This window comes from Centroberyx gerrardi, chromosome 13, assembly GCF_048128805.1.
Source record: "Centroberyx gerrardi isolate f3 chromosome 13, fCenGer3.hap1.cur.20231027, whole genome shotgun sequence".
Taxonomy (NCBI): domain Eukaryota; kingdom Metazoa; phylum Chordata; class Actinopteri; order Beryciformes; family Berycidae; genus Centroberyx; species Centroberyx gerrardi.
The window spans coordinates 25,082,955-25,154,338 of NC_136009.1; the positions used below are offsets into that span (position 1 = coordinate 25,082,955).

General features: G+C 39.9%; 5 protein-coding genes across 5 annotated transcripts in view; all 5 read left to right on the top strand.

Moving 5' to 3' along the window:
* The first annotated feature begins 5,778 nt into the window (after positions 1-5,778).
* Positions 5,779-17,037, top strand: LOC144542159 (sodium- and chloride-dependent betaine transporter-like). Its single transcript, XM_078287884.1, has 14 exons — positions 5,779-5,935; positions 6,111-6,245; positions 6,747-6,884; positions 7,129-7,216; positions 7,350-7,482; positions 7,693-7,827; positions 11,546-11,649; positions 11,894-12,018; positions 12,110-12,222; positions 12,532-12,669; positions 12,758-12,860; positions 15,295-15,395; positions 16,208-16,378; positions 16,939-17,037. Exons 1-14 carry the CDS (start codon positions 5,779-5,781, stop codon positions 17,035-17,037), a joined length of 1,740 nt encoding a protein of 579 aa, XP_078144010.1.
* A 5,987-nt stretch (positions 17,038-23,024) lies between these two features.
* LOC139918627 (sodium- and chloride-dependent betaine transporter-like) lies at positions 23,025-35,060 on the top strand. Its single transcript, XM_071908046.2, has 14 exons — positions 23,025-23,181; positions 23,357-23,491; positions 25,094-25,231; positions 25,362-25,449; positions 25,583-25,715; positions 25,850-25,984; positions 28,250-28,353; positions 28,587-28,711; positions 28,809-28,921; positions 30,477-30,614; positions 30,707-30,809; positions 32,431-32,531; positions 33,931-34,101; positions 34,965-35,060. Exons 1-14 carry the CDS (start codon positions 23,025-23,027, stop codon positions 35,058-35,060), a joined length of 1,737 nt encoding a protein of 578 aa, XP_071764147.2.
* Positions 35,061-38,580: 3,520 nt separating this feature from the next.
* LOC139918626 (sodium- and chloride-dependent GABA transporter 3-like) lies at positions 38,581-46,116 on the top strand. Its single transcript, XM_078287885.1, has 14 exons — positions 38,581-38,737; positions 38,891-39,025; positions 39,241-39,378; positions 40,350-40,446; positions 40,709-40,841; positions 41,014-41,148; positions 41,774-41,877; positions 42,123-42,247; positions 42,366-42,478; positions 42,570-42,707; positions 42,800-42,902; positions 43,563-43,663; positions 44,359-44,529; positions 46,015-46,116. Exons 1-14 carry the CDS (start codon positions 38,581-38,583, stop codon positions 46,114-46,116), a joined length of 1,752 nt encoding a protein of 583 aa, XP_078144011.1.
* A 2,845-nt stretch (positions 46,117-48,961) lies between these two features.
* On the top strand, positions 48,962-60,292 carry LOC139928580 (sodium- and chloride-dependent GABA transporter 3-like). Its single transcript, XM_078287886.1, has 14 exons — positions 48,962-49,118; positions 49,265-49,399; positions 49,585-49,722; positions 51,673-51,769; positions 52,225-52,357; positions 52,522-52,656; positions 54,863-54,966; positions 56,461-56,585; positions 56,708-56,820; positions 56,905-57,042; positions 57,147-57,249; positions 57,639-57,739; positions 58,170-58,340; positions 60,191-60,292. Exons 1-14 carry the CDS (start codon positions 48,962-48,964, stop codon positions 60,290-60,292), a joined length of 1,752 nt encoding a protein of 583 aa, XP_078144012.1.
* Positions 60,293-67,775: 7,483 nt separating this feature from the next.
* The window catches only part of LOC139913681 (sodium- and chloride-dependent GABA transporter 3-like), a 12,842-nt gene continuing 9,233 nt past the window's right edge, over positions 67,776-71,384 (top strand). The window contains exons 1-6 of the mRNA XM_078287887.1: positions 67,776-67,932; positions 68,071-68,205; positions 68,421-68,558; positions 69,549-69,645; positions 69,908-70,040; positions 70,213-70,347. Coding sequence (XP_078144013.1) covers positions 67,776-67,932; positions 68,071-68,205; positions 68,421-68,558; positions 69,549-69,645; positions 69,908-70,040; positions 70,213-70,347 — 795 coding nt within the window. The remainder of the gene's footprint in view (positions 67,933-68,070; positions 68,206-68,420; positions 68,559-69,548; positions 69,646-69,907; positions 70,041-70,212; positions 70,348-71,384) is intronic.

Consider the following 71,384-nt stretch of genomic DNA (forward strand, 5'->3'; position numbering starts at 1 on the left):
CAAACAGCAAAGACTGCTGCTGTAGAGTGGTAGCTATCGTCTTACAGAGAATTGGTATGTTGGAGAATTCATCTCCAACATACCACTCAAGCATTAGTTGCTAAGCAAAATTCCACAATTTATTAATGAGTTAAAGGAATTGCTCACCCAAAAATGAAAATTCAATCATTATCTACCCCCCCCCCCCCCCCCCCCCCCCCCATGCAAGCTGAAACTCGGGTGAAGTTTGTTAGTCCATACAGCGCCCTGAGCTCCACAGCGGAACGGCGTAGAAGCCTTCTCCAAAACAACTGAAGTTGCTGGGACCTGACTTCACGGTTAAAAAAATAACCATAAAATGGCTCCATGCTTGTCTGGCGTAATTCAAGTCTCCAGAAGCCAACTGATCCCAAAGTGACTTGAAAAGGCCGACATTTACACCGTTATTTAGCTGAAATCGCCACTCTAACTGTTGAAAAGCTCACGTTTGCACGCAGGTCCCCAGCAACTTTGTTTGTTTTGGAGAAGGCTTCTACGCCGTTCCACTGTGGAGCTCAGGGCCTGCTGTATTAGCCCTTTAAGCTAAAGCATATTCAGGCTTTTTAGTGACAGAGAACTCCGGTTGACTGCTATGTAAAAACATTTTTTTTTAAATTTAATGAAAAATAAATCTGTTTTCATTGAAGTACAGTATAGTGGAGGCTATATGAAATCCAGTGTAAATCTGCATCTGCTTGTATAATCCTTAAGAGGAACAGGGCATTCTAATTTTCCATAGAGCGCACTATTTTCAATTGATTTTCAAGAGTTTCTGATAATGCAGAAATGTGTAAATTCATATGCTACATGTTATTAATAAAGAAGTAAGTCAATTGTTCTAGTAATATGCAGTTGATTGGTGTTTAAGTCTAAAATTCACCACATGAAGAGGACAGACATTTTATGTGATTTAAATAATTTGGTTTTGGTTGTAATGTTTGATCTTACATCAGTGCACTATTCTCCTTTCTCAAAGAAGCTCAAACCATTTGTAGACCGTAATTGATGGCATAATATGCAATTAATCTGTTGGATGGCCCATAGTTTACCTCTTTCATTAAATTGTGCACTCATTTCGCAATCTTCAGCACTGACTGTACACCGTTTCTGTACAACATTTCTGTGGTGGAGTCAGTATTGTTGTGGCCTTTGCTGCCTCCTAGTGGTCGTTTTGTGTAATTTAGTTCAAGTTGTAATTGTTAAACAGGAAATGAGTCAGTTACCATCTTTCCTAATCAAAAGCAGACCATGAGGTTCATGCTGGTCACCATCTACTGCCATCTAAGCCAATAGCCCACGGTACGGCATCATCTGTGAGTTTTTCGATGACTTACCTGTCTGGTGACATTTTTATGTTGGTATTTGTAATAGAAATATAATGACATTTTGATTTATGTAATACATGCTGTATCTCAGTTACATTTTTACCCTTTAGTTGATATACCATGATATGTTTGTACAGAATATATGTTTATCGAGTGATACTTACCTTATACTTACTAGTGTCTTTTCTTTTGCTTCTGTATCCACAGTTTTACACTTTTCCCTAATTAAATCTGCCAACTACAACACCTGTCTGTTCCTTGGAGAATTGGTTACGGGAGTGTTAAGCTAGCTGTATAGCTGAGTACACGTTGATAGCAACCACACTGAGCGAGGACAACATAGTAAAAAGATGGCCACTCACCATGGACTTTGAATGGGAAAGTAGAAGACGAGTCACACAGTTAATGCCTATCATCATGGAACAAAAGAATCAAGCTGAAGAAGCTACTGTGGACCAGAGGATTCAGGATGGTATTGAAAAAGAGTCAACAGTTTCCTCTCACTCCATCCACTCTAGAAGGTCATGCTCAACAGCAAGTTCAAGCACGAGTTTAGCTGCAGCAAGAGCAAGAGCCAAGGCTGAGGCAGCTAGAGCAAAGCTGGCCTATTCACAAAGGGAGATAGATATCAAAATCCAAAAAGCAAAACTTGATGCCACACTGGATGCATTAAATCTTGAGAGAGAAGCTGAGGCAGCCCATGCTGAGGCTGTCATATTGGAGGCTGCTGCAGCTGGAATGGAGGCTACGAATATCCAGGACATTGACTACCTACCCCTTCCAGAGAGTGCATTGAAGAGAACAGACGATTATGTCACCACATTCAAATATCTTCAGCCAGCACAACCATGGAGAGGGAAACAGTCAGAGAGACCAACTTCACCTGTTACAGCAGTAAAGCATGAAGTGTCAACTCAGGACCTACTGACCAGCAGGCCATCCAACTTTAGAGAAGACACCCACCATTATAGAAACACCCACCTAGATGCAACGCCGATGTACCAGAGAGGTAATGAAAAGCAGTATATCCCTCTCACCACTAGCCAGTCACCACAAACAGTCCACACTGTAACTGATTCGACTAATTCTATATCAGACCTTGCCTGATTCCTCACACACAGCCAGATTGTGTCTTCTGGGCTTACAAAGTTCAATGACTTGCCTGAACATTACCAAGGTTGGAAGTCTTCTTTTGTCAATATAATAGAATGTCTGAGACTCACTCCCAGTGAATAAATGGACTTACTGATCAAGTGGCTTGGCAAGGAGTTTAGCGAGCTTGCCCTCAAAATTAAGTCAGTAAACATTAGGCAGCCCATGCTTGGCTTAAAATTGATCTGAACAAGACTGGATAAAACATATGGTTCTCCAGAGGCTTTCGAGAGAGCCCTCAAAAATAGAGGTATTTCCAAGAATCCAGTCTAAAGAGAGCAAAAAGCTTCAAGAGCTAGCAGATCTACTGCATGAGCTGGAGGCTGCAAAACTAGATGGTTTTCTACCAGGCCTAGCCTATCTTGACACAGTTAGAGGTGTGCAGCCTATTGTCGAGAAACTGCCATTCTACCTTCAGGATCGTTAGACATCTCAAGGTTCCAAATTCAAACGAGACTTTGGTGTGGCCTTTCCTCCCTTTTCCTTCTTCAAGGAGTTTGTGTGCAGAGAAGCAGAGGAAAGGAATGATCCAAGCTTCAACATCCCTCATCTATTCATGCCCCGACACAAGAAAGAGAAATTTGGTCAATTCAAAACACCTGTCTCGGTGCATAAAACAAGCTTTTCAGATGAGGAAACATCCATCCAGTCCATGAAGACAGAGAGAGCATCAGAGGGCCCAGACAGGCAGTGCCCCATTCATAACAAACCCCATCCCTTGAAGAAATGCAGGGGGTTCAGGAAAATTATCCTGGATGAGCGCAAAAAGTTCCTAAAGGAAAACTTCATATGTTTTCACTGTTGTGCCACTACAACTACAACTCATCAAGCAAAATCCTGTGAAGCCACTATCAAATGCACAGAATGTGACAGTAGCAAGCATCTGGCTAGACCAGGCTGCCGAATGCAGGTATGTTGCTATGCCATCAGTCAAGGAGAGCGTGGCTCGTTCTCTCTCTCCTGTTTCAGGACGTGGGGGAAAGCCACTACTGCCATTTAAACCCTGTTATGGTGAACCTACGCCTGCCTGGGCCAAGCTGCATGTGCTCTCAGTACTCTGGGATTGCTCCAGGCCTTGCTTACCAGGCCAAATTTTTTAAGGAGAGTGAGCTCCGCAATGCTTAATGGTGAAATGGACCCCAGGGCTCTATTCGGACCCCAAGTGGAGGGCATGAAAGCCCTGCTGCCAAGATGTCAGTTTGAGCGGCAGTGGGCCCGCAGTACAACCCACCAAACTGCCCACCAAGATCCCCACTTTCCACAGCAGCACTACATCCAGCAATGCTAGCCCGCCCCCCAACAGCCGCCGCATGATCTCCCGAGGTTCGGGAACGTGGAAGCTGAATACAATGGAGGAAGACTCGATTTGTATTAAATAATTTATAAAACTTACTCCACTAACAGATCACTTACATGGCGTCAGAAGACTTGGTTTAGCCTGCACAAGCTGTATGGAGAACATTTCTAGACATTTTTTTCCCTTTTTGAAGCCTGGACTGGCCTCCGTTTACTGCAGTTGTTTGGAAGAAAGCTTCTCCAGCAGTGAGCCTGGCGAGCTCCTGGTAAGTCGTATGAAGAAAAAACACTCATCCAATTTTGTACTGGCATGAGGATGAGTAGATAATGACCAGATTTTAATTTTTGGGTGAACTATCCCTTTAATCTTTAAGTCTGTATTATCCAAACATCCTTTCTTTGTATATCCTCTTAAATCTAACAATGTTTGTACAGCTTTTCAAATCATCCCCTACAGAAGTTACCCCACAGACTGAAATGCACATATGCTTGAATGTGGTACGTGCATATTGATCTTTAAACAAACAAAGTTTGTGGTCTACTGTCACACCCAAAAATTGATTTGAAAATACTCTTTTAATTTGTGCATTATTTATGGACATTTTTATTTGAGCATCATTTTATCAGCTACCAAATAACATAAATGTATTTTTGCTCAAATTCAGTGATAACTTATTTATATCAAATCACCTCTTAAATTGAATCATTTCATCCATAACATATTCAAGAGCTGCTTCTCCCCAGAACAAAATAAGTTTGTATAATCTGCAAATAAAACGAAATGTTAAATCTTCGATACTCTACAAATATCATTGATGTACAAGATAAACAATTTTGGACCCAATGCTGATGGGACTCCACAATAACATTCTTATACTCAGTGTTCACAATCAGCAATTTGCACGTATTGTTGTCCATTTTCTAAATAACTTCTCTACCAGTTATGGACTATCCCTCTAACCTTCTAGCTTCTTAAGTATTATTCCATGATCAATAGTGTCAAAAGCATTTTTAAGTTTCTATAAACGTCCCTCACATGCATTTCCTATTATCTATAGCTTTTGTGATTTCTTTCATAGTTCTATTATTATATTTTGGGTTTTCACCATGGCAATTTCTATGGCAATACATTCCATCACCTCATCAATGACTGTTGTCATGCAGTCCACTAGTTTGCAGTTAAAGGCTCTATCCACATAAAGGGCCACACCCTCTCTTTTTTTTTTTACTAATACTATTAATTTAATTCAGCTCATATCCCTCTAAGTCAAAATCCACACCCTTCTCTGAATTTAGGCTATACCAAGTCTCTGATATTGCTATTACATTGAATTGTTTCTTGAATTAATTCAGATATTCTCTGATTTTATGAAGATTTGAATAAAGGTGTCTACTGTATAAGTGTTATGTTACCTTCCAACTTGACCTTCGTATTAAAATGTTCTTCTGTGTAATATTTACAGTTGTTTTTGATACTGTTGAATATGTGATTTTCAGGATCATCAGGACATCATGTTCAAATTGATACATATTATGCTCTGTATAGTTGAAATTCCAGTCTATGTTCTTCTGTCATGTGATTTACAGCCTACAAAAAGTACAGAAATTCTTCATCTTATATAATAATATTAAAGGGAAAGATGCCTTGGCGGTACATTTGCCTGCTATTTTATTCAAGCATTTTAGCTTGGGCTTAGAGACAGTACCTTAGTATTCCTTCATTTCTTTGTAATGGTCCAAAGATTCCAGTAAAAAAAAAAAGAGATTGGAAAAAGATTCACTTCATCCATCATTTCACTGTTGAGCGTTCTCCTCCTCCTTGGATAGGCCGGATCCAGATCTGGTTCGTCCAGTATCTCCATGTTGATACCAGGATGTTGGTTGGGCTGAGTAGTCAATTTAGTCAAATTATGAAATGTTGACATAAAAAAAGGAACAAAAATTTGTGGATTACCTGCACTACAGTGTTAGTCCTCCAGATCTCAAGATGAACAGAGAAAGAAGGAAGGTCAAAAAAGAGAGAAGGATTGAAGACAGAGGACAGTGGGCTAGTAAAACAGAATATATTCTGGTTGTTGCAGGAAATGTGGTTGGTCTGGGCAATGTGTGGAGATTCCCATACCTCTGCTACAAGAATGGTGGAGGTGAATAATACAAAATCATAATTAAGGAATGCAAAGTGGTATGTTTTGATCAGCAGGAGTGTATTGCAGTGGGTGCACTGGGTTTCTTCTGAATTAAAGAGGGGTGAGTGTGAACCTACAGTTAATCATTTATTTGATTATTCCTTATCTTGTACATGTCTGTTTTTGTACCCAGGGGCCTTTCTGGTGCCCTATGGTGTGTTAGCTGTGGTCTGTGGGATACCTCTGTTCCTGTTGGACATTGGGATTGGTCAGTACACCCAAGAGGGAGTTGTTACCTGTTGGAGGAAAATTTGTCCACTAGCACAAGGTGAGTAGATGAAGATACGAAAAGCCTTAGCAGGAGTGGGTGCAAAGCAGTAAATGACAGTGTCATCTGCGTAGAAATGAAAGGCTGCGTTTGGAATATTCTGTCCAAGGCAATTTATGTATATAGTAAATAATATTGGGCCCAAAACCGAACCTTGTGGGACCCCCTTGTGGACTTGCAGTACCTCCGAGGTAGCACCCTCTAACTGAATAGCCTGGGTTCTGTCTGTGAGATAGTTTGCAATCCATCCAACTGCATGTTCAGAAAAACCAATAGCTGTAAGACGTCCAATTAAAGTATTGTGATCAACAGTATCAAAGGCCTTAGAGAAGTCTATAAAAAGAGAAAGACAAGTTGCAATCAATAATGAGAAAAATAATAAATAGAAATTTTACGGTAAGTGACTGATTTATGACTTGCGTTTTGAAGGACCAAAGTTTTGAACATTGATCAATGTATAATCGAATATTGAACATTTAATCTACATCTGTAATTCCTTAGGAATTGGATATGGACAGCTGCTGATCAGACTCTATAGTTTCAGCTATATTGTAGTCCAAGCCTGGGCCATCTTCTACATGATATTCTCCTTCAGTTCCCAGCTCCCCTGGGCCAGCTGTGGAAACACCTGGAACACAGGTAAGGCTTAGAACGTGTTAATACTATATGGCTGACCGACTCATTCAGGGAAACGTAGATATTCTGTAAAAAATTTCCAATATAATCACTCTAAATTAAACAGTTATCAACAGACATCAACAATAAATTGCTGATGGCCAGATATAATACACTATTTTTTATATTATAATTAATCTAGAGTTATTTCTCTTACATCTGTGATTTTCCCTGTAACATCTTGTTCATTTTGATCCCAAAAAAACAGCTAATTGTGTGGATCCTCACTCACAGAGTCTGGCTGCAAATCTAACTGTGTTGACCAACACCACCTCCGCTGCTACTGAGTTTTGGGAGTGAGTTTAAATCAATCCAAGCACAACCAATCACTTTTTCCAATATCAGATGAAGAAATCCCTTTCTCGGGAGTTTATGTCACATTTCTCTAACTCACCTTTTGTCTACCTCTTACATTTCCTCTTACCTCAGACGGCGGGCGCTGGCCATCTCTGGAGGCATTGAGGAGCTGGGCAGTGTCAGATGGGAGCTGGCTTTGTGTCTTCTGGCCAGCTGGGTGCTCTGCTACTTCGCCATCTGGAAAGGTGTCAGATCTTCAGGAAAGGTGCTGTGGTAATATTTTATGTAAAAGGGCGAGATTTACCATACATTAGGAATCTGCAACATACCATACTGCAGGTGCATTACCATTTTCATCAGTGACCTCCCAAAATTAGGCATTTCATCAACCTGTTTGTGTAATTTGTTATAACAGATCATCTCAAATAATTTAGGCATAGTTGCATATCCTAATATATCCTGTTTTCCTTTTTAGGTAGTGTATTTTACAGCCACTTTCCCCTATGTGATGCTCCTGGTACTCCTAATCAGGGGGCTGACTCTACCTGGAGCTTGGGAAGGGATTAAGTTCTACCTGTATCCAGACTTGAACCGCCTGGCTGACCCTGAGGTAGGCTGTTTATGTTACCTCAATTATAGTATTTGCCTAGTAAACAAATATCTTAATATTTTTAGTCCGTCTTATGCGGGCTTGTTTATGGGCAAATGGGAGGAGGATTTTGTGTTCCATTCTCGCAATGTATTTAAAGATAATATTATTTGGTGGGCACGTTATATAGATGACATCATTATGTGGTGGAATGGTACTGAAGATGATTTGTTGTCTTTTCATAGTTACCTTAACAATGCTAACACTAATGTGAAGCTTTCTTTGGAATATAATAAAGACAAAATTAATTTTCTAGATCTTGAAATCAGCAAAGATGGTAATGGTTATCTTCATACCTCGATCTTTAGAAAGAACGCACATAAAAATACCATACTCCATGCTACGAGTTTTCATCCGGATACATTGATTAAGAACATTCCCTTTGGACAACTTCAAAGGCTGCGCAGAATTTGCGATAATGATAGTGACTTTAAGGAAAAGAGTGGTGAAATGTATAGTCGCTTCAGGGAACATGGGTATTCTCCCAGTGTTCTAGATACAGCTCTCTCTAAGGCTAGCTCTCTTGAACGCCATTCCCTTTTAACTAGGAAGCCCATGACTGTAAAAAGTGATCGAGTTTTTTTCTCTACCCGTTATAGTACCGAGGCTTACACTATACGTAACATAATCAAAAGGAATTGGGGTCTCATCCAGTGTGATGAGACCTTAAGTGAGGTTTTTCTAGACCCGCCAGTATTTTCTTTTAGGAGGGCTCCTACCCTCGGTGATAGACTGGTGCACAGTCACCTATCTGGCAAGGAACAAGTCACATGGCTACCTAGAGTGCCCAATGGTATCTATAAGTGTGGCCATTGTAAACAATGTGACATAGTAGTCAAATCAAAAGGGTTTACTCACCCAGTAACACAACAGTTATATACCACTAGGCATTTTATTAACTGTAAGACTACATATGTTATCTACCTACTTTCCTGTTCTTTGTGTGACGCTTTTTATGTGGGACGCACTAAACGACGTCTACAGGACCGATTGGCTGAACATAAATATGCTGTAAAAACTGGTAATTGTGATTATGCTATTGCTAAACATTTTAAGGACATTCACAATGGTGACTCTGTCTTTTTTACAGCTATCGGTATAGATCATGTCCCTTTAACCTCTAGAAGAGGGGATAGACAAAGAACACTCAACCAAAAAGAGAGCCGCTGGATCCATAAGCTCCAGGCTATGGTGTTTCCTGGTCTGAATGACTCTATTGACACGGTTTCTTTTTTATAGACTTATCTGATTTATATATTGTGTGTGTATGTGTTGACATGACATGTATGTTTGTTCATAGATAGATGTATACACTGACCTCTGGTGGTGATAGGTCAATATTGATGGCCTTACCTGGTAATTGCCTTACTACCTCACCAGCTGACTGTTATTAGACTAATGTCAACCTATCTTATATATGGTATGTAAGGTGAACTGCTTTCATTGCTATGCCCTGACGAAGGCTGTGTGTGGCCGAAACATGTTGGCTTGATTTTATTTGTTCTACTATGAACTAGCCTTTGATTAAAGCTTTTTAATCATATGAAGAGTGCCTTGGATTCGCCTTGTTTTGACAAATCTTAATAATCCCTCTTAAATTCTGTCCTCGTTGCATATGGTCTTTTCCTGTTTTTTTTTTACTTATTTCAGTCTGGCATAGGTCCAACATTGGTGGAACAAAGTGCTATTAATTAGCATCGTTTAAGACAGTCAAGAGCTGATGAAGTAAAAGGGGATCAATTGGTTTACACAATGAACCAGTTCTATGTTCAAATTTACAATTCTATGTAAATGCTATGTTAAGTATATGTAGCTAGGCAACTACTGAATCTCAGTGGTTATGGTTGGTTATGGTTTGCTATGGTTATAAAAACACTCCAACACAGAATTGAACTTATTGTTCAACCTTCTCGAGGTGCGGCGGGTCTAATTCAACAAAACATCTGTAATGAGGGATGCTCACTTGATAACACCATTGACCTACCAGCTTTCACTCACCCCAAAGGCACTGTTCCTGAAATCGACGCAATCTTGAAGAGATGTGTCAATCACAACACCCTAACAATATCCAGAGCCTTCAGCATTTCAGGTCAGATCTTGTCTACTCCTCACACCTTGCCACTGAGGAGCTTTCCAACTACCACAGTGACCTCTAACAAGGAGATGGGCTCCTCTAACAAGGAGATGGAGCACTGCCTCCTGAACGGAGGACATGTCTGTTGGGTTTAGGAGTTCCTCAAAGTGCTCCATCCTTCCTACAGTGTCCCCAGTCAAGTTCAGCATTTCCCTGCCCCTGCTGAGAACAGCCTGAGCTATGTCCTGCCCTCCCCTCCTGAGTCACAAAGTGGTTTTCTAGAATCTCTTTGAGGCTGCCCAAAAGTCATTCTCCATAGCCTGTCCAAAATGCTTCCACACTGGATTTTCATGTCTGTAACTACAGAAGCTTTTTGGCTTGCCGGTAACTCTCTGCTCAATCAGAAGGCCTTTGTGCCAAGCCGGTCTGAATGGCCTCCTTCTTCAGTTTGACAGCCTCCATCACTGCTGGTGATCACCAGTGAGTTCTTGGATTGCAACCATGACAGACACTGACCATCTTTTGGCCGGAGCTACTAGCAGCCAGTTCCATGACAGAGGTTTTGAACAGGGTCCATTTCAACTCCATGTGCCCAACCTCCTTCGGGATACATGGGAGGCTTGTTTGGAGATGAAAGTTGAAATTGTTCTGTACAGAATCTTTCACCAGGTATTCCCAGCACACCCCATTCCCATGGTTGAGTTTACCAGGTGACAGTTCAGCCCCTCTGTTCACCTGAGTGTCCAGAACATATGGCCTCAGGTCTGATGAAACAACTACAAATCGGTCATCAACCTTTGGCCAAAAGTGCACTGGTACCATGTGCACTTATGAAGCTCTTTATGTTAGAACATGGTGTTTGTGACGGACAATCAATGTCTAGCACAGAACTCCAATAAAACATTGTTGCACTGCTCAGGTCCAGATCAGGAAAGCCTTTCTTCCCAGTCATGCCCTTCCAAGTTTCCCAGTCACTGCCAACATGAGCACTGAAGTCTCGCAACAGGATTGGTGTCGGTATGTGGAGTTTTCTGGAAAGCCTTTCTTCCCAGTCATGCCCTTCCAAGTTTCCCAGTCACTGCCAACATGAGCACTGAAGTCTCGCAACAGGATTGGTGTCGGTAGGTGGAGTTTTCTGAACTGCTACCAATGCAACTTTTACTTGCATTGAGGCAACTCAGTGGTCCACCAAGACACAGCCGGGGACTCATGAGTATTCCCCAGTCCGCTCAGCGTCTCTCACCCTGGACAATTCCTGAGTAGGAGACATCACCCCCTATAGAGGAGTTTGGTTCCAGAGCCGGACTGTGCATAAAGGTGAACCCAACAACATCTAGTTTGTACTTCTCACCCTCACTCACAAGCTCTGGTTCCTTCTGCCCCAGATAGTTTATGTTCCATCATGTTCCAAGAGCTAGTTCCCATTGCCAAGGTCCACAGTCATAAGTCAGACTATCAGGTACATAGATCAAGGTCCTTGCCTGGTTCACAGTTGTTTACAAGCATTTGAATTAGGTGGATACATCATTACCATGAATGTGCTGTGAGACTGTACAAAATCTGGACTTGTTAACTTGTCAATTTTTATTTTTTGTGACAACATAGGTTTGGATGGAAGCAGGATCCCAAATATTCTTCTCCTATAGCGTGGGTGCAGGAGCTCTGATCGTTTTGGGAAGCTATAATGAGCGCAACAACAACTGTTACAAGTAAGTTTGAGTAAGTTTATCATAATTGTTTTTTATGAGAAAAATGAAGTTTGTCTTGTTACAGTTTTACATACATATTTTCACATTGTAAGTACAGTTTGTCAACCTTTTCTCTAAATGTCAATAATATTGGTCTCACTTCATAATCTTACAGCCCATAACTGATCTCAGTTATGAATCAAAATAGAAGAGCAAACTTGAATACTGAAATGCTGACCACATATTTTTGGTATAATCACTCTAGGGATTGCTTTTGGCTCTGTCTGCTGAACAGTGGGACCAGTTTTGTTGCTGGATTTGTAGTCTTCTCTGTACTTGGATTCATGGCTCAGAAACAGGGTGTTCCCATTGACATGGTGGCTGAGTCAGGTATAGTCACACCATCACTGCATGTAATAAATTTAAATCCAGTTGTATTTGTTGAAAAAGCAATCTCTCCTTGTATGTTTTTGTTACACAGGTCCAGGTTTGGCCTTCATCGCATACCCTCAGGCAACAGCCATGATGCCATTGCCTCAATTCTGGACTGTCTGCTTTTTCCTGATGCTTATTCTACTCAGTGTTGACACACATGTAATGCTATTTGTTGTAGTGTATCTTGAGAAAGGGTTAAACCATTGCCCTGCCACTTAAATTTAGTGTCCTGGCACCAAATTTTGGTGTCCTGCCACTGTACTGGCATCACATTTTGGTGCCACTGTGCTGCCACTATCCCAGGACTAAAATCTGGTGTCCTGCATAGGGCACCCATTAGTGACTGGGTGGCCGCCCAATGATACATTTAAAATGATTTAACCCCTACTCTGTCTTTCATTAATAATCAATGAGTGCATTACAAGTGAATACAATTTAAAGCATTTGCTCATTTCATTTTGCCTCCAGTTTGTGTCCGTGGAGTGTTTAGTCACCTCAGTGAGCGACTTGTTTCCTAAGCTGTTTCGCACACGAGGAAGGCATGAGATCTTTGTCCTCCTCATCTGTGTATCCACCTTCCTCATACAACTGTCCCTGGTCTCTGAGGTGAATATCATATAATCAGAAATATGTGAATTAACTTTTCTCACATAGGAAATTTCCCTTATTGAAATGTTTCTCCTGCATGCTATAGGGAGGAGTCTACATATTTCAGCTCATTGAATATTACGGCTGCAGTCGAGCTATTCTGGATTTCATGGCTATATTTGAACATGTGACTGTGGGCTGGATATTTGGTAAGCAAAAGGCTTTCACTTTTTACATGATGTCATTGGATTCCCAAGTTTTTTCACATTTGTTTTCAACTCTATTTACTGTTATGAGGTTACTCCTTCATTCTACATCCTCATCAATGGTTTTCAAATCCTGTTTCTGGGGACCTGTTTTACCAACAAATTCTCATGCAAGCAAAATAATTATTTGACAACTACTTAATATTGAGGTCTTGGCAACCCATTTAAACCCATTTCAATTTGTAAGCCACCACCCCTTTGGAGCCTAACACAGGCTTTGAAAGGCCCCTTGCTATTTTCAATCTATATGCTCCCCTTGGGTCAGGTCATTTGTAATCAAAATATCTTCTTCCACTGTTATGCTGATGATACCCAGCTGTATCTCCCACTCAAATCTTCCAGTTTTAGCAGTCTAGCTTACCTTCAGGCCTGCCTAACTGACATTCAGTGCTGGATGTCCCAAAACCTTCTGCAGCTGAATGCAGACAAATCAGAGATTGCCCTATTTGGCCCTCCAAATCAGATAGGCCTTTTAAAGGACAAACTCAGAACTCTATCAGCCAATGTGAAACCGGTGGCTAAGAACCTGGGTGTGTTATTTGATTCTGACCTGTGTTTTAAGGACCAAATTACAAGGATTGTCCAATCATGTTTTATTCAGCTGAGAAACATATCGAAATAAGGTCATTTCTTTCCCATGCTGATCTAAAACGAGTTGTAAATGCCTTTGTGGCAACCAAATTAGATTACTGCAACTCATTATATTCCGGACTCAGCCATAGCTCTCTAAATCGGCTGCAGATGGTCCAAAATGCTGCTGCAAGGCTGATTACTGGTTCAAAAAGATATGAACATATCACACCGATTTTAGCTGCACTTCACTGGCTTCCTGTCAGTTTTAGAATTGATTTTAAGATTTTATTGATATCCTTTAAGGCCCTACGCAGTCTGGCTCCCAGCTACATTTCTGAGCTCCTAACCCCATATGTGCCACGGCGTAACCTGAGATCCTCAGAGGCAGCCTGACTGGTGGTACCGAGGTCCAGGTTGGTCACAAAGGGTGATCGAGCTTTTACTATCAGAGCAGCGAGGCTTTGGAATAGCCTGCCTGAGGGTCTTAGGTTAGCCAATACAGTTTCTTCTTTTAAATCTCTTTTAAAAACATATTTTTATAAAAAGGCCTTTTTAACATCTTAATGTATTCTATTTTTTCTGTTCACTTAGTACATTCTTTTAATCTTCTTACAGCATATTTAAACAAAATGTCCTTTAAATATCATGTTGTGTATGGCTTCTCTGGTTTCTGTATATGTATGGTTTAGTTCCTTCCCCTGATTACAATTGTACTGCTTGCTCTTACCTTTGTTTTATTCCTTTACTGTATCCAATGTTTTACTGTTTTTATTTTATTTTTTCTAATTATTTTAACGGCATACCCATGCGTTCTGGCCCAATGACCTCCTGGATATAGCCTAGATTTGTTTCCTCTGTCAAGAGACTCGGGACTAGTCAAAAAACACTCCCGGCTAAAACCCCGGAAGCCCGATGCTGATGACGGGATCAATACCCCATAGGCGAGAGGCCATCTCTTAGTCAAAGATGCCCTCTAGAGGCCATCTCACTAAACGTTACCTGACTGACTGACTGACTGATTGACTGACTGACTGACTGACTGACTGAATGCATGACCTGAATGCGCAGCATGATGCCCTCGGCTGCGCCATGGTAAAAAACACCCTTTCTACCCCGCTCCTCAGCTCCTATTTCCTTTCCTCGCACTTCTCGATAATGCATCGTCATCTAAGGTCACAGGAATATTTTGTTGGATCTATATTGTCAGGACACTGTGGTTCAGATGTTGGTGCTTGCTATTGGCTGCTTGTAAATGTAGGAAAATTGTAAGTCGTTCTACGTTGTACTGTATAAGAATGACAGCTAAATGCCAAAAATATGAAAATGTAAAATGCATTGCAGCTATTCAGGCCTTCTGTAACTGTATTGGCATTGTAGTCACTGATCTTTTCCTGCTTTACTTTGTTCAGTCATGCTGATGATGCATAGGTCTATCAAAAAATGTTAGGGGAGTTTTGCAGACCAAAACAGTCTTTGAACTTTGTTTTGTCACACTCAATTGTTTTGCTCAGATTGTGGCAGACATAGTAGACAGTATGTCAGGGGACTGTCATTGATCCCAGATAAACACTCTTTCTAAACCTGGAAAGAAGGAACTACAGATACTCATTGTTGAAAGAAACGTATTACAAAGGAGTGCTCAGATTACTTTTTTGTGGTAACTAGATGTGAGTAATGCAAAAGTACCCTAATGAGTTAATTTTAATAAAGAGTAACTGTAATTAGTTACTTTTTACATTATTATTTTTAAAAAGTAACTGTCCCAAACACAAATGTGAACTTGGACAATCTGTTTCACTGACAGGTGTTGATCGTTTTTCTGACGTCATTGAGGAGATGACAGGGCAGCGACCATGTCTTTTCTTCCGTCTGTGCTGGAGGTATTTCTCTCCTCTGTTCTCACTGGTGAGTCAGCCAATTTCTGGAGCCTGATCATCTCTCTCTCCTTCATAGTATAGTCCTCTAAAATGTTGTCATCATTACTCGGATCCATTTTTTTTCTCCTATAGCGAAAATGAATGGGGTTTTTGATCTCATTTGCCAATTGTTCTGTTCTTAAAATGGGGGAAATAATGTGAGTAGAAATGACATATGCCAAAGTTATTACATATTTGAACACATTGTTGAATAAAAAAATTTTTTGTGCTAAAAACCATGGTTTTTGGAAAGAAAGGCATAATAGAGGAACTGACAAAAGCAAAATAGTCAAAATTAGCGTTACACATTAAAGGCGATCATTTGATACTCATTCATTTTCACGTTAGACTGAAAGGGGGCGGTATCCAGAATCTCTCATTTTCTGATCGCAAACTATCTCACAATGCTAAAGGTGAAATACCTGCCTTGACATCACTGATTGAGGTGTGGCCAGACGTTTCACCCCATCAACGGTTTTCTGCCCCTAGAAATACAAGACTTAATTTGAAAAATTAAAGTACAGGATTGATGCTATTCACTATATAAAAGCCATATAACCATGTTTACAGCTCAAGAATTTGATTTAGTGCTAATTCGTTCTTTAAGACTGAATAAGAGATAAGAATGCAGCAGGAACATTTTCTGACTCCATGTTTAATGTATTTACAGGGGCTAAATGTTGATGTCTGTCAAATTACCTCCATTTCTGACCAGACATGTTTGTAAAAAATGTTCAAATTTTTCATTTAAAAAACATGTTCTATGACTGTGGTAATCTGACACTCCCCACACCTTTTTAGACTTCCTTTATCCTCTACTTGGTGAACTACAAACAACTCAGGATTAACCGCTCATACATTTACCCTGACTGGGCATATGCACTTGGCTGGACCGTGGGACTCTCGTCTATGATCATGGTGCCGCTGTATGGGATTGGACGGATCTGTTTTGTAAAAGGCACCTTGAGACAGGTCAGTATCAAACCATTTCTGTCTACAAGAGCATTTTTTTTTAGTGAACCCTTATAGTGATAGTGCTGGTGAGCAGCCTGCGTGTGAGTGAGTGAGTGGGCAATCCACCTTAAGAGCAAGCTGAAAACAGAAGGAGAGGTATTTCCACATTAAGAGGCAAACAGAGGAAAGAGGAAAAGGCCACAGCATTCTGAGAGCTGGGATTTGAACCCCAGCCTGGCGTGGTCAATGATATATCCACTGTTATAGTCACTGTTTGTGTGTGTGCCATTCTCAATATAATGCTGGCTATCATATCATTACATTCTATCATTATATTCTTCCTCTTAATTTTAGAATTGATTTTAAGATCTCACTATTTTGGGTTAACAAGGTCTTACCCCAGGTTACATCTCTGACCTTCTGACCCCTTATGAGCCTGAATGTAGCCTGAGATTAGTAGTAGTAGTAGTAGTAGTGTCATCCAAAGTGAAAGCCAACATAATGTATAAATAAGGAGCTCCTAATCACTAAAAGCAGTAGGAGATCAAACTGACTCACCAAGTTTTTTCCTCCACCAGCGTTTGTCCGTCCTCTGTCGCCCTGTAAATGATCCAGCCTGGCTGAGGAGGAAAACAGAAGAAGCTGAGGCGGGCGTGGAAATGACGTCTCTGCAGTAGTCATACAGTGGCAGCTTGGAGTAACATCCATTTGTTTTAAATTATGCAAACCTAGTGTCAGTCAGTGGCTTAATAGCTCTGTCACTGTAGTATGAAAAACATCTCTAATTCCATGTGTTGACTTGGTGGGGGGGGGCTACCCTTTGTTTATATTCAAATTAAGGGCTGGGTGTTTTAAGAAAGAGAGACTGTGGAAGTTATTAATTGTGTATAATAAATTGTGAAATGAAAAGTGAAGACAAACCGCAAAGACTGCTGCTGTAGAGTGGTAGCTATAGTCTTACAGAGAATCGCCTCATCTCCAACATATCACTCAAGCATTAGTTGCTAAGAAAAATTCCAAGTGAAATACATGATTTATTAATGAGTTAAAGGAATAGTTCACCCAAAAATGAAAATTCAATCATTATCTACTCACCCCCATGCAAGCTGAAACTCGGGTGAAGTTTGTTAGTCCATACAGCGCCCTGAGCTCCACAGCGGAACGGCGTAGAAGCCTTCTCCAAAACAACTGAAGTTGCTGGGACCTGACTTCACGGTTAAAAAAATAACCATAAAATGGCTCCATGCTTGTCTGGCGTAATTCAAGTCTCCAGAAGCCAACTGATCCCAAAGTGACTTGAAAAGGCCGACATTTACACCGTTATTTAGCTGAAATCGCCACTCTAACTGTTGAAAAGCTCACGTTTGCACGCAGGTCCCCAGCAACTTTGTTTGTTTTGGAGAAGGCTTCTACGCCGTTCCACTGTGGAGCTCAGGGCCTGCTGTATTAGCCCTTTAAGCTAAAGCATATTCAGGCTTTTTAGTGACAGAGAACTCCGGTTGACTGCTATGTAAAAACATTTTTTTTAAATTTAATGAAAAATAAATCTGTTTTCATTGAAGTACAGTATAGTGGAGGCTATATGAAATCCAGTGTAAATCTGCATCTGCTTGTATAATCCTTAAGAGGAACAGGGCATTCTAATTTTCCATAGAGCGCACTATTTTCAATTGATTTTCAAGAGTTTCTGATAATGCAGAAATGTGTAAATTCATATGCTACATGTTATTAATAAAGAAGTAAGTCAATTGTTCTAGTAATATGCAGTTGATTGGTGTTTAAGTCTAAAATTCACCACATGAAGAGGACAGACATTTTATGTGATTTAAATAATTTGGTTTTGGTTGTAATGTTTGATCTTACATCAGTGCACTATTCTCCTTTCTCAAAGAAGCTCAAACCATTTGTAGACCGTAATTGATGGCATAATATGCAATTAATCTGTTGGATGGCCCATAGTTTACCTCTTTCATTAAATTGTGCACTCATTTCGCAATCTTCAGCACTGACTGTACACCGTTTCTGTACAACATTTCTGTGGTGGAGTCAGTATTGTTGTGGCCTTTGCTGCCTCCTAGTGGTTGTTTTGTGTAATTTAGTTCAAGTTGTAATTGTTAAACAGGAAATGAGTCAGTTACCATTTTTCCTACTCAAAAGCAGACCATGAGGTTGATGCTGGTCACCATCTACTGCCATCTAAGCCAATAGCCCACAGTACGGCATCATCTGTGAGTTTTTCGATGACTTACCTGTCTGGTGACATTTTTATGTTGGTATTTGTAATAGAAATATAATGACATTTTGATTTATGTAATACATGCTGTATCTCAGTTACATTTTTACCCTTTAGTTGATATACCATGATGTGTATGTACAGAATATATGTTTATCGAGTGATACTTACCTTATACTTACTAGTGTCATTTCTTTTGCTTCTGTATCCACAGTTTTACACTTTTCCCTAATTAAATCTGCCAACTACAACACCTGTCTGTTCCTTGGAGAATTGGTTGCGGGAGTGTTAAGCTAGCTGTATAGCTGAGTACACGTTGATAGCAACCACACTGAGCGAGGACAACATAGTAAAAAGATGGCCACTCACCATGGACTTTGAATGGGAAAGTAGAAGACGAGTCACACAGTTAATGCCTATCATCATGGAACAAAAGAATCAAGCTGAAGAAGCTACTGTGGACCAGAAGATTCAGGATGGTATTGAAAAAGAGTCAACAGTTTCCTCTCACTCCATCCACTCTAGAAGGTCATGCTCAACAGCAAGTTCAAGCACGAGTTTAGCTGCATCAAGAGCAAGAGCCAAGGCTGAGGCAGCTAGAGCAAAGCTGGCCTATTCACAAAGGGAGATAGATATTAAAATCCAAAAAGCAAAACTTGATGCCACACTTGATGCATTAAATCTTGAGAGAGAAGCTGAGGCAGCCCATGCTGAGGCTGTCATATTGGAGGCTGCTGCAGCTGGAATGGAGGCTACGAATATCCAGGACATTGACTACCTACCCCTTCCAGGACGATTATGTCACCACACATTCAAATATCTTCAGCCAGCACAACCATGGAGAGGGAAACGGTATCCCTCCTTCTCAGTCACAGAGACCAACTTCACCTGTTACAGCAGTAAAGCATGAAGTGTCAACTCAGGACCTACCGACCAGCAGGCCATCCAACTTTAGAGAAGACACCCACCATTATAGAAACACCCACCTAGATGCCACGCCGATGTACCAGAGAGGTAATGAAAAGCAGTATATCCCTCTCACCACTAGCCAGTCACCACAAAGAGTCCGCACTGTAACTGATTCGACTAATTCTATATCAGACCTTGCCCGATTCCTCACACACAGCCAGATTGTGTCTTCTGGGCTTACAAAGTTCAATGACTTGCCTGAACATTACAAAGGTTGGAAGTCTTCTTTTGTCAATACAATAGAATGTCTGAGACTCACTCCCAGTGAATAAATGGACTTACTGATCAAGTGGCTTGGCAAGGAGTTTAGCGAGCTTGCCCTCAAAATTAAGTCAGTAAACATTAGGCAGCCCATGCTTGGCTTAAAATTGATCTGAACAAGACTGGATAAAACATATGGTTCTCCAGAGGCTTTCGAGAGAGCCCTCAAAAATAGAGGTATTTCCAAGAATCCAGTCTAAAGAGAGCAAAAAGCTTCAAGAGCTAGCAGATCTACTGCATGAGCTGGAGGCTGCAAAACTAGATGGTTTTCTACCAGGCCTAGCCTATCTTGACACAGTTAGAGGTGTGCAGCCTATTGTCGAGAAACTGCCCTTCTACCTTCAGGATCGTTAGACATCTCAAGGTTCCAAATTCAAACGAGACTTTGGTGTGGCCTTTCCTCCCTTTTCCTTCTTCAAGGAGTTTGTGTGCAGAGAAGCAGAGGAAAGGAATGATCCAAGCTTCAACATCCCTCATCTATTCATGCCCCAACACAAGAAAGAGAAATTTGGTCAATTCAAAACACCTGTCTCGGTGCATAAAACAAGCTTTTCAGATGAGGAAACATCCATCCAGTCCATGAAGACAGAGAGAGCATCAGAGGGCCCAGACAGGCAGTGCCCCATTCATAACAAACCCCATCCCTTGAAGAAATGCAGGGGGTTCAGGAAAATTATCCTGGATGAGCGCAAAAAGTTCCTAAAGGAAAACTTCATATGTTTTCACTGTTGTGCCACTACAACTACAACTCATCAAGCAAAATCCTGTGAAGCCACTATCAAATGCACAGAATGTGACAGTAGCAAGCATCTGGCTAGACCAGGCTGCCGAATGCAGGTATGTTGCTATGCCATCAGTCAAGGAGAGCGTGGCTCGTTCTCTCTCTCCTGTTTCAGGACGTGGGGGAAAGCCACTACTGCCATTTAAACCCTGTTATGGTGAACCTACGCCTGCCTGGGCCAAGCTGCATGTGCTCTCAGTACTCTGGGATTGCTCCAGGCCTTGCTTACCAGGCCAAATTTTTTAAGGAGAGTGAGCTCCGCAATGCTTAATGGTGAAATGGACCCCAGGGCTCTATTCGGACCCCAAGTGGAGGGCATGAAAGACCTGCTGCCAAGATGTCAGTTTGAGCGGCAGTGGGCCCGCAGTACAACCCACCAAACTGCCCACCAAGATCCCCACTTTCCACAGCAGCACTACATCCAGCAATGCTAGCCCGCCCCCCAACAGCCGCCGCATGATCTCCCGAGGTTCGGGAACGTGGAAGCTGAATACAATGGAGGAAGACTCGATTTGTATTAAATAATTTATAAAACTTACTCCACTAACAGATCACTTACATGGCGTCAGAAGACTTGGTTTAGCCTGCACAAGCTGTATGGAGAACATTTCTAGACATTTTTTTCCCTTTTTGAAGCCTGGACTGGCCTCCGTTTACTGCAGTTGTTTGGAAGAAAGCTTCTCCAGCAGTGAGCCTGGCGAGCTCCTGGTAAGTCGTATGAAGAAAAAACACTCATCCAATTTTGTACTGGCATGAGGATGAGTAGATAATGACCAGATTTTAATTTTTGGGTGAACTATCCCTTTAATCTTTAAGTCTGTATTATCCAAACATCCTTTCTTTGTATATCCTCTTAAATCTAACAATGTTTGTACAGCTTTTCAAATCATCCCCTACAGAAGTTACCCCACAGACTGAAATGCACATATGCTTGAATGTGGTACGTGCATATTGATCTTTAAACAAACAAAGTTTGTGGTCTACTGTCACACCCAAAAATTGATTTTAAAATACTCTTTTAATTTGTGCATTATTTATGGACATTTTTATTTGAGCATCATTTTATCAGCTACCAAATAACATAAATGTATTTTTGCTCAAATTCAGTGATAACTTATTTATATCAAATCACCTCTTAAATTGAATCATTTCATCCATAACATATTCAAGAGCTGCTTCTCCCCAGAACAAAATAAGTTTGTATAATCTGCAAATAAAACGAAATGTTAAATCTTCGATACTCTACAAATATCATTGATGTACAAGATAAACAATTTTGGACCCAATGCTGATGGGACTCCACAATAACATTCTTATACTCAGTGTTCACAATCAGCAATTTGCACGTATTGTTGTCCATTTTCTAAATAACTTCTCTACCAGTTATGGACTATCCCTCTAACCTTCTAGCTTCTTAAGTATTATTCCATGATCAATAGTGTCAAAAGCATTTTTAAGTTTCTATAAACATCCCTCACATGCATTTCCTATTATCTACAGCTTTTGTGATTTCTTTCATAGTTCTATTATTATATTTTGGGTTTTCACCATGGCAATTTCTATGGCAATACATTCCATCACCTCATCAATGACTGTTGTCATGCAGTCCACTAGTTTGTAGTTAAAGGCTCTATCCACATAAAGGGCCACACCCTCTCTTTTTTTTTTTACTAATACTATTAATTTAATTCAGCTCATATCCCTCTAAGTCAAAATCCACACCCTTCTCTGAATTTAGGCTATACCAAGTCTCTGATATTGCTATTACATTGAATTCTTTCTTGAATTGATTCAGATATTCTCTGATTTTATGAAAATTTGAATAAAGGTGTCTACTGTATAAGTGTTATGTTACCTTCCAACTTGACCTTCGTATTAAAATGTTCTTCTGTGTAATATTTAGTTGTTTTTGATACTGTTGAATATGTGATTTTCAGGATCATCAGGACATCATGTTCAAATTGATACATATTATGCTCTGTATAGTTGAAACTCCAGTCTATGTTCTTCTGTCATGTGATTTACAGCCTACAAAAAGTACAGAAATTCTTCATCTTATATAATATTAAAGGGAAAGATGCCTTGGCGGTACATTTGCCTGCTATTTTATTCAAGCATTTTAGCTTGGGCTTAGAGACAGTACCTTAGTATTCCTTCATTTCTTTGTAATGGTCCAAAGATTCCAGTAAAAAAAAAAAAAATAGAAAGATTCACTTCATCCATCATTTCACTGTTGAGCGTTCTCCTCCTCCTTGGATAGGCCGGATCCAGATCTGGTTCGTCCAGTATCTCCATGTTGATACCAGGATGTTGGTTGGGCTGAGTAGTCAATTTAGTCAAAATATGAAATGTTGACATAAAAAAAGGAACAAAAATTTGTGGATTACCTGCACTACAGTGTTAGTCCTCCAGATCTCAAGATGAACAGAGAAAGAAGGAAGGTCAAAAAAGAGAGAAGGATTGAAGACAGAGGACAGTGGGCTAGTAAAACAGAGTATATTCTGGTTGTTGCAGGAAATGTGGTTGGTCTGGGCAATGTGTGGAGATTCCCATACCTCTGCTACAAGAATGGTGGAGGTGAATAATACAAAATCGTAATTAAGGAACATAAAGTGGTATGTTTTGATCAGCAGGAGTGTATTGCAGTGGGTGCATTGGATCTCTTCTGAATTAAAGAGGGGTGAGTGTGAACCTACAGTTAATCATTTATTTAATTATTCCTTATATTGTACATGTCTGTTTTTGTACCCAGGGGCCTTTCTGGTGCCCTACGGTGTGTTAGCTGTGGTTTGTGGGATACCTCTGTTCCTGTTGGACATTGGAATTGGTCAGTACACCCAGGAGGGAGTTGTCACCTGTTGGAGAAAAATGTGTCCACTAGCACAAGGTGAGTAGATGTATGTTTTGTTTTTGACATTTTTTGCCCTTATTATGGCCCTGCTCCACTACAGCCATCGGGCATCAGGCATTGCCATCAGCCGTCAGCCATTGAAGGAATGATTCCTTTAAAAGCACTGAAAGATGCTCCACTGCTAGTGTTGCGTTCGTGTTGCGTCCGATGGCTGCGTCTAAGCTAAAAAATCACAAAGGTTCAATTCTCTATGGCTGACGCACGCATTCTCCCTCATTGAAATAAAGAGAAATAAAGTTGATATTAGTTGTTTTATGGTGTATCCATTCACAACATCATAAAATTGCTGATGTCTCTGTCATTGTGAGTCTCCTGCATGAAGATGAACTTAACCATGGCCCAGTCGTAGATGAGTTTGTCAGCTGGTGCGATCAGTCCTTCCTACAACTTAACGTGTCCAAGACAAAGGAGATGTTTACTGACTTTCCTAGGAATCCCCCATCCCCTTTGCCAACCATCATTAAAAGTGAGCCAGTGGAGGCAGAACAGCAGTACAAGTACTTGGGGACCGTCACTGATGACAAATTCACTTTTAATGCCAACACTGATTTTATCTGTAAAAAGGCAAATCAAGCCTGTTCTTCTTAAGGAAGCTGAGAAGTTTTAATGTTGATAAGTTGCTTCTTAAAATTTTTTATTCTTCTTATATCGAATAAGTTTTAACCTTTGCAATGATCTGTTGGTTTGGCAACCTCAGCATGGCGAACAAATGTAGACTGGGGAGAATTGTAAAATCTTGTCAGAAGATAATTGGTGTCAATATGAACGACTTTGGTCATCTTTATCACGTCGGAGCCACTCAGAAGGCTAAGGCTATCTTACTGGACCCCCAGCCTCCTCTGTATAAGGAGTTTCAGCTTCTTCCATCAGGGCGGAGGTTCAGCTTCCACAGAAGGGCCAAAACCAACAGATATACTAGATCCTTTATTCCATCAGCCATTGGTTTTTTAAATAAGCTTTAGCTGAGTATTTCTTTTTATTGCTGCTTACTTACTTAGACTTATTTATTTCATTTCTCTATTTATTTTGTCTCATTATGTCCTAATGGTATGATGACATTATCATTGCTGCTATGGTGCTGTTTCTTTCTTATGCCACGTGTGACTGTGATTGTATGGCTTTTATGTGACCACTATTCTGCAAAACTAATTGACCCTCGGGGACAATAAAGACTTACTTACATCACGTGCCCTGTGGAGCAGGGAGAACGTCAGCTTGGCGCAACGCTGATGGCATAACGACGCAACGCTGGTAGTGGAGCTCAAGAGTTAGATGAAAGTGAAGAGTGACAGGAAAGACTAGGAGAGAGGGGAATGACATGCGACAAAGGTCCTGGGCCAGATTCGAACCCAGGACATTACATGGCATGTGCCTTAGACCACTGAGCGACCATGACGACCGAGTAGATGTGTGTTTGACTGAAAGTTCCAATCAATAATGAGAAAAATAATAAAGACATGAAATACAACAAATGTTAGAGTAAGTAACATTTGTTTTGAAGGACCAAAGCTTTGACCATTGATCAGTGTATAACCGAATATATATTGAAAAATTGTATCTACATCTGTGATTCCTTAGGAATTGGATATGGACAGCTGGTGATCAGACTCTATGGTTTTAGCTATATTCTAATCCAAGCCTGGGCCATCTTCTACATGATATTCTCCTTCAGTTCCCAGCTCCCCTGGGCCAGCTGTGGAAACACCTGGAACACAGGTAAAGCTTAGAACGTGATGATATTATTTCTTTAGTTATATCCCATTATAATTAATCTAGAGTTATTTCTCTTGCATCTGCGATTTTCCCTGTAACATCTTGTTCATTTTGATCCCCACCAAAAAAACAGCTAATTGTATGGATCCTCACTCACAGAGTCTGGCTGCAAATCTAACTGTGTTGACCAACACCACCTCCGCTGCTACTGAGTTTTGGGAGTGAGTTTAAATCAATCCAAGCACAACCCATCACTTTTTCCAATATGTGATGAAGAAATCCCTTTCTCGGGAGATTATGTCACATGTCCCTAACTCACCTTTTATCTACCTCTTACATTTCCTCTTACCTCAGACGGCGGGCGCTGGCCATCTCTGGAGGCATTGAGGAGCTGGGCAGAGTCAGATGGGAGCTGGCTTTGTGTCTTCTGGCCAGCTGGGTGCTCTGCTACTTCAGCATCTGGAAAGGTGTCAGATCATCAGGAAAGGTCCTGTAGTAACATTTTATCTAAAAGGAATTAGGAATCTGCAACATACCATACTGTAGGGGCATCAGTGCATCAGTGACCCCCCAAATATTTCCTAATAAATATTTCCTAATATTTCCTGTTTTTATTTTTAGGTAGTGTATTTTACAGCCACTTTCCCCTATGTGATGCTCCTGGTACTACTAATCAGGGGGCTGACTCTACCTGGAGCTTGGGAAGGGATTAAGTTCTACCTGTATCCAGACTTGAACCGCCTGGCTGATCCTGAGGTAGCCTGTTTGTTACATCTATTATAGTATTTGCCTGGTAAACAAATAGCTTAAAGGATAAGGCTGGTGTTTTTTAATGCATTTCTTACCGTCAACAAATCCTATGAAAATAACAAAATCGGCAATTCATTTGTTTTGCTAACAAGTCTCATCCATGTAGCCGATGCCCAATAAAACCAAGTCTCAGTAGCCATAGAACTCCATTGTATTAAAAAAAATATTAAAAACACATCAAAGACAGTTGCTCTGGGCAGCATATTTCATGATTGCGATGCACCGCCCCAGCTTACTACTACCTCAAACAACTTAATGAGCCAACTGTAAACATGTTTTTGATCTCAGGAAAGTAGTTCCGTAGCACCGAAAATAGTCCCCATCGTAACGAAGAATTTGTTCCCATTTGAATTTGATTTGGTAATAACTACAATAGCCTGACTTTTCATGGTTACAGTTAGCGATTTTTAAAATTGAAGCCTTTTGTGATGTCTTTTGATTGATGAGCTGTATTTAAAGGTTTTTAGCTTACAATTGGAGCCAATGACTTCTGGTTTGAAGGCTACAAAGGGTACGTGGGAAGTCGGAAAGTAATGGGATTAGAGCAAACGCATTGTTGATTTTGTTATTTTCATAGGATTTGTTGACGATAAGAAATGTATTTAAAAACACCAACCAGACATGATGCTATTTTGTTAGTAACGTAACTAGCAAATACTCTAGTTAGCGCGTATATCCAAGTCAGTAAACATGCCTTACCGCTAATCCCAACAGCTCTTCCGATCCAGATTTCTTTTCAACATTTTTAGAGGTGATGGTCTTTGTCAAATAGCGCCGGGTTCCTCTGGACTTCTGTAATCAGTTCCTCAGCAAGCAATACCATCACTGCAGTGAGCTACCGAATTCTCCCACCCCTGCCTTTGTAGAACTTTATTTTGATTGGTTAAAAATGTTTTATTGTTGTCTCAACATCTAAAAAATCGCTCTGAGATGGAACCAACAATATAGTTCTAGTTGTCGTTTTGGATGTTTTTATAGTTATAGTTGTAGTGTGAACACAGACATTCTATTTACTTAGAACGATTTCAATCTTTTTATAGTTATCTTTATAGTTCTAGATGTGAATGGGCCTTTAAAATTGTACAAAGTGCCACTTATAATAGTATATCATTACAATGCAGAGGGCAGTACAGAACACAAATTTTACTAGGGTGTGAAGACGAGGCGAGACATCAATGGCCCGGTTTGCACTAGGTCAACCTAGTCTTGTTAAAGTTGGGGACCAGCACCCCTTTCTGCCACTCCAAAAGGCACTGTTCTTGAAATCCACACAATCTTGAAGAGATGTGTCAATTACAACATCCCAACAATATCCAGAGCCTTCAGCATTTCAGGTCAGATCTTGTCTACTCCTCACACCTTGCCACTGAGGAGCTTTCCAACTACCCCAGTGACCTCTACCAAGGAGATGGGCTCAGACCCTCCAGAATTGGTCAGCACTGCCTCCTGAACAGAGGACACATCTGTCAAGTTTAGGAGTTCCTCAAAGTGCTCCATCCTTCTTTCAGTGTCCCCAGGCAAGGTCGGCATTTCCCTGCCCCTGCTGGGAACAGCCTGAGCGCTTCAATTCAAATGTTTTTTTTTAACCTCTTTGAGGCCGCCCGAAAGTCATTCTCCATAGCCTCTCTAAAATGCTTCCACACTTGGATTTTCATATTTGTAACTACAGAAGCTACAGCTTTTTTGGCTTGCTGGTAACTCTCTGCTCAATCAGAACTCCTTTGTGCAAAGCCAGTCCAGAAGGACTCCTTCTTCAGCTTGTCAGCCTCCGTCACTGCCAGTGTCCACCAGTGGGCTCTTGGGTTGCCACCATGACAGACCCTGACCATCTTTTGGCCGCAGCTCCTAGCAGCCACTTCCATGACAGAGGTTTTGAACAGGGTCCATTTTGACTCCATGTCCCCAACCTTCTCGGAGATACAGGAGAAGCTTGTTTGGAGATAAAAGTTGAAATCGTTCCAGACAGAATCTTCCACCATGTATTCCCAGCACACCCCATCACTACATGGTTAGGTTTACCAGGTCTGTCTTGTAGCCTACCCTGCCATCTGATCCAACTTGAGCTGGTACCAAGGTACTTGCCTAGTTCTTGATTGTTTACAAGCATCTGAATAAGGTTCATACATCATTACCATGAATGTGCTGTGAGACTGTACAAAATCTGGGCCTTTTAACTTGTCAATTAATATTTTTTGTGACAACATACTGTAGGTCTGGATGGAGGCGGGATCCCAAATATTCTTCTCCTATAGCGTGGGTGCAGGAACTCTGATCGTTTTGGGAAGCTATAATGAGCACAACAACAACTGTTACAAGTAAGCTTGTAACAGTAAATGATTGTCTGGTTACATTGGATTATGTAAATATTTTCACATTGAATTTCATCATTATCAATTTTACTCATTCTTAACCTTTCTTCTGAATGTCAATGGTACTGATCTCACTTTGTAATCTTATAGACCATAATTGAGATGTTGATTAATCAAAATAGAACAGCACACATGAACACTGAAATGCTGATCACTTACTTTTGTTATAATCACTCTAGGGATTGCTTTTGGCTCTGTCTGCTGAACAGTGGGACCAGTTTTGTTGCTGGATTTGTAGTCTTCTCTGTACTTGGATTCATGGCTCAGAAACAGGGTGTTCCCATTGACATGGTGGCCGAGTCAGGTAGTTAAAGACCACACCATCATTGCATGTAATAAATTTAAATCCAGCTGTATTTGGTGGAATAGCAATCTCTCCTTTTTTTGTTTGTGATACACAGGTCCAGGTTTGGCCTTCATCGCATACCCTCAGGCAACAGCCATGATGCCATTGCCTCAATTCTGGACTGTCTGCTTTTTCCTCATGCTTATTCTACTGAGTGTTGACACACATGTAATGCTATTTTTTGTAGTGTATCTCGAGAAAGGGTTAAGCCATTGCCCTGACCCTTAAATTTAGTGTCTTGGCACTTGGAGATTTTTGCGTCCAGATCTACTAACATGTCGCAATTCCAGGCACAGCACAAAAGCAATTGCGGATGAAAATGGTACCGCCAGCGCAAGGTATTTACCAAAGTAGGGCACGCAAATGAGCAGAAGCGCAGATAATTAATTAGAATTGCGACTTCGCTAATATAAGGGCCAAGCACAATAGCCCATTAGCAGCAACGTAATGATGGGCAAAAGAAGCGCAAATGTCTCTCCAGTGGAGCTGGAAGTGTTGGTGGCAGAGAAACCCCCCAAAGAGCTGCAGAGTACGGTTTTAGAGAAGCCGCGCACACACCTCTCCACTGTCGTGACAGTTATTACGCTCAATTGTTTCCATCAAGGCAATGTTGCGGAGACATTGGCTCATAAGTGTCAGCAAATCCAGAGAAGAGCCTGCAACTTTTCCTTTTTGTATATTTAGGTAATAGTCTGAATATTGAGTGCACATTCTGCTACTCTGCCAATGAGGCTTAAATTGTACAAGTCAGCATACTCTTTTTTTTTTTTTCACTGAGAGCAATGCTCTCTTTTTCAGGAACGCCCTGATCACATTCACACCTGGAAGCTGATCAGTACAACCACAGTCTGATCTGTTGGCCACTGAGCAGCTCCACTGGAGCGGTTGGGGTTAAGGGCCTTGCTCAAGGGCACCTCAGTGGTGGTAATGAGGGAGGGGCAAGCGCTGCTTTTCACTTTCCCCACCCAGATTTATCCTGCCGGTCCGGGGGATTGAACCGACGACCTTCCGGTCACAAGCTCGCTTCTCTAACCTTTAGGCCACCACTGCCTAAAGTGTTTAAACACTGCGATCTAATGACTGCATGTTATGCTGTGTAGATGACTGTGTCACTTTGATCTTGGAGCCGGTTCCAGAGACAGTTTCGGCAGAGCTATCCTATGTGCAAAATGATGAGACATGCTTTTACTAGGTCTTAAATTCCATGCGCAATCGACAGATGATAACGGCCACCACCTCTTGAAAAATCCTGTCCAATTTCCATAAATCCCTCCCTTTATTTTGCGCCTCAGCCTTGGAACACCCATAAATGCATATGCAATTAGACCAAACCACAAAAAAACGGCACACAGATCAACCCAAGATTTCAGGCGCAAATGCCCTGTGCGCTGTCTTAGTAGATCAGAAAACAAGGTTTTAGCACCCGCAATGCGATTTTCACTGGCGCAAACCTTTAGTAGATCCGGGCCTTGGTCTCCTGACACTGTGCTAGCACCTGATTTGGTGCCACTGTGGTGCCACTGTCCCAGGACTAAAGTTTGGTCCTGCATAGGGCATCCATTAGTGACTGAGTAGCCGCCTAGTGATACAAGACTGTTACATGTTATTACACAGTGAAAAACTGGAAATGATTTAACCCCTACTCTGTCTTTCATTAATAATCAATGAGTGCATTACTAGTGAATACAATTTAAAGCATTTGCTCATTTCATTTTGCCTCCAGTTTGTGTCCGTGGAGTGTTTAGTCACCTCAGTGAGCGACTTGTTTCCTAAGCTGTTTCGCACACGAGGAAGGCATGAGATCTTTGTCCTCCTCATCTGTGTATCCACCTTCCTCATACAACTGTCCCTGGTCTCTGAGGTGAATATCATATTGTCAGAAATATGTGAATTCACTTTTCTCAAATAACAAAGTATTTCCCCTATTGAAATGTTTTCTCCTGCATGCTGTAGGGAGGAGTCTACATATTTCAGCTCATTGAATATCATGGCTGCAGTCGAGCTATTCTGGATTTCATGGCTATGTTTGAATGTTTGGCTGTGGCTTGGATATTTGGTAAGCAAAACCCTTTAACTTTTTACATGATGTCTTTGGATTCGCAAGGTTTTACACATTTGTTTTCAACTCTGTTTCCTGTTATGAGGTTACTCCTTCATTCTACATCCTCATCAGTGGTTTTGAAATCTTGTTCTGGAGACCCATGTTTTCCCAACAAATTCTCATGCAAGTAAAATAATTATTTGGCAACTATTTAATACTGAGGCTTTGGCAGCCCATTTAAACCCATTTAAATTTGTGAGCCACCACCCACTGGATCTTAACACAGGCTTTAAAAAATAAAGGTACTTGCTTGGTACTTACAAACATAGATCATGTGCAATTTGTTGACTTGTTTTGACTTTGTTTTGTTACCGTTAAGGTTTGCAGGACAGCAGAAGATGTGGATGTCTGTAAATTAATGGCGAAGAGTGTGGCTCTGTGTGGGATTCAATATGGTATTATCAGTATGGGACTGAATGTGGCATTTAGCCCATGGGCGAGAGGCCATCTCTTAGTCAAAGACGCCCTCTATAGAGGCCATCTCACAAAGCAACATCTCACGAAGCGACATCTCACTAAGCATTACCTGACTGACTGACTGACTGACTGACTGACTGACTAAATGCATGACCTGAATTCGCCTTGTGATGCCCTCGGCTGCGCCATGGGAAAAACACCCTTCTACCTCGCTTCTCAGCTCCTATTTCCTTTCCGAGCACTTCTCTATAATATATCATCATCTAAGGTCACAGGGTATTTTGTTGGATCTATTGTGTACACTGTGGCTCAGATCTTGGCCCTTACTATTGCCTGCTTGTAAATGTTGGAAAATTTGGAATTTCAGCTTATAGTGTTAAAGTCATTCTACAGTATGTTGTTCTGCATAAGGGTGTCAGCTAACTGCCAAAAATATGAAAATATAAAGTGCATTGCAGCTATTCAGGCCTACTGTAACTGTATTGACATAGTAGTAAGTAAGTAAGTAAGTAAGTAAAGTTTATTTATATAGCACCTTTCACAGAACAAAGTCACAAAGTGCTTCACAGGAGTAAAAAAGTTAAAATAAGACCATCAAATAGTAAGAAACAATAAAACATAAAAACAAAGGACATAAAAACACACAGAAATACAGACACAAGAGGCTAGACAAAGGCCAGTCTGAACAGATGAGTCTTCAGCTGCTTTTTGAAAGTGTCAACAGAGACCGCAGATCTTAAGTCCAGTGGAAGAGTCACTGATCTTTTCCTGCTTTACTTTTCTCAGTCATGCTGGTGATGCGTAGTTCCATCAAAAATGTCAATGGAGTTTCACAGACCAAAACAGTCTTTGGACCTTGTTTTGTCACACAACATTTTTTTGCTCAGATTGTGGCAGACATAGTAGACAATATTTTAGTCAGCGAACTACACCACTGTTCCCAGATAAACTGGAAAGAAGGAACTACAGATAATCATTGTTGAAAGAAACGCATTACAAAGGAGTGCTCAGATTACTTTTTTGTGGTAACTAGATGTGGGTAACGCAAAAGCACCCTCATGAGTTAATTTTATTAAAAAGTAACTTTGTAATATAAACGTAAAGTAACTAATTATTTTTTAAAAGTAACAGAAAAAGTGACAATCTGTTGCACCAACAGGGGTTGATCGTTTTTCTGACGTCATTGAGGAGATGACAGGGCAGCGACCATGTCTTTTCTTCCGTCTGTGCTGGAGGTATTTCTCTCCTCTGTTCTCACTGGTGAGTCAGCCAAGTTTCTGGAGCCTGATCATCTCTCTCTCCTTCATAGTATAGTCCTCTCAAATGTTGTTGTCATTTCCCGGATCAATTTCTTTCCTATAGCGAAAATGAATGGGATTTTTGGATCTCGTTTACCAATCGTTATGTTCTTAAAATAGGCTTAATAATGTAAGTAGAAATGACATATTCCAACGTAATTACATATTTTAACGCATTCACAAAGCCACAAAATGCTGGAATGCTAAACTAAGTATGGCTAGCGATTTGTTTTTTTCATTGCAGATTCAAAACCATCAGAATCTGGAACTGCAGAAATAGTCAATATTAGCGTTACACATAGTTAAAGGCGATCATTTTACACTCCTTTTCATGTTAGACTGAAAGGGGACGGGATCCAGAATCCCTCATTTGGGCCGAAAAATTATGTCACACTTGAGAGGACAATTACACTTATAGTATGTTTATTTACAGTTATTCCAACTTAAAGAATACGTAAACACACTGTTTTCAGCCAGTCTCCGCCTAGTACACAATTTTGAAAGATGTAAAAAAGTGGGGTGGGAAGCTAGAGTGAAGGAAGGTGGGTTGGGGAGGTGGGGTATTTGATAACGCATTACCCATCTCTGCTTGGGGGGTGGGGTGGGAAGGTGGGGTCTATGATAACGAATTACCCATCTCTGCTTGGGGGTGGTAACAATTTTCTAATCGCAAACTATCTGACGATGCTAAAGGTGAAATAACTGCCTTGACATCACTGATTGATATCCCTCAGGCAACAGCCATGATACCATTGCCTCAGTTCTGGACTGTGTGCTTTTCCCTGATGTTTTCCCTGATGCTTATTACATGTGTTTCAACACATTACATGTGTTGAAACACATGTAATGCAAATTTGTTGTAGTGTATCTTAAACCATTGCCCTGACACCTAAATTTAGTGTCTTGGCACCAAATTTTGGTCTCCTGACACTGTATGAGTACCAAATTTGATGCCACTGTGCTGTCACTGTCCCAGGACTAAAGTTTGCATAGGGCATCCATTAGCTAATTAAGGTGTGGCCAGACGTTTTAGCCCATCAATGATTTTCTGCTCCGAGGAATGCAAGAAAAATGTAAGTATAGGATTGATGCTATTCACTATATAAAAGACATATAATTATGTTTACAGCTCAAAAAGTGTGATTTAGTGCTAATTTGCTCTTTAAGACTGAATAAGAGATAAGAATGCAGCAGGAACATTTTCTGACTCCATGTTTAATGTATTTACAGGGGCTAAAATATTTGTCTGACAAAGGACCTCTATTTCTGAACAGACATATGTGTAAAACATTTTCCCATTTTTCATTTAAAAAACATGTTCAGTGTCTGTGGTAAACTGACACTCCCCACACCTTTTTTAGACTTCCTTTATCCTCTACTTGGTGAACTACAAACAACTCAGGATTAACCGCTCGTACATTTACCCTGACTGGGCATATGCACTTGGCTGGACCGTGGCACTCTCGTCTATAATCATGGTGCCGCTGTATGGAATTGGACAGATCTGTTTTGCAAAAGGCACCTTGAGACAGGTCAGTATCAAGCCATTTCTGTTTTTTCCAGAGGTCTACAAGAGCATTTTTTTTTGTTTTCTGCATATTAGTGACCTCTTATGGTGATAGTGCTGGTGAGCAGCCTGCAGAGTGAGTGCGCAATCCACCTTAAAGACCCCATGAAATGGCATCTTTGTGTCCTTGATTTGATGTATTTCCTTTTGAAACAGGGGGCGGGACATAACACAGTGAGGGATCATTCAGACATCTAAACCAATGGAATATCAGTCAGGGAGAGAAAGGCAGTTTCATTTGATGGGAGGGGCGGAGGGGCCAGATTGTTCAAAAATCTCTTTTATTGGTTTATTGGTCATTTATATTTGCACCTGGTGCTGCATGAGGTCACCATTAAATATACTCTGTTTTCCAGGAAGTAAACGTAATGGTAGTTCATTTCATGGGGACTTTAAGAGCAAGCTGAAAACAGAAGCAGAGGTATTTCCACATTAAGAGGCAAACAGAGGAAAGAGGAAAAGGCCACAGCATTCTGAGAGCTGGGATTTGAACCTTAGGCTGGCATGGTCAATGATAAAACCAGTCACTGTGTGTGTGTGTGTGTGTGTGTGTGTGTGTGTGTGTGTCATTCTAGCTTACCTGCACTAGCTTCCTGTTAATTTTTGAATTGATTTTAAGATCTCACTATTTTGAGTTAACAAGGCCTTACCCCAGGTTATCTCTGACCTTCTGACTCCTTATGAGCCTGTACGTAGCTGATTACGTAGGAGATTAGTAGTAGTAGTGTCATCCAAAGTGAAAGCCAACATAATTTATAAATAAGGAGCTCCTAATCACTAAAAGTAGTAGGAGATCAAACCCACTCACCAAGTTTTTTCCTCCACCAGCGTTTGTCCGTCCTCTGTCGCCCTGTAAATGATCCAGCCTGGCTGAGGAGGAAAACAGAAGAAGAGGCGGGCGTGGAAATGACATCTCTGCAGTAGTCATACAGTGGCAGCTTGGAGTAACATTCATTTGTTTTAAATTATGCAAACCTAGTGTCAGTCAGTGGCTTAATAGCTCTGTCACTGTAGAATGAAAAACATCTCTAATTCCATGTGTTGACTTGGTGGGGGGGCTACCCTTTGTTTATATTCAAATTAAGGGCTGGTTGTTTTAAGAAAGGGAGACTTTGGAAGTGGAAGTTATTGTGTATAATAAATTGTGAAATGAAAAGTGAAGACTTACAGCAAAGACTGCTGCTGTAGAGTGGTAGCTATAGTCTTACAGAGAATCACCTCATCTCCAACGTACCACTCAAGCATTAGTTGTTTAGAAAAATTACAAATGTAATACATGATTTATTAACAACTTAAGCTAAAGCATAGTCAGGCTTTCTAGTGACAGAGAACTCCAGTTGACTACTATGTACAAAAATAAAAAATGCAAAGAAAAAGAAAATCTGTGTTCATTGAATCACTATATTTGATCAACTATAGTGGAGAGACTATATGAAATCCAATGAAAATCTGATTCTGCTTGTATAATCCTTCAGAGGGACAGGATCCCCTAATTTTCCATACAGTGCACTGATGTGCAATTGATTTTCAAGAGTTTCTGACAATGCAGAAATGTGCTGCTACGTGTTATTAATAAAGAAGTAAGTCAATTGATCTAGCGCTGGAGCCATTTCCACCTCTGCTTGGAGCTGCAGTTAGTATGCAATGACCGCAAAGCAGTGATGGCCCTCTCTGGCCCGGCCCGTCTGCCCCTGTCGAAAGTCTCCGGCCGCCAGCCCCACCACAGCGAAGAGGATAACAAATGTCGCCTCTGCTGTTGTGCCCTCCACCTTTAAAGCAGCCATGATTAAACCTCTGCTCCAAAAAAACTTAACCTTGATCCTACAGACCAATAAGACCTAATCTCCCCTTTCTCTCTAAAGAATAGTAGTTATCCAAGTAACTGACTATCTCTCCTGCAGTAGTCTTTGAACCGTCTCAATGTGGCTTCAGGTCTCTCCATAACACTGAGACCGCAGTCACAAAGGTGGTAAATGACCTACTCCTTGCCTCAGATTCTGACTCTCCCTCTGTTCTAATCCTACTTGATTTGAGCGCAGCATTCGATATAATAATAATAATAATAATAATAATAATAATAATAATAATAATAATAAACTTTATTTATATAGCACAATTCATGCATAAAATGCAACACAAAGTGCTTAACATAAAAGCAGATAATCATAACATTTATGATAAAATAATAAAAACAAGGGAAAAAAAATATATATATATAGTCGATCACAATATACTCCTTAACCACCTAGCGAACCATGTTGGCATCTGTGGCCTCTCACTTTCATGATAGAACGCATAGTGTTTCACACAACAACATAATCTCTGAATGCTCTAAAGTTAACTTCAGCATACCACAAGGTTCAGTGCTAGGCACTTTGCTTTTTTCTATTTACATGCTGCCTCTTGGCGAAATCTGTAGCCATGATGTTAAATGTCATTGTTATGCGGACAATACCCAAATCTACCTACCCATTAAGGCCAATGACCGTTCACAACTCGCAAATTTAGAAGTGTGCCTATCTGCTGTCAAAATTAGATGTCATCTAACTTCCTACGACTCAATGCCAACAAAACTGCGTGTACGTGGCTGAATATGTCTGAGTATGTGTCATGCTTGCACAGTTGTGTGTGTATATGTGGCTGTCTGTCTGTCTTTCCTCTTTCTCAGACACCGGTGCAGTGTTTCTACCTGGCAGTGGATGCAGGTGCTGCCCTAGCTCCTACCGTCGTTAGTACTGCCAAAGTCCTATCTATCTGATGTTGTTTCTACCTGGCTGTGAATCGCAAGCGCTACTGTTTCTGTGGACATTAGTGCTGACCGTGGCCCATCTCTCTGCCACTTTTGCCTCTCTCTGCCTCATCTGTTTTCTTATGTCATTGTCCATTTTACTGTTTGTCCCGGCACCTATTGCACATTCTACTGTCCCAGTGGGGGATCCCTCTTTGACTTGGCCTGCCCTAGGTTTCTTCCATTTTATTTCCTAATGAGGTTTTCTTCTTCTCTTTTCCTTGTATGCTTCAAGGGTCTAAGGTTGGTGGTGCTGGGTAGGTTAGGCTATATAAAATAGATAGGTTTGCTATGTCTTGCTAAAATTTGCTATTGTGTGTCTTGTGCTTTGTTCTGCTTCCTTGTGTTTGTCTTACATCATTCTGTTCTATGGTTGATTGTTGATCAGTTAGATCTAGTTAGGCCTTTGTCCTTTGAGACGTGCTTATGATAAAGGGCTATACAAATAACTGAACTTGAACTTGAATTCTGACTGGAGGCAATCACAGTTTGAATAATTCTGGCTGTGTACAGAATGTACTAAAATTTGTAACATTTCCATGAGAAAATCAATAGCTTGCAGTATTCTGGAGTTATAAAAGAGATGCAAAACAACATGTTAAACAGAGGCAAGAAATGTTAGACCAATTAATTTGAATGAAAGCAGGCATACAAATGTTGTGTAGGATTGTGGGAAGGTGAGCGTCAAAACATTCCAACCCTAAATGCAAGAAGGAAGCGCCAAAACAGGACTTTGAGTTCTAGTCTACTACTACTTTATCCAAATTGGCACGTGTCCGTATAATTGAAAGTTCATGTTCTGCCTGTCCTACCACAGAGCATTGAGGAAAAAACAATTATTGCCATTTCCAGTCATCCAATCTTGTATGATGTCTCTTCAAGATGATTGGATATCATAAAAGATAGAATCAGTAACAACTTTCAACAAATTAAATAAGATTGAGGTTGGCCTACATTCATACCCATGATTATCTTTTTCATTTAAAAAAAACAAAACAGAAAAACAACATGTACTGTATGTATTTATAAGCTAAGTAGCATTCCGAAAGCAGCAGCCTAATCAATAATTTACTTAGGAATAGGCCGTACACATTTCTCTACACTCATTTCCACAGCCATGAAGTGTCCAAAATCAAGTTGTGAGTTGTTTTAAGAAACTTTTGGGGTTAAATACTTAATAAAAAGATAGAAGGTACATCACACTTTTGCCAGCTGGTCTAAGCGTTCATTAGTGTGTCTGTCTGGTGTGTCGGGGGCTTAAGAAGGAAAGACACGGACGGTGAAAAGCAAAAAAGGGGTAAGATATTGACATGCCACAGTAACCCATTTTAATATTGCAGTAAGCCAAGCAACTTAACCGAGTTTCTCATGAACCCGGTTACATACATTTACATACATCAACCCAAAACCAGGTTATCTGTGTTACCAGGTTAAGAACGAAATTCTCTGTGCATGTTAAAGTAGGCAGCGTGGCCCTCCGGGTCTAGCAAGACTGAAACCCAAGGGTATTTGATGCAATGACTGGATGACAGTAGTCAAATTAGTCAAATTAGCAAACTTTATCATAACAAGAGCAGTAAGTATTACATTGCAGTATTCTGGAATCATAACAGAGTGGATTACCTGCACTACAGTGTTAGCCCTCCAGATCTCAAGATGAACAGAGAAAGAAGAAAGGCCAAAAAGGAGAGAAGGATTGAAGACAGAGGACAGTGGGCTAGTAAAACAGAGTATATTCTGGTTGTTGCAGGAAATGTGGTTGGCCTGGGCAATGTGTGGAGATTCCCATACCTCTGCTACAAGAATGGTGGAGGTGAATAATAACAATTCAGAATTTGGAGGTAGAGAGGTGCATCCTTGTTTTGGGTGTACTGAAATTGGGAAATGTCTGTTGATGAGAGGTGAGAGAAAAGTCAGCACTAATTTCTCATTATCATGGTCATATATGTCTGTTTTTTATACCTAGGGGCCTTTCTGGTGCCATATTGCCTGTTAGTTGTGTTTCTGGGGATACCTCTGTTCCTGCTGGAGAGTGTGATTGGTCAGTACACCCAGGAGGGAATGGTCACCTGTTGGAGGAAAATTTGTCCACTGGCACAAGGTGAGTGTGTGAATGTATGCAGTCAACAGGAGAAAAAATTGCCCAAATCACACTATGTACACAATTAAGACATTATTATTAAGTTTTCTCTCTGAATATAACAGTTGTTCTGACTGTGTGGCTCAAAGCAAAAATGTAATTACCTCCACAGGTTTGAACATTTTATATCTAAACACATATTGTTTTATAAACTATGTTTTTTATCTGTATTTTAGGAATTGGATATGGACATGTGATGATTAGACTCTATGACTTCAGCTTTATTGTTATCCAAGCCTGGGCTCTCCTCTACCTGGTGTTCTCCTTCAGATCCCAGCTCCCCTGGGCCAGCTGTGGGAACACCTGGAATACAGGTAAGGCTGAGACTGTGGAGTTTACTATTAATTTGTGAGGCTTGTAAAGAGATTCAATGTCTAACTCATTGAACGAGACACTTTACCCCCAATGGCTCCAATGGAATTGCTCAGTGACCAACAGTAGATGACTGTGGTTGTAGTTGGCAATGTGTGTGTGTAATGAGTATAATGTGTGTGTGAGAGCGTGTAGCAGTGTGTTGCTCGGTGAACTTTTTTTGTTTTGTTGTGTTTTTTGCCTTCTTCCCTATTTTCTCCCAATTTTGTCATTTGCCAATTCCCTGTGTGCTCTACGTTATAAAATTACATAACTTATCTTATCAGGAAACTTTAAAAGAATCTTCTGCTAGCTGTCAAGCTTCCACCTGCAATTGAAAATATAGAGAAATGTGAATAGAAAAAATCTGAAAATGCAACTTTACTGAAAAATAGCTTCAACAGGTGCAGCTGCATGAAAACACACAGAGAAAAACAGCAATAACAGTGTGAAAAAAAAAAGGAAATTAATTCTATCTCACAGAAATGTATATTGACATGGTTAATTTCTGTGCTATATTTGAGTGGGAACCAATAATTTCTGATCGATTTTGTGCTTAGATAATGTCAGCTTGTTTGCTAGCTAACCATAGTATCTGGTCAGCTAACCATCACTGTTGTTTATTGTCTGATTTGCACAGAAGCTAGCACATCAAGATTAAGCTAGGTAACAGGTTAACTGAGTCAATTTGGAAATAAATCTACCTCATCAGACTTTTCATTTTTACTTAGGCCTATATTACTGAATTGACCTATATCCACACCACAACAATCTTTTTTGAGAATCTCTCTTTTTCTTAACCGGTTGTTATATATTTAGCCATTATTTGCACACAGCTCTATAGTGGCACCAGTTGTGGTTGCTGGGAGATTTCTGATGCATTGTATTACAGTTATTCCTTATGGCATCTTTGTTAATTTGTTCCCAAAATCAGCTAACTGTGTGGGTCTTCAGACTTCTCATTCACCAAATATCACTGCAAATCGGACCATGTTGACCAACACCACCTCTGCTGCAACTGAGTTCTGGGAGTGAGTCTTAATTCCTATTCTCATAAGCCAGGATGAACTCTAATTTAATATATCACTGCATCACTTAATCATGCATTAAAGATTATTATTCTGTGTTACCCCAGTAAAAATGTTTAATACTAGAACAAGAGCTAAGAGTATAATAAATGTACCATAAAAATATATTTCAGTCTTCAGTAAACTGAGTGATACTTGACATCACTTTAGGACACCATTCAGGAGTTTGTGTCACATTATGCGCATAAATTTCCCCTTACCTCAGACGGCGGGTGCTGGCCATCTCTGGAGGCATTGAGGAGCTGGGCAGTATCAGATGGGAGCTGGCCTTGTGTCTTCTGGCCTGCTGGGTGCTCTGCTACTTCAGTATCTGGAAAGGTGTCAGATCCTCAGGAAAGGTCCTGTGGTAACATTTTATCTAGGATAGACTAGTGGTCCATACCAGCCTACACATTTTCATCAATTTCCCTCTCACCATTAAGCATTAATGCATTAACAATTTTATATAATTTGTTATTAATTATCTGCATTAATTTAAGCGTCACTGCAAACATTTCCTTGTCTTGTTAGGTAGTGTACTTCACAGCCACTTTCCCCTATGTGATGCTCCTGATACTACTAGTCAGGGGGTTGACTCTACCTGGAGCTTGGGAAGGGATTCAGTTCTATCTGTATCCAGACTTGAACCGCCTGGCTGATTATGAGGTAGGCTGTTTATGTTACCTCAGTTGTAGAATAAGCATAGAATCAAAATCAACATAAGACTTATATTTCTGGTAATTTTTTGTTGTCTGTCTGCCCTTCCCACCTCCTCAACAAACTGCAATAAGTACAAACTTCTGGCCATCACCAACACAAGGCTCCGCTCCTTGGGAGACAGAGCCTTTTTCTCTGCTGTCAATCACATCTGGAACAAGCTACCTCCCCCAGTCAGAGCATCGGACAATGTTGATTCTTTTAAAACACTTCTCAAGACTCACCTTTTCAGGGCCAACGCCAGCCCATGCGATTTCTAGTGTTAAAAGAAAAAATGCACCAAAATACTGGTATTAAAATGGTTAAAAAGCATATGCAATGGGTTTTACATGGCGCATTTAGGCACGTAGGTACAAAAAAATAGACTTGAAGCAGCATGAAGCATCCCCAGAAAGATGATGTTCAAACTCCTTGACTGCAGCACTGATTAAAATGAGAGCGTTTCTGTTCCGAGAGACTAAAAAACGACAAAAAAACACGTCTGAGTTGTGTCAGGTGTAGACATGCCAGTTATTTCACTTTCATAAGAAATACTACCAACTCAGTATTTATGATGCCTTTTGTGACATTGCAGGTCTGGATAGAGGCTGGATCTCAAATATTCTTCTCCTATAGCTTGACCATAGGAACTCTGATTGTTCTGTGCAGCTATAATGAGCGCAACAACAACTGTTACAAGTAAGCAAGTCAGGTATCACAGTTATTTTTATGAAAATATTTTGCTCTTAGAAGTTAGTCTGGTTACTATAGACCCTGTTTGTATAAAAAGTTAAAATGTTAAAACTAAAAGGAAATATATATCTAAAGAAATACTGTATACCATTCACTAAATAAAAATACAATAAAATAAATTAACACTTCCTTTACCACTGAGAATTTCCTTTTTTGACAAGGGCTTTTATCACTCTTACCTTGACCTCTAGGGATTGCTTTTGGCTCTGTCTGCTGAACAGTGGGACCAGTTTTGTTTCTGGATTTGTAGTCTTCTCTGTACTTGGATTCATGGCTCAGAAACAGGGTGTTCCCATTGACATGGTGGCTGAGTCAGGTATATTCTAAGGTTTTAAAATGTCCCACAAATGAATGTAATCATTTTAAATCCATATACAGTTAATTACATGGCTGAACTCTTTCCCCTCTCTCCTCGTTCCTTCTATACTTCACAGGTCCAGGTTTGGCCTTCATCGCATACCCTCAGGCAACAGCCATGATGCCATTGCCTCAGTTCTGGACTGTCTGCTTTTTCCTCATGCTTCTTCTACTGAGTGTTGACACACATGTAAGGTTGTTTGTTGTATTACCCATTGATTATTAGTCAGTGAATTGCAGGCACATGAAAATTAAATTTGCCCATTTCACTTTGCCTCCAGTTTGTGACAGTGGAGTGTTTCATCACCACAGTGAGCGACTTGTTTCCTAAGCTGTTTCGCACACCAGGAAGGCATGAGATCTTAGTCCTCCTCATCTGTTTATCCACCTTCCTCCTACAACTGACCTTGGTCTCTGAGGTGAACAATATATTGTCCTGAAAGCACATTGAAAAAAACTGTTGTCACAAGATTTTCCTAATTTAAACATTCTCTCTTCCTGTATTCTCCAGGGAGGAATTTACATATTCCAGCTTATCGATTATTATGGCTGTACAAGAGTTTGCCAGAATTTCATGGCTGTGTTTGAATGTCTGACTGTGGGCTGGATATTTGGTAAGCAAATAAAGTCATTTTTCATTATGCATTTTCTGATCTGGCAATTTGTATATAACTGTGCTTCAGGTGTTTTTTCAGTCATGAGTTATGAGGTTATTCCTTTACTTCAATATTGCCCCAATTCAAATGTTGGGATGAAGAGAAATCATCATCATACTATAAAGCAAGGAATCTCTGTCTGTGAGTGAGTGTGTGTGTCCTTCACATATCTCGAGAACCGTTCGTCCGATCTACTTCACACTTGACGGGTGTATTGCTGAGGACCCAAGGACGTGCAGTGTCAGATGGGACACGCGACACGTTCAATATTACTAAACTTTGAATAAACAAGCGGACAGCGCTCTGTGCAGCAGTGGGGCGGGGCGAACAGCTGCAAGCAGCAATACCGGAGGCCAAGCAATCGGCCCGTTCCGAACAGGCATGTTTTGAACGGGCACTGCACTAGTGCTCCTAATTTGAGAGGGTTTGCTATATAAAAACAAATTTCGCATCGCCTTGGTCACACTGGTTGCATCAACTGAATCTGACCAAATGTTTTAATCAGATTGCCTGTCCTACTGTCTTGATCACATTTGGGGTCCCAGTATTTTGAGGTATGAATCAAATAACTTCATATCATGTGAAATTTGACTAATGGACAATCTGAATTATCATCAGGGGTTGACCGGTTTTCCAACATTATTGAGGACATGATGGGACAGCGACCATCTGTTTTCTTCAGACTGTGCTGGAGATACTTTGTTCCACTGTTGTCACTGGTGAGTCAGCCAAGTTTCTAGAGACTGAACTGCATCATACAAAACTGATTTTCTTGTCCCTCACCAGTGGCTACCAATGACTTTACATAACCCTGTTAACTTGAGCTGTCTCATCAGTAATTTTGATTTAACACGAATTTACCTTGTAGTTCCCAACGTCTACACTGTGCCATAGAATGCATTGCTTGTTTGGAAGGGCTTCACTTTTTGTCTGTGAATCGTACATATTCACCTTTCAGCCTCCGCTTACCTCAACTTGTGACTTGAACAGATGTGTCACAACTGTGTCTAACTTACAGTAGCACTCCAAGCTGCTTCTGCCTTAACAAAGCAAATAAAAATGATTTAGAAGAAAGCCTTTTGAGTCAGCAAACTTTCCTCTGCAATCTAATCAAACAAGCGATGCAACTTGAGGGAATGGTAGTCTAAATAAAACACCATAACACAATGCACACACAAAAAACACAATTTCAGCTACAGTTTCAAAATGGAAACCAACAGAAAATATTAGGTGTTTTAAAATGGGGCCCTTCTCTGAACAAGGAAGTGTAAGCCTACGTGACAGTTTATTTCATTTAAGAATACAGAACATGATGAAATAAGTATAAAACCTTAACACTTTATAGGTATTGTCATTTCATGCCCCATAGTCCTACACTAATTAAAGCAGATAATAATTTTTTTTAACTTCACAGATTTCCTTTGTCCTGTACCTGGTGGATTACAAACAACTCAGGATTAACAACTGGTACGTTTACCCTGACTGGGCATATGCAGTGGGCTGGACCATGACAGTCTCTTCTGTTATCATGGTGCCTCTGTGGGGGATCGGACAGTTGTGTTTGAGCACAGGCACCTTCAGACAGGTCAGTGTTCAAAGACGCTCCCATCTGCATACCTCAGCTTTTTCTTCTTCTCTGGAGGCCTCAAAGAGCTTTTTATAGGTTTTCAGCAGATTAATGTTCTCCTCTTGTAATCTATGATCACTAGTGGTTGCCCTGCAAGGTGGGTAGTGAGCATTTCACCTTAAAGGCATACACCAAGTTTTAGGGGGATTGGCCCGCTGGTGAACTTACACTTTAAAGAGTAACTAAAACCCAAACCCAAATCGGTGATTCGTATGAGCCTGTGACCAGGGTATTATTTTAAATATTATTTTTTGACATTTTCACCTTTATTGGACAGATGAAAATGGAGAGAGACAGGAAGAATGGGGGAAAGAGGGGGGGATGGCATGTGACATACGTCCTGGACCAGATTCAGACCCAGGAGATTGCATTTACATGGTACGCGCCTTACACCGCTAAGGCACCAGGACTCCTCAGTGGAGCAATTTTTTCGTCAAAGAACAAGCGAGTACACAGCCTATAGCATTAGCATTAACATTTTGGCACCATGCAGCCAGTAGTAGAAGAAAATGCAAAGTCCACAAAAACCACTGCGTCAATAAAAAATAAAAACCAACAAACCTTAATTAATCGACAGAAAGTCCTGCCGCCAGTTTCCAGGAGTAAAAAAGAAGTGTGGGACGTGGGATATCATGATTTAAAATTAAACAAATTTAGTGGTACAAATTGAGTGTTCAGCTGCCAATATGCAATGCAAATATTATTTCACAGTTCAATAAAATTGCCCCCCAAAAACACCAAATGCCTCTAAAATCAGTGGGCAAAATATGCCCTCTGAAAGATAAACATTAATTTCTTATCCTGATAGACACCAAAATCATTTCTGTGTCCCCAGTAGATTGTTCCCTCTGGTGCTCCACCCACCACATGCACTTCCTATGGAAACAGAGAAAGTTTCTGGTGCATTATATTTTCACCATTTAGCTTTAGAGCTGCAACAAGTTCTCGTTTTATCACTTTTGATGTGATGCTAGTCACCTACTATCTCAGTCAACATAATATGTGCTAAAGTGTTAGCATGGAGCACTGCAACCAATGATTTCCTGGGGACAAGGATGACTTTGGTGTGTATGTTCTCATCACTTTACATGTAAGTTAACCTATGGGCCAATCTCCCAAAAACTTGGTGTATTCCTTCAAGAGTGTGAAAGAAGCAGAGTGTAGAGGATTGCTCCAGCACTCTGCCAAATGGGATTTGAACCCATGCAGTCATATTTACTGGTATGGGAAGTCAGACATGCTGGACCACTCAGCCAAACCCTGTGTGTGATCTATGGGTGATGGGTCTCCTGCCCGTTTAGCTATGGGCCCCCAAAGTGTCCCTTTCAGATTTAGCAAAAACCTGAAGTGAAATCCATCATATATTTATAGATAGATAAGGACCTTGTAATTACTATGGTGTTGTGGAATCATACTCACTCAATATATTATTTCCTGGATCAGCGTTTGTCGATCCTTTGTCAACCTGTTGAAGATCCAGCCTGGCAGAGGAGACAAACGGAAGAAGCTGAGACAAATTTGGAATTGAGGACGTCTCTATCATAGTTATGCAGTAGCAGCTTGACGTGACCTGCAGGATGAAATTAGCTACATACTTAAGCTGTCATATACTGCATAAGCTACTACTACTGCTACTACTAATAATAATACTTTAAAACTTTTTTTTGTATAGCACTTTCCTAAAAACTTCATGTACAATGAAACACAAAGAGACAGTGATGTAGAAGTACCACAATTAAATAAATTAAAGTTGGATAAAATGTATGGAAAATAAAACAAGAACAAAAAAGCATGTATCCATGTATCAAGAGGTCTGAATAAAAATTTTAAAAAATCTTGCAATTCCATGTTTTGACTCTCTGTGGTGGGGATATCCTTTTGTTTAGATTTGGACTAAGGATTGGGCCTATCACTTTACTTTTTAAAGATTATTTTTCTTTTATGATTTTTGCCTTTAATAGACAGGTCAGAGTAGAGAGAGGCAGGAAAGAGTTAGGAGAGAGGGGGATGACATGCGACAAAGGTGCTGGCCAGATTCAAACCCAGGACATCACATTTACCTGATGTGCGCCTTAGACCATGGAGCCACCAGGACACCCCACTTCATATTTTTAAATGTAAAATGAAGACTACTAGAACAGTATTCTGGGGCACAGTTCAACCCGGGAACAGACCAAAGGTGATGCATTAAACCAGATGTCTATTAAAATATATAAGACAAGAGCTTTGCCATTGACCCCGTCACTGGAAATAATTTACAGGGGATCAAACCCTATAAATTAATGATATTCTGAAGATCCATGTTCCTGGGGAGTCGCAGACGGGGCCTTGACCCTGGTGGCGGTGGCGTGGTGGAGAGGCAAAGCAGCGCACACACTCAAATGACAGCAAGGAGACGTATCAGGTAAGTTTAAATACCATCTGACGAGCAAGATCACTGGCTGACAGAGAGCCCGACTAGATAACCAAACGTGTTCATTAGATGACAATAATTGTGAGCCAGAGACCTGGTGTGCAAAGAAAGAGCAAGAAAGTGAAAGGGGATTGTCTTTCTGCTTGAAATTCCACTGAGAGCTTCATTTGAACTACCTACTCTGAATCCCTCATAAAGGTAACATGTTGGGCTAATACGAGGTTTGAATGATTTTGATTGGCCTACCCTGGTGAATGTTTATTTGAAATTTGATTTAATAATTTTAATTTTTAATTTAAACAAGGAATTTTGGAATTTAAAGTACTCTGTACTACTGTAATTACATTTTGCATATTTTAGATTTTAGACACTTTTATCCATAACAAGTTACAAAACGTCGCCATTGTGCACCCAATCCTAAAACACTGGCTGTACGATGCAACATTTCCCTTCAGCGTTTTCATTGAAATTTGTGCAATTTGACTGTCAAAAGCAAGAATTCCGATTAACTGCACAAACAGGTGCACAAACATGTTGTTCGTGAACAAACTCGGGTACAGACTGTTTGCACCTTTGACATAAATGATATTGTAATTGGCTGAGAGATATAGTGGTGAAGGGCTGTTGTGAACCTGACCCTCAGCTCATCCTGGTGTTTACTGGGAGAAATGTGTAGCTTTAAACTGCAGCTAAACACACCTGGAGCTAGCTGAGATCTTCAGCTGCAGCCCACGAGAGACAGAGTGTTCTTTCTATGACAAATTTGAAAAAACACAAAAGTTTGCTTGTGAGGAAACCATTTGTCATGTTTGGTGTGTTTGGAATAAAAAAAAACCTCTAAAATAGTGCTATTTCTTTTATTAGAAAGGCTCTTCAAAATGTAAAAACAATGGCAATGATAAAGTCAAACACTCTAAACAATAGAATATTACTATTTGCAAAACAATCCCTATTCATAAAAATGTGTCAATCCTTCTGATTTGCACATGCTGGTTCATCTGACAGGGCCCACTCCAAATTGTGCTTCATCTCTTTGATTTAATCAGGACATATCCCATATACAAAGACGAGAAAACAAAAACCATTTGACTTTGCGCCATTTATTTTTGGACAATAGATCTAAACACATTCTAGCAGTGGTTCTCAACATGGGGTCCGGGGACCACCAGGGGTCCTTGGGGGGGTTCCAGGGGGTCCTCCAGCAAGTTGATGAATTGTTAAACTTCAGCATTATTTCATTTATAAGAGGTTAACACAGTTAGAGAATGTAGAAGAATGACTATTTTCTTCATAGTTTCACTGTTATCTCTCTACCTACAATACAGACAGTCTTGGAATTCTGGACAAAATCATATCTAGCAATAAAAATATTCTTAGATTTTGGTCCGAAAGACAAAATCTCATCAAATGTGGGTCCGTGGCTCTAATGTGTACTAAATTAAGGGTCCTTGATATGAAAAAGGTTGAGAATCACTGTACTACTGCACACTGTTCTACTGCACATCGTTAACAGTTAGCTAAAATGCCCATATGGACTAATGTGGGCATCGACAAAGCCCTAAAAATAGCATAGCAGCTTCTCGTTCAGCATAACTGAGTATGAGTTTAACAGGGTTATTTTAACTGAGTTATGATGTTTACATGCATCAATCCAAAAGTTACCAGAGTAACTAAATTAAGAACAAAATTCTCTGTGCATGTTAAAGTAGCCAGTGTGTGGCCCTCTGGCTCTAGCAAGACTAAAACTCAAGGGTATTTGATACTGGAATGACTGGCTTTTTACTTAAGGATGATAGCTGCTCTGAGTAGTCATGTAGTCAAATTAGGAAACTTTGGCATGATAAATGATGGCTGCTCTGAGTAGCCATGTAGTCAAATTAGGAAAGTTTGCCATGATAAAAGCAGCAAAGATTAGTATTCTGGAATCATAACAGAGTGGATTACCTGCACTACAGTGGAAGTCTTTCAGATCTCAAGATGAACAGAGAAAGAAGGAAGGCAAAAAAGGAGAGAAGGATTGAAGACAGAGGACAGTGGGCTAGTAAAACAGAGTATATTCTGGTTGTTGCAGGAAATGTGGTTGGTCTGGGCAATGTGTGGAGATTCCCATACCTCTGCTACAAGAATGGTGGAGGTGAATAATACAAATTCAGAATTTGGAAATAGAGAGGTGTATTCTTGTTTTGGGTGTACTGCAATTGGGAAATGAGAGATAAGTGAATAGTTAGCACACATTTTCATTATCATGGTCATATATGTCTGTTTGTTTTTTATACCTAGGGGCCTTTCTGGTGCCATATTGTCTGTTAATTGTGGTTTTGGGGATACCTCTGTTCCTACTGGAGAGTGTGATTGGTCAGTGCACCCAAGAGGGAATGGTCACCTGTTGGAGGAAAATTTGTCCACTGGCACAAGGTGAGTGTGTGAATGTCTGCAGTCAACAGGAGAAAAAGAAAAGACAAGAAATTGTGTTTTCTTTCTGAATATAACTCAAGCTGTTCTGACTGTGTGGCTCAAAGCAAAATTTGAATTACCTCCACAGGTTTGAACGTTTTATACCCATACTGTTTTATAAACTATGTTTTTTATCTGTATTTTAGGAATTGGATATGGACATGTGATAATTAAACTCTATGAGTTAAGCTATATTGTTATCCAAGCCTGGGCTCTCCTCTACCTGGTGTTCTCCTTCAGATCCCAGCTCCCCTGGGCCAGCTGTGGAAACACCTGGAATACAGGTAAGGCTGAGACTGTGGAGTTTACTATTAATTTGTGACGCTTAAAAAATGTGAGTGAGTGAATGAGTGTGTGAGCGTATAGCAGGTGTTGCTGTGTGAACTTTTTTTTTGCCTTCTTCCCTATTTTGTCACAATTTTGTTGTTTGCCAATTCCCAATGTGCTCCACGGTCCCCATCATTACACAACCCCCCTGTCAGCTGGGGAGGGTGTAGACTACCTGCTGGTCGCTTCTTTTCACCTGACAGCCAGGAGTTTTTCCGGGAGAGTGTAATGCATGCGGAGGTTCACCTTATCTCCCCCAGATCCCCAAAATTATTTCTATTGCTATCTAACTGCACAACAGTTTATATGGCTCCTGAATTTGGTAACTGGAAGATGAACTTAATTTATGAGGTTAATTTTGTTTGGCATCGTGATACTACAGTTATACTACAATATTTACTTGCTTTAGGTTGCTTTATCAAAATTAGTTGCCTCAAATTATAGTTAGAAACTCTATAATATGCTATAGCCAGAAAAAAATGTATGGGAGCTATAAAGGATTATTAAATTTAGCAAGCTACATAATGTCTTCTCTCAAATAATTTTAATTAATGGAATGATAGGCTATGGGCAAAACTATTCTCTTCTAATAAAAGTTTTATTTGAGTTTATGAACACAACGAAACAAGAAAATAAATTTACAAAAAGGTAATTATATGAGACTTGTAAATGTCGCAAAATTGAGAGATCCCATGGCCTATGTAAAAAAAAATAACAAACACAGGTAATGTGGCATGGGGTGGGGGGGTTGATGGGTGTATTTAATGTCTTGAGATGATCTGTTTGTTCTTATATCTGACAAGAAAAAATCAAGAACAGGAAATTGGTTAATACATCAATAATGACTCCCGCCACCATTGAATTCAATGCTATATGGCCAAAAAATGTCATACTATGGATTAAACACACTTACATATGGAAGCCCATTCCCGCCACTCAATAAAATAAAAAAGTTTTTTTCTCAGAATTCTGACTTTTTTTCTCAGAATTCTGACTTTATTTCTTCCATTTCTGACTTTATTTCTCAGAATTCTGACTTTATTTCTTGCATTTCTGATTTTATTTCTCAGAATTCTGACTTTTTAATCTCACAATTATGATTTTTTTTTTCACAATTCTGAGTTTATATCTTGGAATTCTGAATTCCGAGATATAAACTCAGAATTGTGAATTGTGAATTGTGAATTCGGAATTCGGAATTCCGAGATATAAACTCAGAATTGTGAAAAAAAAAAATCATAATTGTGAGATTAAAAAGTCTGAATTCTGAGAAATAAAGTCAGAATTCTGAGATAAAAATTCAGAATTGTGAGAAAAAAATGTACTCGTTTTTTATTTTATTGAGTGGCGGGAATGGGCTTCCATACTTACAACAGAGAAGTCTAACAAAAAAAATACAAAACCTACATAAAAATGTAGGCTAACATTATAAAAGTAAAGAACTTACCTTATTAATAAACTTAAAATTAATCTTCTACTCGCTGTCAAAAAGCTTCCACCTGCAATTGAAAATATAGAGAAATGTGAATAGAAAAAACCTGCACTGAAAAAAAGAATAATTAACAGGAACAGCGGCATGAAAACAGCCAGAGAAAAACAGCAATGATATTGCAAAAAACAGAAACTTATAAACCAACTGGTTTTTGTTCAGGTTAACTGAGCTGACTGTCACAAAAACCATGATTTGGAAACAAATCTACCTCATCAGACTTTTCACTTTTACTAATAACATTACTGAAGTGACAGTATGTATTTAGCCATTATTTGCGCACAGGCAATTGTCCTATGGACCTCCATGGTGGCACCAGCTTGTTGGGAGATTTGTGGTACAACTGCAAAGCCTCTATTATATTGTATTATACATGTTATTTCTTGTGATATATTTGTCAATTTGTTCCCAAAACCAGCTAACTGTGTGGGTCTCCAGACTTCTCATTCATCAAATCTCACTGCAAATCGGACCATGCTGACCAACACCACCTCTGCTGCAACTGAGTTCTGGGAGTGAGTCTAAATTTCTGTTCTCATAATAAGCCATAATGAACTCTAATTTACTATAACGCTACATCACTTTTTCCTATGGTGCAGCTGGGGGGATCAAGAGGCATATTCACATTAGGCAGGGAGGCAGTCAGTCAGTGAGTCAGTCAGAGGACATCTTGAATTGAACATAACACCTGTACAGGATCTGTGCTTGTTCGTGCATTAAAGATTATTGTTCTGTGTCGCCCCAGTAAAAATGTTTGAAAATGTTTAATAGTAGAAGAGTTTACATAGAGTATCATAAGAACATCCTTCAATCTCCTTAACATTTGCCCAATTGCCACCAACTAGTGCAGTTCAATGTCATCTCAAATTGTCAATCATAAACTGAGTGATATGACTTGACATCACTTTAGGACACCATTCAGGAGTTTGTGTCACATTATGTGTACCTTATGAATTTCCTCTTACCTCAGACGGCGGGTGCTGGCCATCTCTGGAGGCATTGAGGAGCTGGGCAGTATCAGATGGGAGCTGGCCTTGTGTCTTCTGGCCTGCTGGGTGCTCTGCTACTTCAGTATCTGGAAAGGTGTCAGATCCTCAGGAAAGGTCCTGTGGTAACATTTTATCTAGGATAGACTAGTGGTGAATAGCAGCCTACACATTTTCATCAATTTCCCTCTCACCATTAAGCATTAACAATTTTATAGAACTTGTTATTAATTATCTCCATTAATTTAAGCGTCACTGCAAACATTTCCATGTCTTGTTAGGTAGTGTACTTCACAGCCACTTTCCCCTATGTGATGCTCCTGATACTACTAGTCAGGGGGTTGACTCTACCTGGAGCTTGGGAAGGGATTCAGTTCTATCTGTATCCAGACTTGAACCGCCTGGCTGATTATGAGGTAGCCTGTTTATGTTACCTCTATTGCAGAATAAGCATGGAACCAATATCAACATATGACTTATATTTCTGTTTTGTTTTTTTTGTTTTCTGAATCATAAAGTTAACTATTGCCAGTGGTGTGACAGTGACATTTTAGCCATTTCGCATTTCTCCAATCGTCTCTACCGTAGCAACAGATAGCAGATAATCGCTGATTTTGGGGTTATATCATGGCCAAGCATAGACTGTAAAAAAAGATGGACATAGTGAGTGTGACGTCACCCATAGGTTTCTGAAGGGCCGTTTCGAAGCCAAAAGATTTGGTTTACGATCGCCGCCATGTTGACATTTTTTTAAGCCAGCGCAGCCAAAGCGAAGCCAAGGGTTGTCCGCAGTGCCACAGCTCCACCTAATATTGGTTCATAATCGGCGACCTGTCTATCACTGGACAGGCGACCTGTCAATCACTAGGTAAACCCTGTTAGGCCCAAGGGCGGATATTTCATTTCACTGTTGGGGGGGACAATAAACAGAAAAATTTCTCAAGAGCAATTCCTGAAGGGGACATCAAAGGTGCCGCCAAAAGTACTGTTGTATTAAATGTATATAGAGGTCCATTATGAAACATTTCCATAAGCACTTCATTCCTTTCTTATGAAGATTTTATCAAATTGCCTTTGATATTACTGGGGTCTTTCTACTTGGCGTTTCGGTGCACTGAAAAATGATCGGATGTCTGTTTTTCTTTTCTCTGCCATTTTAACTGACCTGGCTGACAAATAGACACACACACACACACACACACACACACACACACATACACACACACACACAGCATGCAGGTTATTTACAGTAGTAGGTGAGATGCAACACCCATTAACTGAACTAAAGCTAATATATGCCTAATTAGATTTAGTTTTCCCGAAAAAGCAGATCTCTAATGTTTTGCTGTCAATGTGTAAAAGTCCAGAACGCTATGAAGCCTGCCAGAAACGTACTTATATTTTAACATGTTTGTTGTAATTATGTCTTTTTTATTAATTAAGTCTCACAAATGAACAAAATTATGAACAAAATAACATAGTGGCAGCCATTTTACATGCAGTAAGAAAAAAATAATATACTTAGAACCTAATTACATAGGGTAAGTTAATCTTAAATATTATATTATAGAAATATTACTGTTACCATCTACAAAAGATAAAGTATTTTGGTATGAAATCCCGCATTTTAATTTAACCAAGTATCCTGTATCATAAATACATGTCTGGCATTTGTAACAAACCAAACCGCTTGAAAATCGGTCGAAAATTCAGCGAGTTATGATGATTTTAATAGTGGACAGACCTCCTGCCTCCATACACACACATGCATTAGGAGACGCGGCTCCGTACCAACACGCTGATGCACGAGATTCAACCGCGAGGTAACGGAACAAAATGTAGTCTGATTACAATTGTGAATGTGTTTTATTCTATTGAGTGGTAGAAGTAAAGAAAAATGTCTGACACATCCTTTGTTTTAAGTTAACCTTTGCAAAGTAGCTACTTACTGGAGGTCTGCCACCACTGACACACTTCCAGAGATCCTCCACACACACTCGTACCGAGGGCTAATGTGTGTGTGTGGGGGGGTTCGGGGAGGCAGGTAGGCAGTGGACCAAACCACTGTGAGGCATATGAGGGGGGGACTCAATCTTTCGAAACTTAAAAACGCATTGTTTTGCGTCTATAATTAGCACAAGTGCTTTCAATGCATATTATTATATTATTTAAAATTATATAGTTATGTTTACAATGATATATTGAGGGGGACAACTCTCTGTTAGTCCCAGGAAGGGGGGGTCCGGACCCCCATGTCCCCCCCGTGATTTCCGCCCCTGGTTAGGCCTATATCCTATTAATGACACAATTATTTAGAAATTCGCCATAGGGACACACATTAGAAGAAGTGAAATTAGCTACTGAGACCATAACCTTCTCACATATAGCTTAGTCTCAGTTAAGTACACAGTACTAGGAAGTTAGGTACAAAGTACTAGGATGGGGTTTGGTGGCAAGAAATTAATAACTAATTCATGACCAGGCTTTCCATAATCCTGATGGAAGAGAAAAAAGTCAAGGTGTTGATTAAATCCTCCTGTATGTGAAGACTGGCCCAGTTATTTCACTTTTGTAAGCGATACTAACAACTCAGTATTTATGATGCCTTTTGTGACATTGCAGGTCTGGATAGAGGCCGGATCTCAAATATTCTTCTCCTATAGCTTGACTACAGGATCTCTGATTGTTCTGGGCAGCTATAATGAGCGCAAAAACAACTGTTACAAGTAAGCGTAAATCAGGTATCACAGTTATTTTTAGCCCTGCAACAGTGAATGGATCGCATTGTCGTCGGTCACTCTGTTCACCACTTTTGGTCACATGGGTGACAAGGAGTTAGACTGCAGACTCTCAATCGGGAAACCTGTGTCTGATGCCTGCAGGTACGCTTCCACATAATTCAATGTCACGGGGCTGTTAGAGTCTTGGGCCCGGATCTACTAACATGTTGCAATTCCAGGTGCAGCGCAAAAGCAATTGCGGGTGAAATTGGCACCGCCAGCGCAAGGTATTTACTAAAATAGAGCACGCAAATGAGCACAGATAATTAATTAGAATTGCGACTGCGCTAATGTAAGGGACACCTAATGCGCACAATAGCCCATTAGCGGCAACATAATGTTGAGCAAAAGAAGCGCAAATGTCTCTCCAGTGGAGCTGGAAGTATTGGTGGCAGAGAAGACCCCAAAGAGCTGCAAAGAAGAGATGTTTTACCCGTCTGTAAAAAGTCACTCTGGAACGACATAACAAAGTGAATGCAGTTGGGCACCACAAGCACGATTTAGCGGAGGTAAAAAGCGCTGGTATGATATGAGGTGAGCCAAAATGCTTACCACAAATAAAGCTAAAGAGGAGCCTTAACTCCCTTGGAGGAGCAAGTGCAGGACAGCCTGACTGAGACACAGGTGACAGGTGTGGGAGGGATGGAGACCTGGTGAAGGTATGGTTACATGTATCTGGAGACGCCGTGCACACACCTCTCCACAAAGTGTCAGCTAATCCAGAGAAGAGCCTGCAACTTTTCCTTTTTGTATATTTAGGTAGGCCTAATAGTCTGAATATTGAGTGTGCATTCTGCTACTCCAACCTTTAGTAGATACAGGCCTTAGTCTTGTTATGAAAAGATTTTGCTCCTAGAAGTTGGTCTGGTTACTATAGACCCGGTTTGTATAAACAGTTAAAATGTCAAAACCAAAACAAAATATGTATCTAAAACAAGGGGCTGTTAAGACTAAGTCTAACAGCCCCGGGACATTGAATTTTGTGGAAGCGTACCTGCTGGGAATCGAACTTGGGTCTCCCGCTTCAGAGTCTTCAGTTAACTCTCTGTGGGCCACGTTCACCCATAAAGTGGTGAACAGAGCGACCAACAATGCCATCCAGAGAGCCCCATGGGCCTAAAAATACTGTATACCATTCACTAAACAACAAGACTAAGAGTATAACAGCCCCACAACATTTAATTTTGTGGAAGCGTCCCTGCCGGGCATTGAACACAGGTCTCCGTCTCTTGAGAGTCTGCAATCTAACTCCCTGCGGCACACTTTCACCCATGTGACCAAAAGTGCCGAACAGAGCGACCAACCAAACAACCGACACTGCGATCCGTAGAGCCTCTGCTGTCGCAAGGCTAAAAATACAATAAAATGAATAACCACTTCCTTTACCACTGAGATTTTCCTTTTTTGACAAGAGCTGTTCACTCTTACCTTGACCTCTAGGGATTGCTTTTGGCTCTGTCTGCTGAACGGTGCGACCAGTTTTGTTGCTGGATTTGTAGTCTTCTCTGTACTTGGATTCATGGCTCACAAACAGGGTGTTCCCATTGACATGGTGGCAGAGTCAGGTATATTCTAAGGTTTTAAAATGATCCACAAATAAATGTAATCTTTGTAAATCCATATACAGTTAATTACATGGCTGAACTCTTTCCCCTGTCTTCTTGTGTATCTTGTGTATACTTCACAGGTCCAGGTTTGGCCTTCATCGCATACCCTCAGGCAACAGCCATGATGCCATTGCCTCAATTGTGGACTGTCTGTTTTTTCCTCATGCTTCTTCTACTGAGTGTTGACACACATGTAAGGTTGTTTGTTATATTAGCCATTGGTTATTAGTCAGTGCATTGCAGGTACATAAAAATACAATTTTAACTTTGCCTCCAGTTTGTGGCAGTGGAGTGTTTCATCACCACAGTGAGCGACTTGTTTCCTAAGCTGTTTCGCACACCAGGAAGGCATGAGATCTTTGTCCTCCTCATCTGTTTATCCACCTTCCTCCTACAACTGACCTTGGTCTCTGAGGTGAACAATATATTGTACTGAAAACACATTGGAAAAAAAAATTCTCACAAAATGTTAAACGATTTCCCTAATTTAAACATTTAAATATTTCCTGTATTCTCCAGGGAGGAATCTACATTTTCCAGCTTATCGATTATTATGGCTGTACCAGAGTTTGCCAGAATTTCATGGCTATGTTTGAATGTCTGACTGTGGGCTGGATAGTTGGTAAGTAAAATAAAAAATAAAAATAAATAAAGTCATTTTACATTATGCACCATTTTCTGATCTGACAATTTGTATATAACTGTGCTTCAGGTGTTTTTTCAGTCATTAGTTATGAGGTTATGAGGTTATTCCTTTACTTCAATATTGCCCCAATTCAAATGTTGGGCTGAAGAGAAACGCTCCTAATTTGAGAGGGTTTACTATACCAAAACAAATTTTGAATCGCCTTTGTCACACTGGTTGCATCAACTGAATCTGACCAAATGTTTTAATCAGATTGCCTGCCCTACTGTCTTGATCACAATTGGGGTCGAAATATTTAAAGGTATGAATCAAAGAACTTTATATCATGTGAAATTTGACTAATGGACAATCTGAATTATCATCAGGGGTTGACCGTTTTTCCAACATTATTGAGGACATGATGGGACAGCGACCATCTGTTTTCTTCAGACTGTGCTGGAGATACTTCGTTCCACTGTTGTCACTGGTGAGTCAGCCAAGTTTCTAGAGACTTAACTGCGTCATACCAGAGTTGTTTATTTTCTTGCCCCTCGCCAATGGCTACCAATGACTTTACATACCCGTTAACTTCAGCTGTCTCATCAGTAATTTTGAACTGACACAAACTTGCCTTGTAGCTCCCACTGTCTGCACTGTGCAGCTGAAACACCTTCTATTTATTTGTTTTTCGAATTTGCTTATTATTGTGTCAAATATATGTTTGGAAATTGTGTCTGGATTTAACAAGACTAAGGGTCTAACAGCCCTGCGACATAAAATTTTGTGGAAGCACCTCTGCCGGGAATCGAACTCTGGTCTCCCACTTGAGAGTCTGCAGTCTGGGCCACGTGACCATCACTCTGCACATACACACACACTATATAATTTGTTAAACTTAATTCTCCACACCTTCACAGATTTCTTTTATTCTGTACCTGGTGGATTACAAACAACTCAGGATTAACAACTGGTACGTTTACCCTGACTGGGCATATGCACTGGGCTGGATCATGGCAGTCTCTTCTGTTATCATGGTGCCTCTGTGGGGGATCGGACAGTTGTGTTTGAGCACAGGCACCTTCAGACAGGTCAGTGTTCAAAGAAGCCCCCATCTGTATACCTCAGCTTTTTCTTTTTCAAAGAGCTTTTTATAGGTTTTCAGTTTATTAATATTCTACTCTTATAATCTATGGCCACTAGTGGGTGCCTTGCAAGGTGTTTAGTCAGCATTTCATCTTAAAGGAATACACCAAGGTTTGGGGGATTGGCCTGTTGATGAACTTACACAGTAAAGGATAAGTTGGTAACACTTTACAATAAGGGTACATTAATTAAGGGTTAGTTAATGCTTAATAAGCATTAACTAACCCTTAATTAACAGTTAACTAATGTGTCTGGTAATCATTTACTAATGGTGTTCATGTTAACTAAGGTATTAATTTATACATTATTTAATAGTCATCTTTATAAACTATTAAATAATGTATAAATACCTTAGTTAACATGAACACCATTAGTAAATTACACATTAGTTAACTGTTAATTAAGGGTTAGTTAATGCTTATTAAGCATTAACTAACCCTTATTAAGCATTAACTAACCCTTAACTTAGTGTACCCTTATTGTAAAGTGTTACCAATAAGTTCATTGATTTTGCACCTATATAAAATTTGTCTCTTACATACCTGTAGTACTTAGACCCACAGAAAATACTGGCTCCCGAGTCAGCTGCCGGTTGAAATGCCGAGCTTCCATTGCTAGCCTCTTACTGCTAACAATAAGTCCAAATGGGGTTTGTCAAAATATCTCGAAAAAAACGATATGGCAATCAACCAATGTATTTATATCCACAGCCTGGAAAGCAGCAGCAGCACCATTTCCACTCAGTGGATGGTCTTCTACCAAACTCTATCCATCTCTATCTGCAACTGTTTACAATCGGACCTAACGGTCCACAAACTAGATCACGACAGCAGTAACGCACTTTCACCCAACTGCAGTCTGTGCTGCGGCAGAGAAAAATAGTTCTGTGATTTCCTGATTAGTGAAAGTGTGCGTAATGGCGGAACTGTGTCATGAAATCAGAGCTAATTTTAATTTATGTACTTTGCAACCTTTCCGTTTAATCTCAACTCTTCTGTGGAGCCTACAAATGGCTTTTTTGGAGATACTTTAACTTACCCCATTTAGACTGTTTGTTAGCAGCAAGACGCCTAGCAACAGGAGCTCGACCTTTCAACCGACAGCTGACTCGGAAGTCAATATTCTCTGTGGGTCCAAGTATTGCAGGTATGTACGAGACAAATTATATATAGGCCTAGGTCCAAAATTGCTGAAATTATCCTTTAAGTGATGAGAACATAAATAGCAATATCATTATTGTAACCCCGGTATCATTCACTCTGGTGCTCCATGGCATGCTAACACTTTAGCATGTTGAGTGGTGGTAGGCAACTAGCATTATCCAAAGTAGGAAAACTGACCTTTAAGTAAGAAAAAATCTTAGTGGTTTTTATTATATGACCTTATTTATATAGCTAGGTTTATCTTTGTAACTATCTACATTGAGCAACCATGTATTCATCCGCTGCGCAGTGATTTTTAGCTGTACACAGTCTCCCATCGCCCACTTGTTGTATTGGTGTAGTATAGAGGATTATTCCAGCACTCTGTCAGCAGGGATTTTAACCCATGCAGTCATATTTAGTGGTATGGGAAGTCAGACATGCTGGACCATTCAACCAGGTCTCCTGCCTTTTTAGGTTTTTAGGTGCCCAAAGTGTCCCTTTCAGATTTAGCAAACACCTGAAATGAAATCCATCATAGATAGATAGATAGATAGATAGATAGATAGATAGATAGATAGATAGATTAGGACCTTGTAATTACTATGGTATTGTGGAATCATACTCACTCAACATACTCTTTCCTGGATCAGCGTTTGTCGATCCTTTGTCAACCTGTTGAAGATCCAGCCTGGCAGAGGAGACAAACGGAAGAAGCTGAGACAAGTTTGGAATTGAGGACGTCTCTATCATAGTTATGCAGCTTGACGTGACCTGCAGGATGAAATTAGCTACATACTTAAACTGTCACTGCATATGCTACTACTACTAATAATAATAATAATAATAATAACTTAATTTGTATAGCACTTTCCTAAAAACTGTTACAAAGTACTTATGTACGTATGTAAGTACTTATGTACAATAAAACACAAAGAGACAGTGATGTAGAAGTACCACAATTTAAAAAGCATAAAAAGTATGGAAAATAAAACAAGAACAAAAAAGCATGTATCCATGTATCGAGATCTGAATAAAAAACAAATCCTGCAATTCCATGTTTTGACTCTCTGTGGTGGGGATATCCTTTTGTTTAGATTTGGACTAAGGATTGGGCCTATCACTTTACTTTTTAAAGATTATTTTTTTATGATTTTCGCCTTTTAATGGAGAGGCAAGCAAGGAGCAAGGAGACAGCAAGGAGACGTATCAGGTAAGTTTAAATACCATCTGACGAGCAAGATCATTGGCTGACAGAGAGCCCGACTAGATAACCAAACGTGTTCATTAGATGACAATAATTGTGAGCAAGAGACCTGGTGTGGTAACATGTTGGGCTAATACGAGGTTTGAATGATTTACATTGGCCTACCCTGGTGAATGTTTATTTGAAATTTGATTTAATAATTTTAATTTTTAATTTAAACATGGAATTTTGGAATTTAAAGTACTCTGTACTACTGTAATTACATTTTGCATATTTTAGATTTTAGACACTTTTATCCACAGCAAGTTACAAAACCTCGCCATTGTGCACCCAATCCTAAAACACTGGCTGTACGATGCAACATTTCCCTTCAGCGTTTTCATTTAAATTTGTGCAATTTGACTGTCAAAAGCAAGAATTCCGATTAACTGCACAAACAGGTGCACAAACATGTTGTTCGTGAACAAACTCAGGTACAGACTGTTTGCACCTTTGACATAAATGATATTGTAATTGGCTGAGAGATATAGTGGTGAAGGGCTGTTGTGAACCTGACCCTCAGCTCATCCTGGTGTTTACTGGGAGAAATGTGTAGCTTTAAACTGCAGCTAAACACACCTGGAGCTAGCTGAGATCTTCAGCTGCAGCCCACGAGAGACAGAGTGTTCTTTCTATTCTTTTCCAGGGGGTCCCCCAGCAAGTTGATGAATTGTTAAACTTCAGCAGTATTTCATTTATAAGAGGTTAACGCAGTTAGAGAATGCAGAAGAATGACTATTTTCTTCATAGTTTCACTGTTATCTCTCTACCTACAATACAGACAGTCTTGGAATTCTGGACAATCTAGCAATACAAATATTCTTAGATTTGGGTCCGAGAGACAAAATCTCATCAAAGTGGGTCCGTGGCTCTAATGTGTACTAAATTAAGGGTCCTTGATATGAAAAAGGTTGAGAATCACTGTACTACTGCACACTGTTCTATTGTACATCGTTAACAGTTAGCTAAACTGCCCATATGGACAGGGGCGGAAATCACGGGGGGGACAGGGGGGTCCGGACCCCCCCTTCCTGGGACTAACAGAGAGTTGTCCCCCTCAATATATCATTGTAAACATAACTATATAATTTTAAATAATATAATAATATGCATTGAAAGCACTTGTGCTAATTATAGACGCAAAACAATGCGTTTTTAAGTTTCGAAAGATTGAGTCCCTCTCTCATATGCCTCACAGTGGTTTGGTCCACTGCCTACCTGCCTCCCCGAACCCCCACACACACACATTAGCCCTCGGTACGAGTGTGTGTGGAGGATCTCTGGAAGTGTGTCAGTGGTGACAGACCTCCAGTAAGTAGCTGAGGTTAACTTAAAACAAAGGATGTGTCAGACATTTTTCTTTACTTCTATCACTCAATAGAATAAAACACATTCACAATTGTAATCAGACTACATTTTGTTCCGTTACCTCGCGGTTGAATCTCGTGCGTCAGCGTGTTGGTACGGAGCAGCCGCGTCTCCTAATGCATGTGTGTGTATGGAGGCAGGAGGTCTGTCCACAATTAAAATCCTCATAACTCGCTGAATTTTCGACCGATTTTCAAGCGGTTTGGTTTGTTACAAATGCCAGACATGTATTTATGATACATGATAGTTGGTTAAATTAAAATGCGGGATTTCATACCAAAATACTTTATCTTTTGTAGATGGTAACAGTAATATTTCTATAATATAATATTTAAGATTAACTTACCCTATGTAATTAGGTTCTAAGTATATTATTTTTTTCTTACTGCATGTAAAATGGCTGCCACTATGTAATTTTGTTCATAATTTTGGAAATAAATGAAGACTTAATTAATAAAAAATACATAATTACAACAAACATTATGTTAAAATATAAGTAAGTTTCTGGCAGGCTTCATAGCGTTCTGGACTTTTACACATTGACAGCAAAACATTAGAGATCTGCTTTTTCGGGAAAACAAAATCTAATTAGGCATATATTAGCTTTAGTTCAGTTAATGGGTGTTGCATCTCACCTACTACTGTAAATAACCTGCATGCTGTGTGTGTGTGTGTGTGTGTGTGTGTGTGTGTGTGTGTGTGTGTGTCTATTTGTCAGCCAGCCAGGTCAGTTAAAATGGCAGAGAAAAGAAAAACAGACATCCGATCATTTTTCAGTGCACCGAAACGCCAAGTAGAAAGACCCCAGTAATATCAAAGGCAATTTGATAAAATCTTCATAAGAAAGGAATGAAGTGCTTATGGAAATGTTTCATAATGGACCTCTATATACATTTAATACAACAGTACTTTTGGCGGCACCTTTGGTGTCCCCTTCAGGAATTGCTCTTGAGAAATTTTTCTGTTTATTGTCCCCCCCAACAGTGAAATGAAATATCCGCCCTTGGTTGTCCCCCTCAATATATCATTGTAAACATAACTATATAATTTTAAATAATATAATAATATGCATTGAAAGCACTTGTGCTAATTATAGACACAAAACAATGTGTTTTTAAGTTTCGAAAGATTGAGTCCCTCTCTCATATGCCTCACAGTGGTTTGGTCCACTGCCTACCTGCCTCCCCGAACCCCCACACACACACATTAGCCCTCGGTACGAGTGTGTGTGGAGGATCTCTGGAAGTGTGTCAGTGGTGGCAGACCTCCAGTAAGTAGCTGAGGTTAACTTAAAACAAAGGATGTGTCAGACATTTTTCTTTACTTCTACCACTCAATAGAATAAAACACATTCACAATTGTAATCAGACTACATTTTGTTCCGTTACCTCGCGGTTGAATCTTGTGCGTCAGCGTGTTGGTACGGAGCCGCGTCTCCTAATGCATGTGTGTGTATGGAGGCAGGAGGTCCGTCCACAATTAAAATCCTCATAACTCACTGAATTTTCGACCGATTTTCAAGCGGTTTGGTTTGTTACAAATGCCAGACATGTATTTATGATACAGGATACTTGGTTAAATTAAAATGCGGGTTTTCATATCAAAATTATCTTTTGTAGATGGTAACAGTAATATTTCTATAATATAATATTTAAGATTAACTTACCCTACGTAATTAGGTTCTAAGTATATTCTTTTTTTCTTACTGCATGTAAAATGGCTGCCACTATGTAATTTTGTTTATAATTTTGGAAATAAATAAAGACTTCATAAAAAAGACATAATTACAACAAACACTATGTTAAAATATTAAGTAAGTTTCTGGCAGGCTTCATAGCGTTCTGGACTTTTACACATTGACAGCAAAACATTAGAGATCTGCTTTTTCGGGAAAACTAAATCTAATTAGGCATATATTAGCTTTAGTTCAGTTAATGGGTGTTGCATCTCACCTACTACTGTAAATAACCTGCATGCTGTGTGTGTGTGTGTGTGTGTGTGTGTGTGTGTGTGTGTGTGTGTGTGTGTGTGTGTGTGTGTCAGCCAGCTAGGTCAGTTAAAATGGCAGAGAAAAGAAAAACAGACATCCGATCATTTTTCAGTGCACCGAAACGCCAAGTAGAAAGACCCCAGTAATATCAAAGGCAATTTGATAAAATCTTCATAAGAAAGGAATGAAGTGCTTATGGAAATGTTTCATAATGGACCTCTATATACATTTAATACAACAGTACTTTTGGCGGCACCTTTGATGTCCCCTTCAGGAATTGCTCTTGAGAATTTTTTCTGTTTATTGTCCCCCCCAACAGTGAAATGAAATATCCGCCCTTGAGTGCAGGTAATCCACAAATTTTTGTCAACATTTCATAATTTGACTAAATTGACTACTCAGCCCAACCAACATCCTGGTATCAACATGGACATACCGGAGGAACCAGATCTGGATCCGGCCTATCAAAAGAGGAGGAGAACGCTCAACAGTGAAATGATGAATGAAGTGAATCTTTCTATTTTTTTTTTTTTACTGGAATCTTTGGACCATTACAAAGAAATGAAGGAATATTAAGGTACTGTCTCTAAGCCCAAGCTAAAATGCTTGAATAAAATAGCAGGCAAATGTACCGCCAAGGCATCTTTCCCTTTAATATTATTATATAAGATGAAGAATTTCTGTACTTTTTGTAGGCTGTAAATCACATGACAGAAGAACATAGACTGGAGTTTCAACTATACAGAGCATAATATGTATCAATTTGAACATGATGTCCTGATGATCCTGAAAATCACATATTCAACAGTATCAAAAACAACTGTAAATATTACACAGAAGAACATTTTAATACGAAGGTCAAGTTGGAAGGTAACATAACACTTATACAGTAGACACCTCTATTCAAATTTTCATAAAATCAGAGAATATCTGAATCAATTCAAGAAACAATTCAATGTAATAGCAATATCAGAGACTTGGTATAGCCTAAATTCAGAGAAGGGTGTGGATTTTGAAATTAATAGTATTAGTAAAAAAAGAGGGGGTGTGGCCCTTTATGTGGATAGAGCCTTTAACTACAAACTAGTGGACTGCATGACAACAGTCATTGATGAGGTGATGGAATGTATTGCCATGGAAATTGCCATGGTGAAAACCCAAAATATAATAATAGAACTATGAAAGAAATCACAAAAGCTATAGATAATAGGAAATGCATGCGAGGGATGTTTATAGAAACTTAAAAATGCTTTTGACACTATTGATCATGGAATAATACTTAAGAAGCTAGAAGGTTAGAGGGATAGTCCATAACTGGTAGAGAAGTTATTTAGAAAATGTACAACAATACGTATAAATTGCTGATTGTGAATCTGAGTATAAGAATGTTATTGTGGAGTCCCATCAGCATTGGGTCCAAAATTGTTTATCTTGTACATCAATGATATTTGTAGAGTATCGAAGATTTAACATTTCGTTTTATTTGCAGATTATACAAACTTATTTTGCTCTGGGGAGAAGCAGCTCTTGAATATGTTATGGATGAAATGATTCAATTTAAGAGGTGATTTGATATAAATAAGTTATCACTGAATTTGAACAAAAATAAATGACAATGACACATTGAATCTCTTTACAAGCCTCACAAATTAATAGTAAACTCCACAGTCTCAGCCTTACCTGTATTCCAGGTGTTCCCACAGCTGGCCCAGGGGAGCTGGGATCTGAAGGAGAACACCAGGTAGAGGAGAGCCCAGGCTTGGATAACAATAAAGCTGAAGTCATAGAGTTTAATTATCACATGTCCATATCCAATTCCTAAAATACAGAAAAAACATAGTTTTTAAAACAGTACGTATTTGGGTATATAACGTTCAAACCTGTGGAGGTAATTCAAATTTTGCTTTGAGCCACACAGAACAGCTTGAGTTATATTCAGAAAGAAAACACAATTTCTTGTCTTAATAATAATGTCTTAATTATGTACATAGTGTGATTTGGGCATTTTTTTCTCCTGTTAGCAGGAGCACCTCTCTACCTCCAAATTCTGAATTTGTATTATTCACCTCCACCATTCTTGTAGCAGAGGTATGGGAATCTCCACACATTGCCCAGACCAACCACATTTCCTGCAACAACCAGAATATACTCTGTTTTACTAGCCCACTGTCCTCTGTCTTCAATCCTTCTCTCTTTTTTTGCCTTCCTTCTTTCTCTGTTCATCTTCAAGGGCGGATATTTCATTTCACTGTTGGGGGGGACAATAAACAGAAAAATTTCTCAAGAGCAATTCCTGAAGGGGACACCAAAGGTGCCGCCAAAAGTACTGTTGTATTAAATGTATATAGAGGTCCATTATGAAACATTTCCATAAGCACTTCATTCCTTTCTTATGAAGATTTTATCAAATTGCCTTTGATATTACTGGGGTCTTTCTACTTGGCGTTTCGGTGCACTGAAAAATGATCGGATGTCTGTTTTTCTTTTCTCTGCCATTTTAACTGACCTGGCTGGCTGACAAATAGACACACACACACACACACACACACACACACACACACACAGCATGCAGGTTATTTACAGTAGTAGGTGAGATGCAACACCCATTAACTGAACTAAAGCTAATATATGCCTAATTAGATTTTGTTTTCCCGAAAAAGCAGATCTCTAATGTTTTGCTGTCAATGTGTAAAAGTCCAGAACGCTATGAAGCCTGCCAGAAACTTACTTATATTTTAACATAATGTTTGTTGTAATTATGTCTTTTTTATTAATTAAGTCTTCATTTATTTCCAAAATTATGAACAAAATAACATAGTGGCAGCCATTTTACATGCAGTAAGAAAAAAATAATATACTTAGAACCTAATTACGTAGGGTAAGTTAATCTTAAATATTATATTATAGAAATATTACTGTTACCATCTACAAAAGATAAAGTATTTTGGTATGAAATCCCGCATTTTAATTTAACCAACTATCCTGTATCATAAATACATGTCTGGCATTTGTAACAAACCAAACCGCTTGAAAATCGGTCGAAAATTCAGCGAGTTATGAGGATTTTAATTGTGGATAGACCTCCTGCCTCCATACACACACATGCATTAGGAGACGCGGCTCCGTACCAACACGCTGACGCACAAGATTCAACCGCGAGGTAACGGAACAAAATGTAGTCTGATTACAATTGTGAATGTGTTTTATTCTATTGAGTGATAGAAGTAAAGAAAAATGTCTGACACATCCTTTGTTTTAAGTTAACCTCAGCTACTTACTGGAGGTCTGCCACCACTGACACACTTCCAGAGATCCTCCACACACACTCGTACCGAGGGCTAATGTGTGTGTGTGGGGGTTCGGGGAGGCAGGTAGGCAGTGGACCAAACCACTGTGAGGCATATGAGACTCAATCTTTCGAAACTTAAAAACGCATTGTTTTGCGTCTATAATTAGCACAAGTGCTTTCAATGCATATTATTATATTATTTAAAATTATATAGTTATGTTTACAATGATATATTGAGGGGGACAACTCTCTGTTAGTCCCAGGAAGGGGGGGTCCGGACCCCCCTGTCCCCCCCGTAATTTCCGCCCCTGCCTGCACTACAGTGTTAGCCCTCCAGATCTCAAGATGAACAGAGAAAGAAGGAAGGCAAAAAAGGAGAGAAGGATTGAAGACAGAGGACAGTGGGCTAGTAAAACAGAGTATATTCTGGTTGTTGCAGGAAATGTGGTTGGTCTGGGCAATGTGTGGAGATTCCCATACCTCTGCTACAAGAATGGTGGAGGTGAATAAGAAATATTAAGAATTTGGAGGTAGAGAGGTGCATCCTTGTTTTGGGAAATGTCTTTTGATGAGAGGTGAGTGAAAAGTCAGCACTAATTTTTCATTATCATGGTCATATATGTCTGTTTTTTATACCTAGGGGCCTTTCTGGTGCCATATTGCCTGTTAGTTGTGTTTTTGGGAATACCTCTGTTCCTACTGGAGAGTGTGATTGGTCAGTACACCCAGGAGGGAATGGTCACCTGTTGGAGGAAAATTTGTCCACTGGCACAAGGTGAGTGTATGAATGTATGCAGTCAACAGGAGAAAAAATTGCCCAAATCACACTATGTACACAATTAAGACATTATTATTAAGTTTTCTTTCTGAATATAACAGTTGTTCTGACTGTGTGGCTCAAAGCAAAAATGTAATTACCTCCACAGGTTTGAACATTTTATATCTAAACACATATTGTTTTATAAACTATGTTTTTTATCTGTATTTTAGGAATTGGATATGGACATGTGATAATTAAACTCTATGACTTCAGCTTTATTGTTATCCAAGCCTGGGCTCTCCTCTACCTGGTGTTCTCCTTCAGATCCCAGCTCCCCTGGGCCAGCTGTGGGAACACCTGGAATACAGGTAAGGCTGAGACTGTGGAGTTTACTATTAATTTGTGAGGCTTGTAAAGAGATTCAATGTCTAACTCATTGAACGAGACACTTTACCCCCAATGGCTCCAATGGAATTGCTCAGTGACCAACAGTAGATGACTGTGGTTGTAGTTGGCAATGTGTGTGTGTAATGAGTATAATGTGTGTGTGAGCGTGTAGCAGTGTGTTGCTCGGTGAACTTTTTTTGTTTTGTTGTGTTTTTTGCCTTCTTCCCTATTTTCTCCCAATTTTGTCATTTGCCAATTCCCTGTGTGCTCTACGTTATAAAATTACATAACTTATCTTATCAGGAAACTTTAAAAGAATCTTCTGCTAGCTGTCAAGCTTCCACCTGCAATTGAAAATATAGAGAAATGTGAATAGAAAAAATCTGAAAATGCAACTTTACTGAAAAATAGCTTCAACAGGTGCAGCTGCATGAAAACACACAGAGAAAAACAGCAATAACAGTGTGAAAAAAAAAAAGGAAATTAATTCTATCTCACAGAAATGTATATTGACATGGTTAATTTCTGTGCTGTTTTTGAGTGGGAACCAATAATTTCTGATCGATTTTGTGCTTAGATAATGTCAGCTTGTTTGCTAGCTAACCATAGTATCTGGTCAGCTAACCATCACTGTTGTTTATCGTCTGATTTGCACAGAAGCTAGCACATCAAGATTAAGCTAGGTAACAGGTTAACTGAGTCAATTTGGAAATAAATCTACCTCATCAGACTTTTCATTTTTACTTAGGCCTATATTACTGAATTGACCTATATCCACACCACAACAATCTTTTTTGAGAATCTCTCTTTTTCTTAACCGGTTGTTATATATTTAGCCATTATTTGCACACAGCTCAATAGTGGCACCAGTTGTGGTTGCTGGGAGATTTCTGATGCAACTTCAAAGCCTCAATTATATTGTATTACAGTTATTCCTTATGGCATCTTTGTTAATTTGTTCCCAAAATCAGCTAACTGTGTGGGTCTTCAGACTTCTCATTCACCAAATATCACTGCAAATCGGACCATGTTGACCAACACCACCTCTGCTGCAACTGAGTTCTGGGAGTGAGTCTTAATTCCTATTCTCATAAGCCAGGATGAACTCTAATTTAATATATCACTGCATCACTTAATCATGCATTAAAGATTATTATTCTGTGTTACCCCAGTAAAAATGTTTAATACTAGAACAAGAGCTAAGAGTATAATAAATGTACCATAAAAATATATTTCAGTCTTCAGTAAACTGAGTGATACTTGACATCACTTTAGGACACCATTCAGGAGTTTGTGTCACATTATGCGCATAAATTTCCCCTTACCTCAGACGGCGGGTGCTGGCCATCTCTGGAGGCATTGAGGAGCTGGGCAGTATCAGATGGGAGCTGGCCTTGTGTCTTCTGGCCTGCTGGGTGCTCTGCTACTTCAGTATCTGGAAAGGTGTCAGATCCTCAGGAAAGGTCCTGTGGTAACATTTTATCTAGGATAGACTAGTGGTCCATACCAGCCTACACATTTTCATCAATTTCCCTCTCACCATTAAGCATTAATGCATTAACAATTTTATATAATTTGTTATTAATTATCTGCATTAATTTAAGCGTCACTGCAAACATTTCTTTGTCTTGTTAGGTAGTGTACTTCACAGCCACTTTCCCCTATGTGATGCTCCTGATACTACTAGTCAGGGGGTTGACTCTACCTGGAGCTTGGGAAGGGATTCAGTTCTATCTGTATCCAGACTTGAACCGCCTGGCTAATTATGAGGTAGGCTGTTTATGTTACCTCAGTTGTAGAATAAGCATAGAATCAAAATCAACATAAGACTTATATTTCTGGTAATTTTTTGTTTTCTGAATCAGAAAGTTAGGCTAAATATTTCCAGTGGTGTGACTTACATTTACATTTTAGGCATTTAGGCCTAGCTGAATTGGAAAGGTCAGGCCCTGGGCCAAAGTGCTGCTTTTGATACTGTTCACCATCCCATACTGCTGGAATGATTGGAAAGCCTCGGTGGTGTCTCTGGCTCTGCACTGACCTGGTTCAAATCTTACCTGAGCAACAGACTGAAGTTTGTTACAATCAACAGCCAACAGTAAAAACCAACAACCGTTAAATAGGGGGTCCCGCAGGGCTCCATCCTTGGAACCCTCCTTTTCAGCCTCTACACGCTCCTCCTCTGCATGCTCCTCCCTGGACATATTATGTGCAACCACGGCCTAAACTACCACCTGTATGCTGACAATACTCAAATATACATCCATACCACACCTGACATTTCAGCTACAATGGCAACACTCAACAACTGTCTGCAGAATATCAAATCGTGGCTGCAGAGCAGCTTTTTGAAGCTAAACTCCAACAAAACTGAAATAATCCTCATCGTCTCCAAGTCCACATCTGATACAGTCCGCAACCTCTGCCTCTCCATTGATAATATGACAGTCACAGATCCGCTCATACCTCAAATTTGCTGACGCAGACCACATAATCCATGCCTTCATCACTTCAAGGTTGGATTATTGTAATGCACTCCTCGCTGTCTGCCCTTCCCACCTCCTCAACAAACTGCAATAAGTACAAACTTCTGGCCATCACCAACACAAGGCTCCGCTCCTTGGGAGACAGAGCCTTTTCCTCTGCTGTCAATCACATCTGGAACAAGCTACCTCCCCCAGTCAGAGCATCGGACAATGTTGATTCTTTTAAAACACTTCTCAAGACTCACCTTTTCAGGGCCTTCTAGTGTTAAAAGAAAAAATGCACCAAAATACTGGTATTAAAATGGTTAAAAAGCATATGCA

Bases quoted from the DNA above. Each gene is read 5' to 3' on its own strand.
- LOC144542159 (XM_078287884.1), top strand. From the start codon at position 5,779: ATGAACAGAGAAAGAAGGAAGGTCAAAAAAGAGAGAAGGATTGAAGAC. The intron at 6,885-7,128 runs GTAAGGCTTAGA...CCAAAAAAACAG, and splicing joins TGGAAACACCTGGAACACAG to CTAATTGTGTGGATCCTCAC. The intron at 12,861-15,294 runs GTAAGCAAAAGG...TTTCACTGACAG, and splicing joins GACTGTGGGCTGGATATTTG to GTGTTGATCGTTTTTCTGAC.
- LOC139928580 (XM_078287886.1), top strand. From the start codon at position 48,962: ATGAACAGAGAAAGAAGGAAGGCAAAAAAGGAGAGAAGGATTGAAGAC. The intron at 52,358-52,521 runs GTCCTGTGGTAA...ATGTCTTGTTAG, and splicing joins GTGTCAGATCCTCAGGAAAG to GTAGTGTACTTCACAGCCAC. The intron at 58,341-60,190 runs GTCAGTGTTCAA...TTCCTGGATCAG, and splicing joins GCACAGGCACCTTCAGACAG to CGTTTGTCGATCCTTTGTCA.
- LOC139918626 (XM_078287885.1), top strand. From the start codon at position 38,581: ATGAACAGAGAAAGAAGAAAGGCCAAAAAGGAGAGAAGGATTGAAGAC. The intron at 39,026-39,240 runs GTGAGTGTGTGA...TCTGTATTTTAG, and splicing joins AATTTGTCCACTGGCACAAG to GAATTGGATATGGACATGTG. The intron at 40,842-41,013 runs GTCCTGTGGTAA...TTGTCTTGTTAG, and splicing joins GTGTCAGATCCTCAGGAAAG to GTAGTGTACTTCACAGCCAC.
- LOC139918627 (XM_071908046.2), top strand. From the start codon at position 23,025: ATGAACAGAGAAAGAAGGAAGGTCAAAAAAGAGAGAAGGATTGAAGAC. The intron at 28,354-28,586 runs GTAAGCTTGTAA...TAATCACTCTAG, and splicing joins CACAACAACAACTGTTACAA to GGATTGCTTTTGGCTCTGTC. The intron at 28,712-28,808 runs GTAGTTAAAGAC...TGTGATACACAG, and splicing joins TGACATGGTGGCCGAGTCAG to GTCCAGGTTTGGCCTTCATC.